At 43.3% G+C, this 72,089-nt stretch overlaps 1 protein-coding gene across 3 annotated transcripts; it reads right to left on the reverse strand.

Annotated features, from left to right (window-relative positions):
- Positions 1-271: 271 nt before the first annotated feature.
- HTR3B (5-hydroxytryptamine receptor 3B) lies at positions 272-36,863 on the reverse strand. 3 transcript variants are annotated; one of them, XM_056544190.1, is made up of 8 exons: positions 36,509-36,863; positions 30,413-30,457; positions 23,881-23,990; positions 14,898-15,067; positions 13,414-13,571; positions 5,369-5,579; positions 2,999-3,178; positions 272-532 (listed from the first exon to the last, which is right to left on the reverse strand). In XM_056544190.1, the coding sequence occupies exons 1-8, from the start codon at positions 36,551-36,553 to the stop codon at positions 285-287; spliced, it is 1,167 nt and encodes a 388-aa protein (XP_056400165.1). In that variant the 5' UTR covers positions 36,554-36,863; the 3' UTR covers positions 272-284. The 3 variants fall into 3 exon arrangements, with proteins under 3 accessions (XP_056400165.1, XP_056400164.1, XP_056400166.1); XM_056544189.1 differs by having other exon boundaries at positions 272-550; XM_056544191.1 differs by lacking the exon at positions 30,413-30,457 and having other exon boundaries at positions 272-550.
- Between the last annotated feature and the right edge of the window lie 35,226 nt (positions 36,864-72,089).

Consider the following 72,089-nt stretch of genomic DNA (forward strand, 5'->3'; position numbering starts at 1 on the left):
CTAGAGATGAGCGAACTTACAGTAAATTCGATTTGTCACGAACTTCTTGGCTCGGCAGTTGATGACTTTTCTTGCATAAATTAGTTCAGCTTTCCGATGCTCCGGTGGGCTGGAAAAGGTGGATACAGTCCTAGGAGACTCTTTCATAGGACTGTATCCACCTTTTCCAGCCCACTGGAGCACCTGAAAGCTGAACTAATTTACGCAGGAAAAGTGATCAACTGCCGAGCCGAGAAGTTTGTGACGAATCGAATTTACTGTAAGTTCGCTTATCTCTAGTTCCTTCATGTAGGTAGAGAGTATGAACTCCATGCCCACCATAAGAATGTAAGAGTAGCTGCATAGGCGGTGAACAGTACCAGATAAGCCCTGAACAGAACACTGTCTAATTGATAGCATAGATTAAGCCATTGGCTGTGCCAGGTTTCTTCTGATTCCATCTCCTGTATGTAGGAACGCATTGAGGTGACCTCCTGTAGGATCTGTTTCATCAATGGATCATCTGATATTTCTGGACTCTGGAATACTTCATCTACACCACAGAGGCTCTCTAGAATGCAAAAGAAATGACACTTAAAGGGGTACTCCAATGGGAAAAAATTTTTTAAAATCAACTGGTGCCAGAAAGTTAAACAGATTTGCAAATTACTATAATCCTTCCAGTACTTATCAGCTGCTGTATGCTCCAGGGGAAGTTGTATTTATTTCTGGAGTTCTTTTCTGTCTGACCACAGTGCTCTCTGCTGACATCTCTGTCTATGTCAGGAACTGTCCAGAGTACAAGCAAATCCCTCTAACAAACCTCTCCTGCTCTGGACAGTTCCTGACATGGACAGAGGTGTCATCGGGGAGCACTGTGATCAGACAGAAAGGAAATTCAAAAAGACCTTCCTGTGGAGCATACAGTAGCTGATAAGTACTGGAAGGATTAAGATTTTAAATAGAAGTAATTTGCAAATCTGTTTAACTTTCTGGCACCAGTTGATTAAAAAAAAAAATGTTTTCCACTGGAGTACTCCTTTAACCTCTTAAAGACCATGGACATAAATGTATGTCCTGGTTAGGCGGTACTTCGGAGCAATGAGGTCATGTGCGGCAGGTCCCAGCTGCTGATAGTAGCCAGGGACCCGCCGGTAATGGCCGACATCCACGATAGCACTGAACAGTATTAGCAATCAACTGATTGCTATAAATAGTGCCCTATGGGGACTATTAAAGTGTAAAAAAAGAAGTAAAAAAAGCTTTAAAAAAAGTTACAAAAAATTGGAAAAATCCCCTCCCCCAATAAAAATTTAAAATGTACCTTTTTCCCCACTTTACCCCCAAAAAGTGTTAAAAAAAGAATTAATAAACATATTTGGTATTGCCGTATGCATAAATGGTGAACGTAAAAAAAAACCTCCACGTTGCTTCTTTTTTGTCACATTTTATTCGAAAAAATTTATAAAAAAATTAAGAAAAGTTTTATATACACAAATGTGGTATCAATAAAAAGTACAGATCATGGTGCAAAAAATTAGCCCTCAAATCGCCACTTAATGAAAAGTTATAGATCCTCAAAATAGAGGGATTTTAAACGTACTAATTTGGTTAAAAGTTTGCAATTTTTTTAAAGCGCAACAGTAATAGAAAAGTATGTAGTCATGGGTATCATTTTAATTGTATTGACCCACAGAATAAAGAACACACGTAATTTTTACCATAAATTGTACAGAGCGAAAACCAAACCCATAAAAATTAGCAAAATTGCTGTTTTCTTATTAATTTCCCCACACAAATAGTATTTTTTTGTTGCGCCATACATTGTATGGTAAAATGAGTGATGTCATTACAAAGGACAACTGGTTGCGTATAAAACAAGCCCTCATACTGGTCTGTGGATGAAAATATAAAAGAGTTACAATTTTTAGAAGGCGAGAAGGCAAGGAGGAAAAATGCAAAATGCAAAAATAAAATTGACCTGGTGCTTAAGGTGAAAATGGGCTTGGCCCTTAAGGGGTTAAAGGAGTTGTTCTATCAGTCAATTTACAACACAATGGTTGTCATAGAGAGTGGTCTCAGTATGGAGGATTCGGTGGTATTACATGGTGGCAAGCAGCACAGAGAGGTAGCCAGCACATACGAGACTAAGCGTGAAAAGAAGCACAGGGGAACACGTGGATCTGACTCACAGGAAGCCTGCAGCGGAGATGCTCAGTCAAACAACAGAAGAACAATCCAGCGAAGCAAAGAGACAAAGACAGGCGGCACTCACCAGCCAGGTATGTTTATACAGGTCTCGTAGACAGGTACAGGTAGCAGGCGGGGGAGCTGTGGTAGAGGACGGGGCTAGCCGGAACAAGTTGTTTCGTGCGGCTCACGCACTTCCTCTAGCCTCGTCCACCACCACAGCTCCTCGCCTGCTACCTGCACCTGTCTACGAGACCTGAATAAACATACCTGGCTGGTGAGTGCCGCCTGTCTTTGTCTCTTTGCTTCACTGGATGTATTACATGGTGGTCTGTTGAGTGCTGTATAATAATAACCATTCTGGAGGGAAAAAGTGTGGCCACCTGTAATTTTCCTTTATCAGTTGAGTAGTAGGCTAGAACCAACAGGACTCGTAGTGATCCACTGGATACTAAAGAAAGCTTTTCTGTGAGGAAGGGTCATCATGGTGGACAACTCCTTCAAAACCCCTTAAAACTTTTTGATGACTGGCTAAGAGGAAGTGAATAAAAACTAGACAGATTTATAAAGAACTAAGCCAACCAATGATATAGTCCTAACACTGATTATTAGTGTACATTGATAACACTCCAAAAGACCATCTTATTGAGAAACAACTTTGGGTGGTTTTCTCTTGCAGGTTTCCCTATATTTTTTATTATTACAACTCAAAAGATTTTTAAAATTTCTTCAATCTCAAGCTCACAGAGCCACACCAACTTCATCCATGACATCAGGTATTTCTATGACATCAGAACATGAACTTTGTAGTCCTCTAAAGACAATATACCTGCTGTATCATTGGTTGATCCCATGGAGTTTTCTTCTGTGTTTTCATTGTAATGACTGTGACATTGAGATATCAGATGAGCTCCAGGAGCATCTTTGTCAGTGTGAAGAAACTTTATCACCACAATAGATTTTCCAAGGCTCAAAACCATAAGGGCCATGCATACAATAAAGAACACACCTAAAGAAAGAAAAAATAGATATTTTTTACATATATTTATAGTTATTGTCAGGGTTTTCCCGTTCCCGGGTAATGAATGATTCAGCTGCTGCATAAAGTTTTATTACTCTAAAGGATCCAATGTATCCATGTATTACACAGACAGACTATTATGTTCAATGGGAACTGTTGTGTTTTACAATTGCTCTTGTTATAATTTTCATCTGTGGAACTATCTAACAAAAAAAATGACTTTTCAATTGGCTTAAAATGTTTTTTAGAAATACTTTAAAGTGGTACTCCACCCCTAGACATCTTATCCCCTATCCAGCGTTCGTTTGGAGCAACAGGTGCAGTGCCGGAGGCTCGTAACATCACAGCCACACCCCGCTTGTGATGTCACGGCCACGCCCCCTCAATGCAAGTCTATGGAAGGGGGCATGACGGCCATCACACCCCCTCTCATAGACTTATATTAAGGGGGCGTGACCGTGACATCACGAGTGTACGTGGCCATGACATCATGAGCCTCTGCCCCGCATTGCCAGTCATCCAAAACAGAGCGAACAGATATCTGGGGTGCCGCAGCCCAGAATGGTGGGACCCCCACGATCAGACATCTTATCCCCTGCCTTTTGGATAGGGGATAAGATGTCTAGGGGCAGAGTACCCCTTTAATTCCTGATTAATTCTGGAGCATTGTTTGTCAATGTATTTATACATTTCCAGTCTGATTGGCCTAGTGTGTACACATAGAGAGATACAATTCCAAGGACAAATCATTAACTTCTTTTGTTACAAGATCATATCTCGTACCTACTGAAGGAAGCACTTTAGTAGGCAAGGACATAGGAAATACATTCTTGCTTCTAAAGACTCTGGTTCAGACTAGATAGCAGATTCATGCCTATAGAATAAGACTAGGCTGCTCCAGCTGAGATTTAGCCTGAGCTACAGAAACTAAAGTGAGATCTTTGTATTTTTGCAGCTTTCATCTAAACCTTTTGTAAGGAGGAGAAGGAAGACCATCAGGGGATGTTCAGGCAGCATGCAAAAAAAAAAAAAAAAAGAGGATCGGTGATCGTGATCCTCCTCTTATCCCTAGATGGCTTTTGATGACCCAGGGAGGGATAACTCTTTGGTTCATGTTATCTGTCTCCTATAAATAATACTGTGTACCTGCCCTCTGATATGATATACGTTAAAGGCAGACATAGATTTTTATAACTGTCAGCAGAACATGTTCAATGTAGAGGGGAGGGGTAAGCTGCAGCCAGACAACTCTGGCGCTGGCCCTCCCAAAGCGATAGTTGGCCTTCAGCTAACTTTTGTTTAAGGTGTATGTTGAACATATAAACACTCCCCTGAGCTCCTAGTGTCAAGATTAGTCAAACACTCACATTTATCATTGTGCCCATCCTGTTTATACCAAATGTTTGGCTTAAAATGTACTGCACACTTCTTATTCTCACTAGAGAAGAATGTGTAATACACTTCTGACTGATTTAAATCTGTAATGACTTTTTCACATACTGATTGTAGCCATAGATTATTGGTCAGGATCATTGGTTTAACAAATGCAGCAACGAATGTTGATATGTTTTGTGGGTATGTCATGTTTTTTTACAAAGTAGACTTTATTTTACTAAAGAAATTGGTCACTAGGTTTATTTTGCCCTATCTGAGGGCAGCATTAACTAGTGATAAAAACATGATCTACCTTGATTTTAAGTCTACCACACCGAAAGAGCCTATGTTTGGAAATGGTCTAAATATCTAAATATTTTCTGTGGCGGCAACATCTGTCACGGAAATTCGGCCATGTGCATGGTGCAGCAGAATTCCATTGAAAATAATTTGACACTTCTGCAATGGAATTTGCAACCTATTTGCAACCAAACTGCATTTTTCACATTTATAATGACTTTATTAAAATATGTGCATGTAAACTTAGGCATAAGTAGCATATACATTATGAACTCAGCCCACCTGGAACTTTTATTTTTTTGGGAGGTGTTATGCATCAAATTTGCGCTCAGTTTAGACTTTTAACTACAAACAAATTTTTTTAATGCACAATTTTTTATGCAACATTTTAATTCTCTTTGATGCAAAATTGGTGCATAAAGTGCTAAGTGGTATTTTGACAGTGTGCCCCTAAAATGCTTAATCCCTGGCAGAGTTATAGACATTGACAATGAAAGGACTCACCAATTAATGGCACACTTAAGGTGGTAGCTGGAAGGTCATCAGCCATGTTAACCCTGAAGACTGTGTACCCAACAAGAATGCTGGTTTTAAACATGATCCGAGTCCCACTGTCAGGGGGCAGGTAGAAGCTCATGAGGTCCACAATCATAAGCAGAATGCTAGGAACAAGAAGGCCTACAATATACAGCAGGGGGCGACGGCGGATAACAAGCTGTAAAACAAAATGGATGAAATGGTGATGGATAAACACAAGGTATGTACCATACAGGAAGCCAAAGCAACTGAGATGGTGCCCTTTAAAAGTGGTGCCCCAGCTCTTATAAATTCCCTCACTTAAAGGGGTACCCGCCCTAGACATCTTATCCCCTATCCTTATCCCCTCCCCTATAAGATGTCTGATCCCGGGGGTCCTGCTGCTGGAGACCCGCAATCTCTCCTGCAAGCCCCCCGAGTCATCACTGCACAGAGCTAAGTTTGCTCCGTGCATGATAACTCATGATACAGGGGCTGGGGTCTCGTGTTGTCATAGCTCTGTCCCCTCATCACGCCCCGCCCCCTCCCATAGGCTTGTATTGAGGCGGCAGGGCGGGACGTCACGAGGGGGCAGGGTGTGATGTCACAAGGGGGCAGGGCTAGACATCACGAGACTCAAGCCCCTGTATCGTGAGTCATCACGCATGGGGCAAACTTAACTGCCTGCAATGATGACTAGGGGGGCTGCAGGAGAGATTGCTGGGGTCCCCAGCAGCGGGAACCCCCACAATCAAACATTCAAACATCTTATCCCCTATCCTTTGCATAGGGGATAAGATGTCCAGGGCGGAGTACCCCTTTAAACATGTGGGCAGTGTGGGCCTGTATATGGCTCCCCCTTCAGAGTTTGCTTAATGTTATCAGGAAAAATAGGCTATACACAACTGTTATTCTTTCTCCCAAGAATAGAGGAAAAGGAATGGTCTCAGGATATATGTATTTATTTAGGTCTTGGTTCTGTGTTTTAGGGAATCAGGAGTCTGTATTCATTTTTGTGCATGATAAAGGGGGACATAAGCACTTTTCGTGATTCAAATGAAATAGCTGTTGGTTGAACGCTAGTCCTGCCGACAGCGGTCTATCCTGATCCTCCCATACACATACATGCACGACTCAGACAAGTGTGTATTTCTTTTTAATGGGGATAGAGGAGAATGCAGCCACCAGACAATAGCTTATCTTCTGGAGAAAACTTGCTGTGTGGGGAGAGTTGGGAGGTCCCCATACCTATTAGACAGTTGGCAGATCCTGCCAAAATGTCTGCTTTAGTCATGCTGCACAATCTCCTTGATTTCCCTTTTCAAAAGATGGCACGTATGATTTACATGAAGGTGTCAAAACTAAGTATATTGTATATACCACAGTATAAAGGCAACACGTAGCACACCGGAAAAAAAAAACTAATGGATTAATGCCTTTTGAAACAAAAAGGTCTTCTGTGCAAAGATAAAAATACAACTAAACTCAAAAGCAATTAATTATATTACAAGAGGAAAATTAAATGTTGGTTATTATCTGCCATTACATTGGCATCAAAATAAGAATTCCAACAGGGAACCATAAAGTTCCCTGCTGGTCCCCTTCCAAATCGGATAATTGAAAAAAAAAAAAATAGAACATTCATCTTCCATTTTCTTTTCATGACTTCTGGGGTCAGGGAGGGCTGGTCATGCATATTAATATATCCTCCCCAAAGGGAGCACAGAGAAAAAAATGTATTAAGAGTTTCTGTTCCAAAATACCCCAAAAATATGTTGACTTCCCTTATTGGTGCTGGGGGTCAAGACGCCACACTGCTGCTCAGCCAATCACTCACCACAGTGGTGTCCTGCCTCAGCCAGTGGTTGGCTTAGCTACAACATGACGTATTGACCCCCAGCACCAGAAAGTGAAGTTCACTGGAGACTTGGAGCAGTATTATAGGAGGCTATGGGGGACCAAGGGAGGTAAGTACAGTTTTTTGTTTAAGCGGGCAGTGTGGCCATGTCTTTTGCAAGACAAACCCTTTAAAGGCGTATTCCAGGAATTTTTTTTATTTGACTATGCTACATGGGCTGTAAAGTTAGTGTAGTTCATAATATAGTGTCTGTACCTGTGTGTGAAGGTTTTCTCACAATTCTTCTGTGATTTTCACCCCAATATTTATTTTTAACAGCATACAAAATGACTGTTGCCTCAGATTTTTCCCAGGCAGCAATGCGGCTGAGACCTGACTCACTAGTCAGCTGATGACAGGGAGCCTGTCTGCTTCAATGGATGGAGGGATAAATCTGCAACTAATGCAACAGCTGTGGGCACCCTGATTGAAAACCACAGGTCTTTTGAATGGATGCAGCTCATTAATGTTTCAATGGGTGGGGTGGCTGATGTGTGGGAGGGAGGAAAATGGAATTATGGGATTTGCTGTGCATGCGGTGGAATTTCCACAGCCGATCTTTCTGCCGTGGGAATACCACTTCCATTCCATGTCAATTCTTCCAGCGGAATCTGCCCGGAAGTGCATTGCTGTTTATGATGATGGCGCATTTCTGTTCGGTCCTTGCGGCATCATATTCTGCCGGCTCTGATGTTTGCGGAATGTCTCCCACTGTTTTCCAGAAAGACATTCTGCAAAATGTCTGCCGTGTGTACATAGCCTTATAGCAACACACTCACTGCCACCTCCCCCTCTTCCTAGCCCCATAACAACAGCATGGCCGACCAGTACCATTCAACAAGTTGTTAATAAAGCATTCCGGAACGCGTTTCTCTTCCATTTTCCATTCTTCCATGTAATGTGGTTGTAAACATATTGTAAATAGATGTCCACATTACCAAGTGAATAGAGAAATGTGTAAAAAAAAAAATGAATAAATCTATTTGTTTTTAATTTATCGCATTTTGTTTATTTTTTTATCCCTTTACTACTAACAATACACAGTGGAATAACTGTACCTTTAAAGGAGGGCTTGCTGTATACACTATTGTTGTGAATTCCCATTGATGATAATGAAAGGAATAAATCTAATTGGGAATTTGTACATGATGAGCCCACAGAAGATGAAATAGAGGCCCTACGGTGTTAGCCTAATTGCTCTGCCGCTCGTCTAACCTTCTGCTGGTTCATTTGATAAGGTTCTCTTTATGATGCTATGAATTTCAGAAGCGCTCATTTATTCCACACATAATTCTCCCCCCTCCTCTTTATTTCACCCTCTGCTCATTTGTGAGCCATTGTCGCAATGATAATGATTTTGCCATTAAAGCTGAAATCACTGCTGCATGAGAGAGCTATGTCCCATGCCGGCCATTCATCTCCCTGTGTTTTGTGTGGTTATCTTGTCTTGCCAGGGTCGTTGTTAGTTCTGGACATGCCAAAGCGGAGGAAAAAGGGTGTCAGCTTGGAGATCAGTTATCGTGAAGGACTGGGGCACACGGGTTAATTATAATGTAATGGAGAGAATGTATTATCCGCCGCCCAGTAATGCCCTTGGCTCTACTAAAGGGAGTCTATTGTGCAAGTTTTGGAGACAAAGTATGGCCATATTCATGGCACGATCCACTGTCCTACATGCCATTTTGTGTACTGCTCATCTATTCTATGTGTGATATAAAATGAGGTTCCAGAGAAAACACATTTGGGCTTCAATGAAAGTAACCGAGCCCATGTTTAATTCATTGTAAGTGTAGTGACCAGCTGCACTCACTCTCTGTACATATGTGTCATAGGCTGCCATGGATGATACTGGGGTGTATAAACAATGGTGGGTTCACCAGCCATATGATGTAGTAATGACTCTCATGGGATAGGTGAAGAGCAAGTTCATCAGTCAAGTGTATAAGATTTTCTGCCACTTCCATGTCAAGCAAATTAATATAGAACAGATTCCAACTTTCCTAGGCTGCTTAAAGGGGTACTCCACCTCTAACATCTTATCCCCTATCCAAAGGATTGGATCTCCGTGTTGCACCCGGTGTTCGTTTAGAGCATCAGGTTCAGCGCCAGAGGCTCGTGACATCACTGCCACGCCCCGCTCGTGACATCACGGCCATGCCCCCTCAATGCAAGTCTATGGGAGGGGGCGTGACAGCCATCACGCTCCCTCCCATAGACTTGCATTGAAGGGGCATGGCCGCAACGTCACGAGCAGGGTGTGACCGTGACGTCACGAGCCTTCGCCCCGCATCGCCAGTCATCCAGCATGGAGTGAAGTTCGCTCCATGCACCGGATGACTGGGATGCCGCAGCCGAGATCGCAGGGATCCCCAGCAGGGGGACCCCCGCGATCAGACATCTTATCCTTTAGATAGGGGATAAGATGTTTAGGGGAGGAGTACCCCTTTAAAGCGTATCATATCCCAGAAAAAAAAATGCTTTTATATGTTACTCAATAGGTCATGCAGATTATTTACATGTCTTTGTTATGTGTCTAGCTTCTGTATTTGACTCACAAATCCCTCTGTTCTGCTGCTCACTCATTCTGACATCCACTGCTCAGAAAGCAAGCACTGAGCCTGTCCTCATTCATCATGCATTCACTTCCTCTGCTGTGCTATGCTGGGTCTCTTCATCCAATCATTGCAGGCTGCCCTGTAACCTCTCCTCTCTGTTTTCATGCTGCAGTCTGATAGGACAAAGATGATGCTGCAGCCAGACAGAATTATGTTCTGGATGGTATGGAAACCCCTAGTGTGCTTTTTTTTTTTTTTTCTCTTTTCTTTTATAAAACATGATTTCTATAAAGAGATTTATTTTTTATTTTTATAAAGTATATGAGAAAGCTTACTGTTTTGCCAAGATGTACAACATATAAAAAGGTTTGATTCTGACAGCACCCATTTAAAGAGAGTCACATAGAAAATGCAGTCCAGTCTGTAGCCATCATGTTATAAAGCTGGAGGAGCTGAGCAGATTTATCAAAGCAGACATGTTTTTCCTATTCATTACAACCCATTTAAAATAATTTTCCTGTTACAGAAAATGATGGTATATCACTAGGACGTGCCATTACATTATGATCAGGGTGAACCCCACCAAGTGTAGGAATAAAAAAGGCGGCAGCCCTGGTTTAACACTAGGCAGGGAAAGGCAACATTGGGCTGAGTCCTACTTTCCAGTAGAGCCAGTGTCCTTGAGGGACATTGTGTAGGGGAAAATTGCCCATTAGCCACTTCATTCTTATTCCCAGCAGTCAGACCCCCACCCCTCAATGGTGACTCTTGTGCTCCAATATCACAGCAGATTTAGGCAGATTCGCCAAGGAAGAAACCTACTAATACATCTAGTTAAGGCTGCATTCACACCTCGTTTTCAGCTACGGTTGCCGGATCCGGCTGGGGGGGAAACCGGGCGCTCCCGTACCCCGGCCGGATCGGCACTGAAATCCATTTACTTTAATGAGCGGAGTCAAACCTAGTTCCGGTCAGGAATGTTCACACGTTGGGATTTCCTTGCCGAATTCCACATTAGGACTCCGCGCAGAAGGCATTGCCATCTATTAGACGGCACATTCCCGTGTGGTCCTGCGGTCTGCGGACATTCCAATGTGTGAACATAGCCTTACCGGCTGATCCCTATGGTCTCAGGAGGATGCTACGGCAGCTGATCACATCCCATCTGGCATATCGCATCTGCACCTAGTGCAACACATTCAGGTAGGCATAATAGCTGCCTATATATAGGGTTCCACACAACCCCTTTCTCAAAGAAGAGAAAAAATTTTTTTTTTGCGTAATGTCCGCCAGGAAATTATCCAGGCAGACATTCCGTCATGTGAACATAACCTAAAGCAGTCCAGCTCGACCAGTGTTTTCCAACCAGTGTGCTCCAGCTGTTGCAAAACTACATCTCACAGCCTGCCCGGACAGACGAAGGCTGTGAGTTATAGTTTTGCAACAGCTGGAGGCATGCTGGTTGGGAAACAATAAGGTAGGCAATCGTTAAATGATCTGACACAATAACATTCTATTTTAGGGAAACTGAGTTTAATATGGCAAATGTTCACCGTACAGTACTGTGTAGTGTTTCTGCATCCCATGCCTCCCACTCCTCCATGAATCTGTCCACAGCCATGTATTTCAAGGCAATCCCTCTACCAGGTAATGGTGTGTGGCCTAATAACTGTTTCTTGCATTACTTGATGTGCAGCTGTGTATTCCATACAAGGCATCTATCCCGTTCGGCGGTAATGAGGCTCTATGGCTCATATGCAAATTAACGAGCTGGAGAATTTCTGCTTAGAGAAAGACGACATCTATTTGTAATTCACAGCTAAGCCCCCAATTCTGGGACTACAGAAACTGCATCTTAATGGTCCACATTTATTTTCGTGGTTAATACAAGCTATACAATCTATGGATCATGAAATGCTTGGATTACTAAGACTAGGAGTTTCCCTGTCTAGTGCAAAAAAAAAAAAATAATAATTTTCTATGTTATCTAGATATTTTTTTCTAAAGCATATGTATGTCATCTATTCATACCATCAATGGGGAATAATTAAAATGCATCTGCGCGGACGCACTGTGCTAAACGTTCCGTCTATAAATACAGTCGTGTGCGGATGTATTGACTGAAATTAGTTCAGCACATAATATACAAAGGCCAGATGTAAACATGAAAACTTCATAAGGCAGACACTGATTCATTTGTTCTAAAGGGGTTGTCTCATTTAATAGTTTAAAAAAAATATATATACTTCCCAGAATGGCAACATTAAAACAATAAACCTTGACTTAACTACTGCTGCTCTCCAGGTGCCACTGGAATTGCCACCCCGTGTGTCGGCCCCAGTCTTCTTCCTGCTTTAGGGGGGTCAACAAGTCACACAGTGCTCACCTAATCTCTGACTGCAGTGATGTCCCATCTTGAATGGCGATAGGCTTAGTGGCAGTGTCATGTATTGACCCCGAAAGCTCAGGCTTCGTCAAGCCCACTACATTAAAACAATAAACCTTGACTTACCTACTGCTGCTCCCCAGGTGCCACTGGAATTGCCACCCTGTGTGCCAGCCCCGGTCTTCTTCCTGCTTTAGGGGGGTCAACACGTCACACTGTGCTCATCTAATCTCTAGCTGCAGTGATGTCCCATCTTGAATGGCGATAGGCTTAGCAGCAGTGTCATGTATATACCCTGAAAGCTCAGGCTGCTTCAAGCCCACTACATGCTCGGTGGCACCCGGCTGCACCCTGCAGCCGAGGGCTAATAGTCAGCAATGAGCAATCTCTGAAGCTGGCTATTAGCCATTTAGATGCCACTATCAAAGCTGACAGCACCATTTAAACAGCTTTCCTAAGCGTCATTGGTGGTTGGCTGGTACAGGTCGGTTTCCCATGGCATGATCCCAGGTAGCCAATCCATTGTCACTAGTTTGAACTTGCTTCACAAGATGATGGGTATTCATGGCGCTGAACAACTGGACTAAAGCTAAAAGCCAACACAGTTTTATTTTTTCCAAGATGCAACATGTTAGTGAAACGCACTGCATCTTGGGAAAAATAAACCTGTGTTGGTGTCCGGTCTGTTCAGCACCATTAATACCCACCAAAGCAAATTCCCCTAGATTCCATTTCCGTCCAGTGGAAGGACTGCAGAAAGATCACTCATTTCTCTATGCTCTGCCATTGTTGTGTATGGAGTAAACAACTATTTGGGGTAAGCAAATCCCTCACCTCGATCACACAACTTTCTTTATACTATGCTATGGGGCACGCCTTTTCTTTCTTTTCGAAATCCATTTTCACAGCAGCCGAAGGCCTATACTAGGCATCTTTGGCTGCCTGGACTCTGCTAGTAAGACAGTCTGCCTATGGCAAGCTCTACCAATAGACCACAGAGCTAATGGATCAATGCAGAACATACTGTGTGTAATGCATTGAATTGTATGAGCAATCAGATGTCTTAGGACTAAAAAAGTATTTATAAATAATAAAAAAAAAAATTTTAATTTTAAATAAATCTTTCCCATATAAGAATTAATTCAAATTACCCCTTTCCAAAATACAAAAAAAGATAAACAAAACTTTAACATACATTAAACTGGACCTGAGCGAAGCTTCCACCATGGGTGTGGAGAATCTCATAGTTGGAGGGTACAGACAGAAGTTCCCACTCTCCATCATTTAGAAATATACTCTTGTCATTGCTGATCTCCTCATAGCTTCTCCAGATGGAAAGATTAAGATCATTCACTAAACAAAAGACAGTCAATATTATTATATTGGTAACTATTCTATAGTGATTTGTACTTTTTCAGTAATATTGAGATGATATTGATCGTTACTATCATGTAATGCTTCAGGACTATGCGGTGATAAAATCTGATGACCAGGATATGGAACTGTTATGGTCTGCAGTAACTACTGAAACCAATGGGGGGCCTCAGAGGTACTCTTCCCTCCAACAGATGGTCAGTCATGACTGGGACAATAAGTAGGAAGATGAAGTCCCACCTACAATGAAATGACAACTAAAGGAGGGGGCGGCTCTTGTATTTACAGAACAACAATTTAAAGGGGTACTCCACTGCTCAGCGTTTGGAACAAACTGTTCCGAATGCTGGAGCCAGCGCCGGGAGCTTGTGATGTCATAGCCCCTCATGATGTCACGTCCTGCTCCCTCAATGCAAGTCTATGGAAGGGGGCGTGACGGCTGCCACGCCCCCTCCCATAGACTTGCATTGAGGGCACAGGGTGTGATGTCATGATGGTGGGGCTATGACGTTACGAGCTCCCAGTGCCAGCTCCAGCATTAGTAACAGTTTGTGTTCCAAATGCTGAGCAGCGGAGTACCCTTTTAAGACTTTGTTTATAGCAACATAGTTGGGACACCTTTGGTGGATCCATTTTAAAACAGATCCTAAAAAAGGTAATTGAGTTACAGTGTGAACAGCCTTCCATATACATATATCCTTTCTGCAGTCAATCCAAGGTAGCATTCACTGCCATTGATCTTTTCTGACTGAAGTGGATTACTAGATTGGGGATATGTACTCCTATTGTTCATATAAAGCACTTTAGTGATGAGGAGTGATGAGTTTGTAGATCCATTGGGCAATCCAAAGTCTTACAGTTGATCTACCCTCAAAAATGCAGAACATAAAGCTATACATATCCTCATTTGCGACTGTATACATTATTGTATACATTATCAAATTATTAGCTAATTTTAGAGCTAAAGAGACTTTGGCAGTGCTGCTACTGTACATTATCCATTTTCTTCACTAGACACTACTCCGGTTATTACCCGACCCAACTATCCACCATGTGATGTTAGTACTCTATGGGGGAGATTTATCAAAACCTGTGCAGAGGAAGAGTGGTGCAGTTGCCCATAGCAACCAATCAGATCGCTTCTTTCATTTTCCACAGGCCTCTTTAGAGGCCTGTGGAAAATGAAAGAAGCGATCTGATTGGTTGCTATGGGCAACTGCACCACTCTTCCTCTGCACAGGTTTTGATAAATCTCCCCCTATGGACCTGCACAGTAATAACATCCTGTACCAGTGCAACCATTACCTGTATGTAAACAACTGCTGAAGGTCAGGGTGCAGTTCTGTATATCAAAAGGGAAGGCATACGTCTCCAGATTGCAGGCCGATACCACCTGCATGGGCTTGTAATTTCTGATAGTTCCAGTAGAGTTCACATAAACATATGGTAAATCAGGCGACTTCCCATCTTCTACACTATAGAGAAAACATTGGTATGTCACTTTCATGTACTTTACAACAATAAAACATATAAATAAATAATGTCATTGACTGATATAGCACTTCTAGTAGGGAATGCATTTTAACCACTTTGCTGTTGAGCATGCAATTTGTAATATAGAAACGTATACAATAGAGTTACATGGTGACAGATAGTATGTATGTGTGGTCTCCCGGTACAGGACCTGTCCTGTACAATCCTTAAGTCCCCTCGGGAAGAGTCCCTTAGGTCCATTGGGCTCTCCTGCAGAGCTCCCCCCTTGTTGTCTCATGTAAATGCAATGTATATTCATTTTGTGTATCTATTGTTCATATGTATAAAGTTGTACAGTTTATATAAAATGTATAGGACCTTCCTTGGTCATGTGACCTAATTTCATGTGATATACCCAGAGTTCCATGGGCACAGGAACCCCAGGCATTAGCAACCAATGGGCTTTAGTATATAAGGGTCTGTAGTCTTTTAGTTCCTGCTCTTGTTCCTGCACTCTCTTATCTCCTGGACCTAAAGAAAGCATAAAGTCCTGTATACTGCAAATCCATCTCATCTAGGCCAAAGCCTAAAGAAACGCAGCCACTTCTAAAACGTGAGTTATAATTCTCTCTACAATCCAGTGACTACTACTCAGCTAAGTAATATATATGTAGCACAGTGGACTGCCTAAATATCTCAATAACTACAAGTTCAAGCAAGCCTGCGAGGTATCCTGTGTTGCGGTTGCCTCTGAAGGAACTGCATAAATGTAAAGTCTGTTCCCTAAACATTTCAAGTATAAGTTCCAGTTTATTCAGAGTCCTTGCAGTGGATATTCCTTTATTACAAACCATTTTTGGGTTGGTTGACGGCGGTTACCATACCGGAATAACCACATCCTGGCGTCATGAACACTAAGGGGTTAACAACATCTTGCCACCAAGGTTAATACCACCAGACCCTGCTACATACTGCAACACCCCAGTCATCACATATAAATAACCTGAGTGATGATCCTATGGGTGACAATTATTTACCAGAAATATATGGAAATCAATAGGATTATAAATAAGTCTCCAAGTCACGGTAGTTTGAAAGAGGCAAAACAGGTCAAGACCTAATGGTATCAAACATTGACTCTTAGGGCACATTCCCACAACAAAATATTGGCACCAAGGGGGAAATTCATCAAAGCTTGTGCAGAGGAAAAGTGGTGCAGTTGCCCATAGCAACCGCTCAGATGGCTTTCTTCATTTTGCCTTTTTAAAAATGAAAGAAGCAATCTGATTGGTTGCTAAGGGCAACTGCACCACTCTTCCTCTACACAGGTTTTCAGAAATCTCCCCCTAAGTCGAAAATTTACCATCTCCATAGACAACAATGCATATTATTCTTTCTGCAGAGTCTGAAACTTGAATTTCCATGGCAGAATTTCGTGACGCGGAAATTCTGCGATGTGCACAATGGGCTAAATACGCTACTGTACTAAATATGTTATGCCAGGAAATTTGCTTGGAAATTCTGTCCATATACTATATGTAATGCCAGAATTTGTATTATAAAAAAAACTGCTGAATTAATAGCAAAACATTGTTGCACAGAGAGTTAATGATGTGTCAAGGGGCATCTTATGTCAATGTATAATATTTTAGACTGTCCCCTAGTGTCTAAGTATTGTTTAACTAGTAGTGTAATAACTGTTACAGTTCAATCCCAGAGCATTGAACTAGGGGCAAAGGGAATGGCGCTGCCGAAATACAACCTGTAGAATGTACAGTATGTATGTATATATGCTGAGATACAACCTGTAGAATGTACAGTATCTATGTATGTATATATGCCGAAATACAACCTGTAGAATGTACAGTATCTATGTATGTATATATGCTGAGATACAACCTGTAGAATGTACAGTATCTATGTATATATGCCGAGATACAAACTGTAGAATGTACAGTATGTATGTATGTATGTATGCTGAGATACAACCAGTAGAATGTACAGTATGTATGTATATATGCCGAGATACAACCTGTAGAATGGACAGTATGTATGTATATATGCCGAGATACAACCTGTAGAATGTACAGTATGTATGTATATATGCCGAGATACAACCTGTACAATGTACAGTATGTATGTATATATGCCGAGATACAACCTGCAGAATGTACAGTATGTATGTATATATGCTGAGATACAACCTGTAGAATGTACAGTATGTATGTATATATGCCGAGATACAACCTGTAGAATGTACAGTATGTATGTATATATGCTGAGATACAACCAGTAGAATGTACAGTATGTATGTATATATGCCGAGATACAACCTGTAGAATGGACAGTATGTATGTATATATGCCGAGATACAACCTGTAGAATGTACAGTATGTATGTATATATGCCGAGATACAACCTGTACAATGGACAGTATGTATGTATATATGCCGAGATACAACCTGCAGAATGTACAGTATGTATGTATATATGCTGAGATACAACCTGTAGAATGTACAGTATGTATGTATATATGCCGAGATACAACCTGTAGAATGTACAGTATGTATGTATGTATATATGCCGAGATACAACCTGTAGAATGTACAGTAGGTATGTATATATGCTGAGATACAACCTGTAGAATGTACAGTATCTATGTATGTATATATGCCGAAATACAACCTGTAGAATGTACAGTATCTATGTATGTATATATGCTGAGATACAACCTGTAGAATGTACAGTATCTATGTATATATGCCGAGATACAAACTGTAGAATGTACAGTATGTATGTATGTATGTATGCTGAGATACAACCAGTAGAATGTACAGTATGTATGTATATATGCCGAGATACAACCTGTAGAATGGACAGTATGTATGTATATATGCCGAGATACAACCTGTAGAATGTACAGTATGTATGTATATATGCCGAGATACAACCTGTACAATGTACAGTATGTATGTATATATGCCGAGATACAACCTGCAGAATGTACAGTATGTATGTATATATGCTGAGATACAACCTGTAGAATGTACAGTATGTATGTATATATGCCGAGATACAACCTGTAGAATGTACAGTATGTATGTATATATGCTGAGATACAACCAGTAGAATGTACAGTATGTATGTATATATGCCGAGATACAACCTGTAGAATGGACAGTATGTATGTATATATGCCGAGATACAACCTGTAGAATGTACAGTATGTATGTATATATGCCGAGATACAACCTGTACAATGGACAGTATGTATGTATATATGCCGAGATACAACCTGCAGAATGTACAGTATGTATGTATATATGCTGAGATACAACCTGTAGAATGTACAGTATGTATGTATATATGCCGAGATACAACCTGTAGAATGTACAGTATGTATGTATGTATATATGCCGAGATACAACCTGTAGAATGTACAGTATGTATGTATATATGCCGTGATACAACCTGTAGAATGTACAGTATGTATGTATGTATATATGCCGAGATACAACCTGTAGAATGTACAGTATGTATGTATATATGCCGAGATACAACCTCTAGAATGTACAGTATGTATGTATGTATGTATGCCGAGATACAACCTCTAGAATGTACAGTATGTATGTATATATGCCGAGATACAACCTGTAGAATGTACAGTATGTATGTATATATGCCGAGATACAACCTCTAGAATGTACAGTATGTATGTATATATGCCGAGATACAACCTGTAGAATGTACAGTATGTATGTATATATGCCGTGATACAACCTCTAGAATGTACAGTATGTATGTATATATGCCGAGATACAACCTGTAGAATGTAAAGTATATATGTATATATGCCGAGATACAACCTGTAGAATGTACAGTATGTATGTATATATGCCGAGATACAACCTGTAGAATGTACAGTATGTATGTATGTATATATGCCGAGATACAACCTCTAGAATGTACAGTATGTATGTATATATGCCGAGATACTACCTGTAGAATGTACAGTATGTATATATGCCGAGATACAACCTCTAGAATGTACAGTATGTATGTATATATGCCGAGATACAACCTGTAGAATGTACAGTATGTATGTATATATGCCGAGATACAACCTGTAGAATGTACAGTATGTATGTATATATGCCGTGATACAACCTGTAGAATGTACAGTATGTATGTATGTATGCTGAGATACAACCTGTAGAATGTACAGTATCTATGTATGTATATATGCCGAGATACAACCTCTAGAATGTACAGTATGTATGTATATATGCCGAGATACAACCTGTAGAATGTACAGTATGTATGTATATATGCCGAGATACAACCTGTAGAATGTACAGTATGTATGTATATATGCCGAGATACAACCTGTAGAATGTATAGTATGTATGTATATATGCCGAGATACAACCTGTAGAATGTACAGTATGTATGTATGCCGAGATACAACCTCTAGAATGTACAGTATGTATGTATATATGCTGAGATACAACCTGTAGAATGTACAGTATGTATATATGCCGAGATACAACCTGTAGAATGTACAGTATGTATGTATGTATGCCGAGATACAACCTGTAGAATGTACAGTATGTATGTATGTATATATGCCGAGATACAACCTCTAGAATGTACAGTATGTATGTATATATGCCGAGATACAACCTGTAGAATGTACAGTATGTATGTATATATGCCGAGATACAACCTGTAGAATGTACAGTATGTATGTATATATGCCGTGATACAACCTGTAGAATGTACAGTATGTATGTATGTATGCTGAGATACAACCTGTAGAATGTACAGTATCTATGTATGTATATATGCCGAGATACAACCTCTAGAATGTACAGTATGTATGTATATATGCCGAGATACAACCTGTAGAATGTACAGTATGTATGTATATATGCCGAGATACAACCTGTAGAATGTACAGTATGTATGTATATATGCCGAGATACAACCTGTAGAATGTATAGTATGTATGTATATATGCCGAGATACAACCTGTAGAATGTACAGTATGTATGTATGCCGAGATACAACCTGTAGAATGTACCGTATCTATGTATGTATGTATGCCGAGATACAACCTCTAGAATGTACAGTATGTATGTATGTATATATGCCGAGATACAACCTGTAGAATGTACAGTATGTATGTATATATGCCGAGATACAACCTGTAGAATGTACAGTATGCATGTATATATGCTGAGATACAACCTCTAGAATGTACAGTATGTATGTATATATGCCGAGATACAACCTGTAGAATGTACAGTAGGTATGTATGTATGCCGAGATACAACCTGTAGAATGTACAGTATCTATGTATGTATATATGCCGAGATACAACCTGTAGAATGTACAGTATGTATGTATGTATATATGCCGAGATACAACCTGTAGAATGTACAGTATGTATGTATATATGCCGAGATACAACCTGTAGAATGTACAGTATCTATGTATGTATATATGCCGAGATACAACCTGTAGAATGTACAGTATGTATGTATGTATATATGCCGAGATACAACCTGTAGAATGTACAGTATGTATGTATATATGCCGAGATACAACCTGTAGAATGTACTAATGTATGTATAGGATCATGTTTTTAAAATGTATGTATGTACCTTCCTTACAGGACGCTGTTACTGAAACTTTTTAGTAACAGTAACTAAACTATATAAAATAGCTCTCCTCTAGAAGGTGGGAAACTGCCTCTCAAGTGTAACCATAGCTTCATATCTGACCCCTTAACTTTCATACATTAACAGACAGTACTGTTGCCACAGGTTTTGTTCCTTATCAGCACTGAACAGAACACTGTATTGTTAAAGGCTTCTTTAAAATCTCAGACATTATCTTATGGTATAGTCATCCATATGTGATTCCTGAGAGACAGTCATCTTTTTAAAATATATATTTTGCGTGGTTGCCTCAGGGAGAATTAACCTGATGATTACAGAAGAGTCCTGAGTACAGAGGCTGTGCTGCACAACATGGAACCTCTATGGCTACTAGAAGTACCTCTGTGGCATGATATTAAACATTGCATAATAGTTTTGTCTTATTCATTTAAAGATATATAATTTTAACTGTATGTTCACATGGACTATATATGCTGAAAACACCTACTTGGGGGGGGGACTCTAACTCTGCTGCCTACACCTACTGGGGGGTACTCTAACTGTGCTGTCTACACCTACTGGGGGGTGGGCTCTAACACTGCTGCCTAAACCTACTGGGGGGGGACTCTAACTCTGCTGTCTACACCTACTGGGGGGGACTCTAACTCTGCTGCCTACACCTACTAGGGGAGGGGGAAAATCTCTGCTTCTTACACCTACTGTGGTGGGAATCCTGGTGCCTACACCTATTGTAGGGGATCCTGCTGCCTACACCTACTGTGGGGGGACTCTGCTGCCTACACCTACTGTGGGGTGACCCTGCTGCCTATACCTACTGTCGGGGGACACTGCTGCCTATGCCTACTGTGGGAGGACCCTGCAGCCTACACCTACTGTGGGAGGACCCTGCTGCCTACACCTACTGTGGGGGGGGGACCCTGCTGCCGACAACTATTGTGGGGGGACCCTGCTGCCTACACCTACAGGGGGGACCCTGCTGCCTACACCTATTGTAGGGGGACCCTGCTGCCTACTCCTACTGTGGGGGAACTCTGCTGCCTACACCTACTGTGGGGGAATTCTGCTGCCTACACCTACTGTGGGGGGACTCTGCTGCCTACACCCACTGTGGGGGGACTCTGCTGCCTACACCTACTGTAAGGGAACTCTGCTGCCTACACCTAATGTGACGGACTATCTACTATGTTCCTGCCTAGCTCATATGGGGACAAACTACCAAACTAATAGGAGGGCTACTTACTACCTACATTTTCATAGTGCCCCTCCCGAGACTAGACTGTGGATCCGCCAAAGGGGGGTGGGGTGCTGGCTACCTACTTGACTAACTCCCTGGCTACCTAACTTTGTACCTGGATGCCTAACTGCTTACCTACATTCCTGGCTATCTAACTGCCTACCTACATATCTTGCTACCTACCTAAAAACCTGGCTACCTAACTATGTACATACCTGGCCTTCATACATGGCTGCCTAACTACCTAGGTAGCAACCTACCTACCTGGCTAGTCACCTACCTACATATCTGGCTTCATGATCTACCTACCTAGTTAACTATTTACCTGGCTACCTACCTACCTGCCCTTTTACTGTGCAAGACACCAAGGAGGGCATTATTACAGTTTGTGGGCTTATAGATGGAAAGATTGTGTAGAGGAGGGGGCGGTACTGGAAAAATGTCTAACATGTTTGTCCTGCAGATGGTAAGAGATCGACATGGCGGACTGATCCGGACACAGAAGAAAAGGAAAGAGGATGCCGCCGATCAGAAAAGACGTTATTGTGAGTCCCTTGCTGTAATTCTAATCACTTATATGGTATACTGATCCTGTGTACAGCTGATATCTACTGCCATATGGTCCTATATATAATCACTTATGTGCTATACAGATCTCTGTACAGATGGTATCTACCACCAAATGGTCCTGTATATAATCACTTATATTGCATACAGACCCTGTATAGTATACTGGTCTGTGTATAGTGGTTTTATTCAGTACAGTATGGTGGTATTATCCAGTTATTGTGTGGTGGTATATATATTTACTCCTTGTATTCTGGTATTATTGGTCATGGAAAATAATTTTACCTACCTTTAAAGTGTTTCTTATATATAAAATTTTGTTTATTTTGTGTGTAGGGCTGGTGGAGGGATTTGGGTAGAATAGGGTCGGAAGTGTGACCAGCAGCAGAGCATCGCAGGGGGCCCTGAGTGTTACTGTCATTTAAAAGAAACTTTTGACATGCCACACAGACTTGTCAAAACATTTGATCAGACGGGGTCTCAGTGATGAGACCCCCCACTGACCAGTGGATATAGAGAGGAGACTCACACGGTAGTGCACTTCAGTCCCCACTTGATACTCTCCATAGATATATAATGGAGCTTGTCTCCTGCAATGGGTCAGACCAAGTAGCAAGCCGGGGAGTGAAGCAGACATCCATATGTTTCTCCCAGCTATATCTACAGATCATAGTAAAAAAAAAGTTAGCAGATTTATTGCAGATCTTCCCCATTGATGCCAACGAAGAAGCTAAAGTCTGTAACAGACCCACAATAACATTTTCTGCAAATTACTTGCAGATCCACAGTCCACACAATGGGGTGACAATATTGCAATAGTGGCTTTACCTGCAGAAATGTTTCAAGTTTTCTACACACTAAGCTGCTGCAAAAAATTTACAGCATTTCCATCCCAAGAGAATATACCCTTAACCCCTTAATGATCGTCAATGTGCTTTTTTATGGCCCTGCTTAATAGGCTGCATCCTAGCTTCCAGTATTTTATGGCACGCTACCATAACAGCTGCAGGAGAGATTGTAGAATCATGGGTGAGCGATGGCAACCTTAGTGATATCAGACTCAGAATAACTGAAGCATAATGGAAAAAAAAAGTTTGAACATTTTAACTTTTTTTTACATTCAATAATATGTCAATATGTCAATATTGGTGAAAAAAATGACAAAACAACTATTTTAATAACCTAAAAAAATAAAAGGTTATAGCCATTAACTACCACATGCAAAAAATTGTAACTGGTCATAAAGGCTCAGAATCCTACATTCAATGGTCTAAACACAATGGGCTGATAATGTACTTTAATGCCATATGCCATATTAAATCTAACTTACAATTCATTAATTACAATGTCTGGAACCCATATAGCACTGAGCGGTAGGGAAATTTCTCCAATACCATCAAATTGACTTGAATTCCATGCCAGAAATTCATCTTTCCACATCTAAAAAAAAATGAAAAGAACATTTATTTTTATTTTATTTTTTTTATTTTATTGTATCAAAATTACAGAAAATACAAACACATAAACATTTTTCCCCAAATAGAAAAGTAAAAATTAAAAAAATATTGTTTATTATGTTTGTAGTTAAATGGTTAAAAGAAGCAATATACTTGTTGAAATATTCTTACTAAGGCTGATGTAAAAAATATATAATTATACCTACTTTGGTCCCCCCGTTGCTGGTCTCACATTCCTGCTCCTGAGATGAGACCTTGGAGCAGGACCTGCCTGCCCAGCCAATTATTTGCCAAAGTAATGATCCCTTTTGGCCAGTGATTGGCTGAGTGGGCAGGTCCTGCTTCAACCTCTTGCCTTAGAAGCAGATGTTACGCCGAGCGCTCCGGGTCCCCGCTCCTCCCCGGAGCGCTCGCTTCACTCTCCCCGCGGCAGCGCTCCGGTCACGTCCTCTGACCCGGGGCGCTGCGATTCCGCTGCCAGCCGGGATGCGATTCGCGATGCGGGTAGCGCCCGCTCGCGATGCGCACCCCGGCTCCCCTACCTGACTCGCTCTCCGTCTGTTCTGTCCCGGCGCGCGCGGCCCCGCTCCCTAGGGCGCGCGCGCGCCGGGTCTCTGCGATTTAAAGGGCCACTGCGCCGCTGATTGGCGCAGTGGTTCCAATTAGTGTGTTCACCTGTGCACTTCCCTATATCACCTCACTTCCCCTGCACTCCCTTGCCGGATCTTGTTGCCTTAGTGCCAGTGAAAGCGTTCCTTGTGTGTTCCTTGCCTGTGTTTCCAGACCTTCTGCCGTTGCCCCTGACTACGATCCTTGCTGCCTGCCCCGACCTTCTGCTACGTCCGACCTTGCTTTTGCCTACTCCCTTGTACCGCGCCTATCTTCAGCAGCCAGAGAGGTGAGCCGTTGCTAGTGGATACGACCTGGTCACTACCGCCGCAGCAAGACCATCCCGCTTTGCGGCGGGCTCTGGTGAAAACCAGTAGTGGCTTAGAACCGGTCCACTAGCACGGTCCACACCAATCCCTCTCTGGCACAGAGGATCCACTACCTGCCAGCCGGCATCGTGACAGTAGATCCGGCCATGGATCCCGCTGAAGTTCCTCTGCCAGTTGTCGCTGACCTCACCACGGTGGTCGCCCAGCAGTCACAACAGATAGCGCAACAAGGCCAACAGCTGTCTCAACTGACCGTTTTGCTACAACAGTTACTACCACAGCTTCAGCAGTCATCTCCTCCGCCAGCTCCTGCACCTCCTCCGCAGCGAGTGGCCGCTCCTGGGATACGCTTATCCTTGCCGGATAAATTTGATGGGGACTCTAAGTTTTGCCGTGGCTTTCTTTCCCAATGTTCCCTGCATCTGGAGATGATGTCGGACCTGTTTCCCACTGAAAGGTCTAAGGTGGCTTTCGTAGTCAGCCTTCTGTCCGGAAAAGCCCTGTCATGGGCCACACCGCTCTGGGACCGCAATGACCCCGTCACTGCCTCTGTACACTCCTTCTTCTCGGAAATCCGAAGTGTCTTTGAGGAACCTGCCCGAGCCTCTTCTGCTGAGACTGCCCTGTTGAACCTGGTCCAGGGTAATTCTTCCGTTGGCGAGTATGCCGTACAATTCCGTACTCTTGCTTCAGAATTGTCCTGGAATAATGAGGCCCTCTGCGCGACCTTCAAAAAAGGCCTATCCAGCAACATTAAAGATGTTCTGGCCGCACGAGAAATTCCTGCCAATCTACATGAACTTATTCACCTAGCCACTCGCATTGACATGCGTTTTTCCGAAAGGCGTCAGGAACTCCGCCAAGATATGGACTCTGTTCGCACGAGGCGTTTCTTCTCCTCGGCTCCTCTCTCCTCTGGTCCCCTGCAATCTGTTCCTGTGCCTCCCGCCGTGGAGGCTATGCAGGTCGACCGGTCTCGCCTGACACCTCAAGAGAGGACACGACGCCGTATGGAGAACCTCTGCCTGTACTGTGCTAGTACCGAACACTTCCTGAGAGATTGTCCTATCCGTCCTCCCCGCCTGGAAAGACGTACGCTGACTCCGCACAAAGGTGAGACAGTCCTTGATGTCTACTCTGCTTCTCCACGTCTTACTGTGCCTGTGCGGATGTCTGCCTCTGCCTTCTCCTTCTCTACAGTGGCCTTCTTGGACTCTGGATCTGCAGGAAATTTTATTTTGGCCTCTCTCGTCAACAGGTTCAACATCCCGGTGACCAGTCTCACCAGACCCCTCTACATCAATTGTGTAAATAATGAAAGATTGGACTGTTCCATACGTTTCCGCACGGAGCCCCTTCTTATGAGCATCGGTTCTCATCATGAGAGGATTGAACTTTTGGTCCTCCCCAATTGCACCTCGGAAATTCTCCTTGGACTTCCCTGGCTTCAACTTCATTCCCCTACCCTGGATTGGTCCACTGGGGAGATCAAGAGTTGGGGGTCCTCTTGTTCCAAGAACTGTCTAAAACCGGTTCCCAGTAACCCTTGCCGTAACTCTGTGGTTCCTCCAGTAACCGGTCTCCCTAAGGCCTATATGGACTTCGCGGATGTTTTCTGCAAAAAACAAGCTGAGACTCTACCTCCTCACAGGCCTTATGATTGCCCTATCGACCTCCTCCCGGGCACTACTCCACCCCGGGGCAGAATTTATCCTCTCTCTGCCCCAGAGACTCTTGCCATGTCCGAATACGTCCAGGAGAATCTAAAAAAGGGCTTTATCCGTAAATCCTCCTCTCCTGCCGGAGCCGGATTTTTCTTTGTATCCAAAAAAGATGGCTCCCTACGTCCTTGCATTGACTACCGCGGTCTTAATAAAATCACGGTTAAGAACCGCTACCCCTTACCCCTCATCTCTGAACTCTTTGATCGCCTCCAAGGTGCCCACATCTTCACTAAATTGGACTTAAGAGGCGCCTATAACCTCATCCGCATCAGAGAGGGGGACGAGTGGAAAACGGCATTTAACACCAGAGATGGACACTTTGAGTATCTGGTCATGCCCTTTGGACTGTGCAACGCCCCTGCCGTCTTCCAAGACTTTGTCAATGAAATTTTTCGTGATCTGTTATACTCCTGTGTTGTTGTATATCTGGACGATATCCTAATTTTTTCTGCCAATCTAGAAGAACACCGCCAGCATGTCCGTATGGTTCTTCAGAGACTTCGTGACAACCAACTCTATGCCAAAATTGAGAAATGTCTGTTTGAATGCCAATCTCTTCCTTTTCTAGGATATTTGGTCTCTGGCCAGGGACTACAGATGGATCCAGACAAACTCTCTGCCGTCTTAGATTGGCCACGCCCCTCCGGACTCCGTGCTATCCAACGCTTTTTGGGGTTCGCCAATTATTACAGGCAATTTATTCCACATTTTTCTACCATTGTGGCTCCTATCGTGGCTTTAACCAAAAAAAATGCTGATCCCAAGTCCTGGCCTCCTCAAGCAGAAGACGCCTTTAAACGACTCAAGTCTGCCTTTTCTTCGGCTCCCGTCCTCTCCAGACCTGACCCTTCCAAACCCTTCCTATTGGAGGTTGATGCCTCCTCAGTGGGAGCTGGAGCTGTTCTTCTACAAAAAAATTCTTCCGGGCATGCTGTCACTTGTGGTTTTTTCTCTAGGACCTTCTCTCCAGCGGAGAGGAACTACTCCATCGGGGATCGAGAGCTTCTAGCCATTAAATTAGCACTTGAGGAATGGAGGCATCTGCTGGAGGGATCAAGTTCTCCTGTTATTATCTACACCGACCACAAGAACCTCTCCTACCTCCAGTCTGCCCAACGGCTGAATCCTCGCCAGGCCCGGTGGTCTCTGTTCTTTGCCCGATTTAATTTTGAGATTCACTTTCGTCCTGCCGATAAGAACATTAGGGCCGATGCTCTCTCTCGTTCCTCGGATGCCTCAGAAGTTGAACTCTCTCCGCAACACATCATTCCACCTGACTGCCTGATCTCCACTTCTCCTGCCTCCATCAGGCAGACTCCTCCAGGAAAGACCTTTGTTTCTCCTCGCCAACGTCTCGGAATCCTCAAATGGGGTCACTCCTCCCATCTCGCAGGTCATGCGGGTATCAAGAAATCTGTGCAACTCATCTCCCGCTTCTATTGGTGGCCGACTCTGGAGACGGATGTTGTGGACTTTGTGCGAGCCTGCACTATCTGTGCCCGGGATAAGACTCCTCGCCAGAAGCCCGCTGGTTTTCTTCATCCTCTGCCTGTCCCCGAACAGCCTTGGTCGCTGATTGGTATGGATTTTATTACTGATTTACCCCCTTCCCGTGGCAACACTGTTATTTGGGTGGTCGTTGATCGATTCTCCAAAATGGCACATTTCATCCCTCTTCCTGGTCTTCCTTCTGCGCCTCAGTTGGCTAAACAATTTTTTGTACACATTTTTCGTCTTCACGGGTTGCCTACGCAGATTGTCTCGGATAGAGGCGTCCAATTCGTGTCTAAATTCTGGAGGGCTCTCTGTAAACAACTCAAGATTAAATTAAATTTTTCTTCTGCATATCATCCCCAGTCCAATGGACAAGTAGAAAGGATTAACCAGATCTTGGGTGATTATTTGCGACATTTTGTTTCCTCCCGCCAGGATGACTGGGCAGATCTCCTCCCATGGGCCGAATTCTCGTATAACTTCAGGGTCTCTGAGTCTTCCTCCAAATCCCCATTTTTCGTGGTGTACGGCCGTCACCCTCTTCCCCCCCTCCCTACTCCCTTGCCCTCTGGTCTGCCCGCTGTGGATGAAATTTCTCGTGACCTTTCCATCATATGGAGAGAGACCCAAAATTCTCTCTTACAGGCTTCATCACGCATGAAGAAGTTCGCGGATAAGAAAAGAAGAGCTCCCCCCGTTTTTTCCCCTGGAGACAAGGTATGGCTCTCCGCTAAATATGTCCGCTTCCGTGTCCCTAGCTACAAGTTGGGACCACGCTATCTTGGTCCTTTCAAAATTTTGTGTCAAATTAATCCTGTCTCTTATAAACTTCTTCTTCCTCCCTCTCTTCGTATCCCTAATGCCTTTCACGTCTCTCTTCTCAAACCACTCATCCTCAACCGTTTTTCTCCCAAATCTGTCCCTCCCACTCCTGTTTCCGGCTCCTCGGACATCTTCTCGGTCAAAGAAATTTTAGCTGCCAAAAAGGTCAGAGGGAAAAATTTTTTTTTAGTGGACTGGGAAGGTTGTGGTCCTGAAGAGAGATCCTGGGAACCTGAGGACAACATCCTAGACAAAAGTCTGCTCCTCAGGTTCTCAGGCTCTAAGAAGAGGGGGAGACCCAAGGGGGGGGGTACTGTTACGCCGAGCGCTCCGGGTCCCCGCTCCTCCCCGGAGCGCTCGCTTCACTCTCCCCGCGGCAGCGCTCCGGTCACGTCCTCTGACCCGGGGCGCTGCGATTCCGCTGCCAGCCGGGATGCGATTCGCGATGCGGGTAGCGCCCGCTCGCGATGCGCACCCCGGCTCCCCTACCTGACTCGCTCTCCGTCTGTTCTGTCCCGGCGCGCGCGGCCCCGCTCCCTAGGGCGCGCGCGCGCCGGGTCTCTGCGATTTAAAGGGCCACTGCGCCGCTGATTGGCGCAGTGGTTCCAATTAGTGTGTTCACCTGTGCACTTCCCTATATCACCTCACTTCCCCTGCACTCCCTTGCCGGATCTTGTTGCCTTAGTGCCAGTGAAAGCGTTCCTTGTGTGTTCCTTGCCTGTGTTTCCAGACCTTCTGCCGTTGCCCCTGACTACGATCCTTGCTGCCTGCCCCGACCTTCTGCTACGTCCGACCTTGCTTTTGCCTACTCCCTTGTACCGCGCCTATCTTCAGCAGCCAGAGAGGTGAGCCGTTGCTAGTGGATACGACCTGGTCACTACCGCCGCAGCAAGACCATCCCGCTTTGCGGCGGGCTCTGGTGAAAACCAGTAGTGGCTTAGAACCGGTCCACTAGCACGGTCCACACCAATCCCTCTCTGGCACAGAGGATCCACTACCTGCCAGCCGGCATCGTGACAGCAGAAATACGAGAGAAACAGCAGGAGACTGAAAGGAGCTGCAGTGGGACCTCTAGGGGATTGGGATAGGTAGGCATACCTAATTTTTTTCTTTACAGTCAGATATATTTTTTGGGGGGCTGGAATACCCCTTAAAGATGTTGTTTCATCAAGAAAATCCCTCTCCACATGACACTCCACTCTTTACAAGCTCGTATGGAGAGCCATTGTGTAATAGTTGCCCCAGTTCCAATAGACACAGCTCATCCATACTGTTGCCTCCAGATGAGGCTTTCCCAGCGATCACAGGGTGAAAGAAGTCAGAACCATAGGCTGATTACCAAAAAAGATCCCTGATAAAAAGTGGTTGTCTTTATGAGAAAATCTCTTTAGGCTATGTAATGTAGGGAGAATGTATTAGAAACATACCTGTCTGTACCAAATACTGGTCGTCAGCTTCTGATTCTGTCCATCCTGGAAGATAATAAATACTGCAATAATCGGAACCTCTAAGGATGATACGGTAGTAAAAACTATGAGGGAGATGTATCATAACCTGTGCAGAGGAGAAGTTAACCAGTTCCCTATGGTAACCAATTAGATTGCTTCTTTCATAAATAAAAGCAATCTGATTGATTGCTGTGGGCAACTGCTCAAATTTTTCTCTACACAGGTTTCATAAATCTGCCCTTATATACTTGAAAAGTGGAGCCCAATCATAAATTTCAGGTGTAAGAAGTGTTTAAGGGGATTTAAAATTGAGACCTTTCCTTAGAACAGGGGAAATACACTGCTACTCGCCTGAACCCTGGAGTCCACAGCTTAGCCATTCCTGTTCTCTGCCCTGTCACATGGCAAACTCCTACTCAGCCAATGACTGGCTGAAGTGGGAGGAGGGGGGGAGACACCACTGTGACCTTTTTTCCAATGGGACACAAGCAGGAAGCACTCAGCAGTAAGGAACTGCCACATTGGAACAGCACCAGTGGGGGATCGGCAGCAGGTGAGTACCATTGTTTTAGTCCCCTCCCCCCCTCCCGACCAATGAGCACTTTTAAACAGAAAAATATGTTTCAATCCCCTTTAAAGAAAATACATTCAATGATCTTTACTATAGTAATTAATTAATTTATGTTTGTAGTTAATGTGAAATACAAAATAGTAACTATGTAAAGTGAGGTCATTGTGAGGTGAGGGCCATAGAGATGCATTGTTCAGGATAGTTCAGATATCACAGCTCTCCATTGTAACAAGTCATGCACCTGTGTGATCATCACATGACCAGGACTGGTTGGTATTTAAAGCCTACATAGGGCATTGTACAACAGCCTGATGCATAACGTACCAGAAGAAAGCCAGCAGCGGCAGGAGAACAGAAGAGAAGCATTGGGTTTCTTTTTTATGCACCAGGCTAAGCACATTTTTAAAATAAAAATACTACTCGGAATATCTCTTTACATTTACTGTATATGTTGCAGTGCTGTGGATTTTATGCTGCTGTTGGATATCTTTTTAATATATGTGATAGGGGGTAGCAGAGGTGGCAGAATGGGGCCAAAGTAGCCACAGCTCAGCCTATTAGTTAGGAGTGGGGGGTCATGGGACCCACATTCTCCAAAAAGACCCCAACATATTAGGCATTTTAGTAAATATCTTTTTTGCATATGCCATAAATTTCTCTAGTTTGAATGCCCCTTAATTACTAAGACTAAGTTCACACTGCTATTGTGCTCCCACCCATTAAGTGTCTGTTAGATTGAATGGATCCTTAAAGGGTTGGAGCACAACTGACACTACCCTGTCCCAACGGATTCCATTGACTTGAACGGGGTGTGTAGGGTGTCCGGTATAGCGGAGAAAAAATATCAGACATGCAACATTTTTTCCCTTCTTTTAAGGGATTCAGCAACAGAGCTCCCGTTAGTGCAGCACAACGCCAGTGTGAATGTAGCCTTACACTGTTATTTGAATTTGGGAACCACAACAAATATAAGTAAGTCAAAATAACATATAATAATGAAGTAACAAATAAAATACAAAGACTTTCTTATGAACAAATACACACAAAGTATTGTTGATTGGCGTCAACAAAAATCACAAAACTCGGTTTATTTCCTTATTTGCAATTGATCACCTACTACTAGATGGTTCTTGTGCTGACCAGCCCAATTTATTACTTAGATTCTATGAAAGGAATATAACAACAATAATAATATTGTGCCAGAGAAATAAACCACTAACTCAATAACTTTGTCAAAAGTCTGCTTTGTGAATAATTGTGTTGTGGAATTGATTACTTGTTTGCTATGTAGTTGTTTCTGGTTTATCTTTGATTAAATAGAGCGTCACCTTCAGATGACACATTAAACAAATCACTGGCTTCTCTCTCTATTTTAATTAGTTGCAGAGTCATTAATCAGGAGGATGTTGAGGAAAACAATGTTATTCCGGGGTTCAAACCATGACTCTTCATAAGAGAATAGACTGGAGCGGGGGCTTGTGTACTACCTGTGACTACAGCCGCACCCTAGGATAGCAGTGCTGACATGTTTTTCACATGCATACGAAAGGGAAAAAAAATCATACACAAGCAGAATGTCTGGTCACTAAAAAGAAATCTTCAACAAAAGATTTCTCAAATCAGTGCAACTTCATTACAGTATTTAATGGAGGAAGAAGATAAAATTCCATGGGTTCTCGTCGCAAACCGTCTCATAAACTCACAGTTAGTGACCTGTCCATTTATTAGATTGCTAATACAAACAAACGCATTTCGAGGCCTTTGCTAGCCTCTTAATCAATGTTAAAAATGCCATAAAAATGAGGCTAGCAAAGGCCTCGAAACGCGTTTGAGTTTATGAGACGGTTTGCGCCGGGAACCCGTGGAATTTTATCTTCTACCTCCATTGATTGTCTCTACATTCCGCTGAGGACCTCTGCCGAAACCCAGGTGGCTGCACTGATGTTATAACGCTGTTATAGGTGGTTGTGTCTGGCACACAACCACAAAAGGTGAGCAAGATTGCCCCTATCCTTCATTTACATGGAAGGGCATATTTTCGCTATCTAGACTACTATGCCATGAGAAGCTCTGCTTTGTTTTTTTCAGACACATTCATTCGTTTTTTTTTTTTTTCAGACACATTCATTCATTACAGTATTTAATAAATCTGCTAAAAACATCCAAACTATCCTGAGAAGTCATTGGCATATACTGAAAATGGACCCATTCTTGAAGGACATCATTCCAGCGGTGCCTATGGTTACATTTAGAAGAGCCCCCACCCTCAAAAATTTGTTGGCACCTAGCCAGTTAAAACAACATAAGCAAAAGACCCATACTGGATCCACAAATGTGGTAAGCCCCATTGCCTTTGTTGCGAGGAAATATGTAATGGAACCACCTCTATCACTTCGCAGACTAATGGTAACAAACATCACTTAACCTGTGATACATCCAATATGATTTATCTCCTGGACTGTTGCTGTGGGAAACAGTATATAGAAAGGACTGTCCAGGCACTTAGATGCAGAATTAACAAACACTGTCAAAACATCAGAAACCACTTTCTTTTCCATGGGTTCTCGAGGCACTGTGCCACAAAACATGCCGATATCAAGAGACCATTTAAAGTTACTCCTATTGACCACATACACAGCACAGTCACCAATAGATTTGGACAATTGCAAAAGAGAGAGGTCTTCTGGATATATAAAATGGGAACACTGTCCCCGGAAGGCCTGAATGAGATCACGGAAACCATCATCCAGTAACAGAAGAATTCCACTCAGCCCTTCTCTCTGTCTACCCCGTCTAGGTTTTTTGTTTTTTTTCCCCCTCTGGTTCCACATAAATCAGAGGAAATAAAAAACAATAATAAAAATAAAAGAGAAAAACAATAATACATAATGCAAAACCAATGAATATTATAGTTCTGTACTAAACTGGCAATATACATTTCTTTGCCCCTGGGCAGCTCATACTGCAGTGGAGAAAGGTATCATTTACTTTTGGGATTACATTAATCATACCTCTGGGTGGGTAATACCCCCTGATAAGCAAATGCCTAAATATAAATATAAATCCAAGGATAGGCGGCACTACCACTGTAGCAATAAGTCCTGGGGTGCAGGCTGAAAACCACAGTCCCAATCACAGACTGTGTAGATAATCCAGAAGCGAAAAAATGCCAGCAGCACACCCATTGTTAAAGTGCAAAAGGTGGGATTTTATTGACCCATATCAAGTGGGACGTTTCGACGGCATCCCGTCATCTTTTTCAAGCATGAAAAAGATGGCGGGATGCCGTCAAAACGTCGCACTTGATATGGGTCAATAAAATCCCACCTTTTGCACTTTAAAGGAAATCTGTCATCAGAATCACCCGCACTAAACCTGTTACACAGGCTTGTAGTGCGGGTGATCCTGATTAAAACGCTTCTTACCTGGTTTAAAATGGTTCAGCAGTTCTTCAGATATCTATATTTTTAGTTTTCTGTTATTCCCTGGCTTGGGAGGTCTTATCATCTGGGACTCGGCTACACGTCATTCTAGCTGGGCAGAGCTGCCGTCCGGCTCATGAATATTCATGAACTTATCCTCCTGGTCTAATTCTTCTTTCTCGGTCTGGTGGGGAGGACCGCGCATGAGGATAAGGTCATGAATATTCATGAGCCGGGCGGCCGCTCCGCCCAGCTAGAATGACGTGTAGCCGAGTCCCAGATGATAACACCTCCCACTGAGTCCCAAGCCAGGGAATAACAGAAAACTAAAAATATAGATATCTGAAGAACCGCTCAACCATTTTTAACCAGGTAAGAAGCGTTTTAATCAGGATCACCCGCACTACAAGCCTGTGTAACAGGTTTAGTGCGGGTGATTCTGATGACAGATTTCCTTTAACAACGGGTGTGCTGCTGGCATTTTTTCGCTTCTAAATATAAATATATATATATATATATATATATATATATATATATATATATATATATATATACAATCCAAATATAAGCGGCACCTCCTGAGAAGAGTAAGGTCGGGTGCACGCCCTAGAACCTCAGTGCTCCAGTCCGCAGTAAATATAGATCAATGTAGGCAGCACACCAAAATTAGTGCAAAATTCAAGTGTTTATTCCAAGGATAGGTGACAACGTTTCGGCGATCTCACACCGCCATTTTCAAGTGGTTTACAAGTGAGTTACTACATTACGATCAAGCAGCCCAAGAAATGAACAAAGGACCTCAACATGGAGCCGCATATCCATTTTTGTGTCTAGATTTAGACATTGTTTTATTTTATTTTTTCTACCAACACAGTGACGGCGTCTCTGGGGCAACTAGGACCAATTTTAATAGAGTTACGTATACTCCTGTTTTTATACCCTGGAATGAGTGACATCTGGATGTTGGGTTGCCAATAACCCCCCTGAGCCAGAAGCGATGGTCTGGTGAAGTATCCTGAAACCTGGAAGGTGATGACACACCAAGCTGGGAAGGAGAAGCGGCCTTGAGGGTCCTTTTGGATCCTACAAGACGCACCCAGACGTTAGCTTGAAGGGTACAGGGTGAATGGTTTAAGCCCCTTGAATGTTTTCATTTGTTGTATGCAGGGTATTACTGTCAGGATGTAGTGAGAATACCTCTTTGTACAGTAGGAGGTTTATTGTCTAACATTAGAGCGATTTACCTTGCCAGTATATTACTATAGGATACACTTTGGTTACCAACTATTTTGCCCGAATCTAAAATGGCGCTGATGAGTGTGTTAATATACACTGAGCATGCGCAGAGGGCCACGGAGCTCGGCCGCGCCGCGCACGTCACCGCTGCACTGACAGTGCAGAGAGTAGCCATGACAACAGATGATGCCGTCTCTGTGATTGGTTGACGTCTGGCAATGCCGGAAGTAAGTCCCGGCATCCCATGTGGAGTACGGGCGTGCGGACAATGGCGCGATTTGCTATGAGGCCGGTGTTTGGAGGAGGCTGCTTGAATCGGTAATGTTTTTAACCCTTCACTTGTTTTCACAATGCCCACATTGTAATTATGACACTTAAGATGAGTTTATCAATCTGTCACCGGAGGAATAGGTGATCAGATCATGTATATGTATTCACTGTACAATATTGCATCTATGAGATGGTTTTATTTAATATATTTCACTGTATAGCATGAATTTTCCACTTTATTTACATTTTGTTTATGATCATGTGATATGCTAATAATCATGATGTCACTAAATGGGGAGTGTATTTAAACCCCACCTGTATCACTTGTAAACCACTTGAAAATGGCGGTGTGAGATCGCCGAAACGTTGTCACCCATCCTTGGAATAAACACTTGAATTTTGCACTAATTTTGGTGTGCTGCCTACATTGATCTATATATATATATATATATATATATATATATATATATATATATATACCACCATATCCTTTTTTAAGGTCTTGTTCGCTCTATACTTTAATTCCTACCTAGATTGATTTGCACAAAGGGTTAACCACTACCGTGAACTACTAACCTGGACCACTACTGCAGACTCCTCAAATAGGAACCATTGAACCATGGCCCGATCGGTGCAATTACATTGTCCCCTGGATACATCCTTGGGTATAATTACAGTCCGTCAGCAGCAGCTTCTCAACTTATTTATTGCAATACCTGCCGGCAAGCTGTCACGTGCAGCGAAATCATCATTGCAACATAACCTGGACACATCTGTAGCCGACCAGTTTTTTCTATATAGCAACCAGTTCATATATATAGCAACCAGTTCCCCTATTCACCGCCGGCATCACTGCCGGAGCCTGCGGCTATTCCAAATGCTAGTCCGCACTGAAAAATAAAACTAATTAGATGCGCAATCTTTGCGCAAACTTCAGGACACATCAGGGGAGATTTATCAAAACCTGTCCAGAAGAAAAGTTGCTGAGTTGCCCATAGCAACCAATCCACTCGCTTCTTTCATTTTTAACAAGGCCTCTACAAAATGAAAGAAGTAATCTGATTGGTTGCTATGGGCAACTGGGTAAATTTTCCTTTGCACAGGTTTTGATAAATCTCCCCCATCAACTTTTAATCAATGTGTGGGGAATTATGATTCCATCTCTGGCACTATCACCGAAGCCTGCTGTTATTTCAAGTACTGCCACGTGAAAAGTCTAATCATTTAGATGCGTAATCATTGCGCTAACTTCGGCCCGCTGTCTATCACGAGTACTACTGCACCAGAAAATACGGCTATAATTGAACTTTAATTCTACACAACTACAGCCCTATCACGTACCTCAGTTTGTGCATACCGATGTTACTGTATGAATACCACACAGAGATCCCGGAGCGCTGCTCCCTAATTCTTTTAATGCATTTCATGGGATCAAAACTTATACATGATTATATGCATTTAATGTTTGTTTTATACTGAATTGTTTTAGGGTTATCACTATAACCTTATTGTTTCTGCAATCTTATAACTTTTTTATTTATTTTATTATTTAATGTTATACAACACAAGAAATACCCAAAGGCAATATTGGGACTCCTTACAGTGAAGCCAGGAGCTGGGTGCACCAGTAGCTGCTGAATACTACAGAGGAAATTCTTTTCTTTTTTGAACACAGAGCTCTCTGCTGACATCATGACCACAGTGCTCTCTGCTGACATCTTTGTCCATTTTAGGAACTGTCCTCAGCAGCATATGTTTGCTATGGGGATTTTCTCCTACTCTGGACAGTTCCTAAAATGGACAGAGATGCTAGCAGAGAGCTCTGTGCTCGTGATTCATCAGAGAGCTCTGTGTTCCAAAAAAGAAAAAAAAAATCCTCTGTAGTATTCAGCAGCTAATAAGTACTGGAAGGATTAAGATTTTTTAATAGAAGTAATTTACAAATCTGTTTAACTTTCTGGCACCAGTTGACCACCAGAGTACCCCTTTAACGACGCAGGACGTATATTTACATGTTAAGCTACTGTTTTATACTGAATTGGTTTAAAGAAATGGTTATCACTATAACCTTATTAGAAATTTTTATGCAATCTTATAATGTTGTGTTTTTTATTATTTTTTTTATTTTATTTTATTTATAATGGTATAAAACACAGGAAATACCCAACCGCCATATTGGGACTCCTTACAGTGAAGCCAGGAACTGGGTGCACAAGCTTCCAGGGTAAATCCACAGCTTGTTAACTCATTTGTATGCCTATATATAGTGAGTCCATGTTATGCTAGAATATGCACATCTTGATAAAGAGCCCTGTAGAAATGCATTGAAAGTGCTACTAGCGAAGCGCCTGGATCGGAGATTTTTTATTAATTCACTACTGAACCTACTAATGTTTCTCTCATTAGTCCTGTTTGGAATGGTCTGCTTAAAGGAGTACTTAAAGGAGTAGTCCAGTGGTGACTCAGTGGTTTACAACTTATCCCCTATCTTAAGGATAGGGGATAAGTTGCAGATCGCGGGGGGTCCGACCCCTGGGGCCCCCCGCTATCTCCTGTACGGAGCCCCGACAGCCCGCGGGAAGGGGGCGTGTCGACCTCCGCACGAAGCGACGGCCGACACGCCCCCTCAATACAACTGTATGGCAGAGCCGAAGCACTGCCTTCGGCAATCTCCAGCTCTGCCATTGAGATGTATTGAGGGGGCGTGTCGGCCGCCGCCTCGTGCGGGGGTCGACACCCGCTATCTCGGCGGAGAGCCGGGGCCCCGTACAGAGAGATTGCGGGGGACCCCAGCGGTCGGACCCCCCGCGATCTCAAACTTATCCCCTATCCTTAGGATAGGGGATAAGTTTTTCACCACTGGACTACCCCTTTAATCCTTCCAGTACTTATTAGCTGCTGTATGTTCCAGAGGAAGTTATTTTCTTTTTGAATTTCCTTTCTGTCTGACCACAGTGCTCTCTACTGACACCTCTGTCCATTTTAGGAACTGCCCATAGCAAACGTCTCCTGCTCCGGACAGTTCCTGAAATGAACAGAGGTGTCAGCAGAGAGCACTGAGGTCAGACAGAAAGGAAATTCAAAAAGAAAAGAACTGTGTAGCATGTAGTAGCTGATAAATACTGGAAGAATTAAGATTTTTTTTTTAATAGAAGTAATTTACAAGTCTGTTTTACTTTCTGGCACCAGCTGATTAAAAAAATGTTTTCAAGCAGAGTACCCCTTTAATCTAAAAGTACAGTATTATTTTTATATCAGAGTATGCCAAAAATATAATGAAAAATATGTATTTACCACTGAAAGTGACAGAAATGGTCGTCATGGATCACTATATTTACGACAGGTACCCAAGGAAGCTGTCGAGCATGGACATCAGATTTCAGAAAGCACATATCCCATCCAGGAAAAGCCGGGTGAGATATGAGGAATACAAGAAATATTTAAAATTTCTGGCAATACTAGGGAATTTGGTAACTCCTGCAAATGGGTCTGGATATTTATGGGATGCAAGGCAGGTTTAGTAGTGGGGCCTTTCGTCCTTTTCTGGGGCCAGTCCAGATTTTTAGTCAGTACAGATGCTTAGGCGAATAAATACTGAGCATACAAAAGAAGTACCGTATATACTCGAGTATAGGCCGAGTTTTTCAGCACGATTTTTCGTGCTGAAAACACCCCCCTCGGCTTATACTCGAGTGAACTCCCCCACCCGCAGTGGTCTTCAACCTGCGGACCTCCAGAGGTTTCAAAACTACAACTCCCAGCAAGCCCGGGCAGCCATCGGCTGTCCGGGCTTGCTGGGAGTTGTAGTTTTGAAACCTCCGGAGGTCCGCAGGTTGAAGACCACTGCGGCCTTCAACATCATCCAGCCCCCTCTCACCCCCTTTAGTTCTGAATACTCACCTCCGCTCGGCGCTGGTCCGGTCCTGCAGGACTGTCCGGTGAGGAGGTGGTCCGGTGGGATAGTGGTTCCGGGCTGCTATCTTCACCGGGGAGGCCTCTTCTAAGCGCTTCGGGCCCGGCCTCAGAATAGTCACGTTGCCGTGACAACGACGCATAGGTGCGTTCATTGCCAACGTAATTCTGCGTCATTGTCAAGGCAACGCCTCTATTCCGGGCCGGAAGCGCGGAGAAGAGGCGCCCCCGGTGAAGATAGCAGCCCGGACCACCTCCTCACCGGACCACCTCCTCACCGGACAGCCCTGCAGGACCGGACCAGCGCCGAGCGGAGGTGAGTACTCAGAACTAAAGGGGGTGAGAGGGGGCTGGATGATGTTGAAGGCCGCAGTGGTCTTCAACCTGCGGACCTCCGGAGGTTTCAAAACTACAACTCCCAGCAAGCCCGGAAAGCCGATGGCTGCCCGGGCTTGTTGGGAGTTGTAGTTTTGAAACCTCTGGAGGTCCGCAGGTTGAAGACCACTGAGGGCGAATGATGAGAAGAGGATGATGAAGGGGGGGTGTGGGGATGATGAAGGGGGGTGGGGATGATGAAGGGGGGGGGTGTGGGATGATAAGGGGATGATGAAGGGGGGATGTGTGGGATGATGACAAGGGGATGATGAAGGGGGGATGTGTGGGATGATAAGGGGATGATGAAGGGGGGATGTGCGGGATGATAAGGGGATGATGAAGGGGGGATGTGTGGGATGATGACAAGGGGATGATGAAGGGGGGATGTGTGGGATGATAAGGGGATGATGAAGGGGGGATGTGTGGGATGATAAGAGGATGATGAAGGGGGGATGTGTGGGATGATGACAAGGGGATGATGATGAGGATGTTAATGACGGGTCTGGATGATGACAGGGGGGGATGAGGTATTTCCCACCCTAGGCTTATACTCGAGTCAATAACTTTTCCTGGGATTTTGGGTTGAAATTAGGGGTCTCGGCTTATACTCGGGTCGGCTTATACTCGAGTATATACGGTACCCAAGTCTTCATTAAAAGACTGTGAGGAACCTCTGATTAGAGTTGGAATCTTCAAGTGTACAGCCTCAAAAGGGGACATTTTCCTTGAGTGAGCAACACATTTTTGGTGTTTTTTTCTTGGGTGACTGGTAGTAAGCCACCTGTACAGAGAGGGAGGGTTTGTGTAGTTAGCACTGGACAAACCTGATCATTTTTTTATTTGTTTGTGCCCAAAGTTAAAGGCTGTATTTATATTGTTACTTAAAAATAAAAACAGGAGGGTTCACACCACGTTTTTGCAATACAGTTCCCATATACGTTTTCAGTTTGGAAACCGTATTGAAAACCATATTGAAAACCGTATGCATTGACTCTCCATTGAAAACCGTATGCCAAAAGATGCATCACGTTGTGTCCGTTTTGCATCCTGTATGGTTTTGTCAATTTTCTTCCTGTACCCAAAACCGTAGTCTACCACGGTTTTTGGTCCGGGTGAAAAACCGTATTGAAACGTATACGTTTATTTTAACATGGGAGTCAATGGGAACCATACAGAACCGTATGCGCGCACGGTTCCATCCGGTTTTCACCATACGGTTTTTGACTTTGCACAGTTTTATTCTTGAAATTTCAATCAAGCAAGTGAAACTTTATTCATAATGGAATGAAAAGTTAAAACGTGTACATTTTTTTCTTAAAAAACGGATGCAACCGGACATCATTTTTCAAATTACATTTTTACACACGTTTTGATACAGTTTAGTCAGGTTTTGTGGAATCCATTTTTTTTTTAATCAAAAACCTGATATGGGAACTGTATTGCAAAAACGTGGTGTGAACCCAGCCGAAGCCCTGTTTAAATGTTACTTCCATGTCCCTGTCTCTCAGTGCTATGTTACCGCTATTTGACTGGCATATAGAACAACAACATCTATGGAGATCTCATTGCATGTATTCAGAACATCATCTTTGAAAAGAATAATTGAACATGATAAAACAGATACTGTACATTGGCCCAGATTTCCTAAAACCGTCTAATACTTAGACAATGTAAACCTAGACTAGACAGTCTAAGAAAGCTCCAATGGCTGTTTGATAAAATTGGAAAATAGTTTTTTTTTTTACTTTGGACTAACTAGCTGCTGGCTTATTTTATACCAATGTACAACTAAAATAGAGAAACATAGCTGCACCTCCACCATTTGTAATTTGATCTACTTGCTTCTCAGCATAATTTCAAAAACTAACAGGTTGTTAGTATACATTTTGATCAAAAAGTACAAGCCCACTCGCCACGTCAAGGCCACCTAGTCAGAGTTGGTCCTTAACCTAACACTGGTGTAGCGCTGGCCGGCGACCACTGCCTCTGAGACACCAAGCCCACCGGGGGAATGACCCAGTGGCCAGGCAGCCCCACTGCTGCCCAACCAAGCCTCTGGCTCTGGGCCGCACCACCCCACAGACAAAGCGTCACAGAAACAATGCCACAAAGAACCACAATAGTGTGAAACCTACCATGTGCTCCCTACCAGAGGGCTTGGAGAATGTAATTATGCTGAGAAGCAAGTAGGTCACAATACAAATGGGGGATGTGCCGCTATGTTTCCATATTTTTGTTGAACATTTGTAGTCTCTACCTTCTTCACTCCACCCATTCAGCCAAGGCGTTTTTAATTAGCAGGAGACTGCATAAGGGCATAAGGGTTTCGGCCGAGCATTCTCCCAGTCCTCTAGCAGGGAACACATGGTAGGTTTCATACTGGTGTGGTGCTCTGTGGCGGCCATTGTTTCTGTGATGCTTTGACTGTGGGGTGGTGTGCCCCGGGGCAAGGGGCTTGGTCAGGCTGCAGTGGGGCTGCCTGGCCACTGGGTCATTCCCCGGTGGGCTTGGTGTCTCAGAGGCAGTGGTCGTCGCCCAGCGCTACGCCAGTGTCAGGTTAGGGACCCACTCTGACTAGGTGGCCTTGACGTGGCGAGTGGGCTTGTACTTTTTGATCAAAATGTATACTAACAACTTGTTAGTTTTAGAAATTATGCTGAGAAGCCAGTGGATCAAAATACAAATGGTGGATGTGCGGCTATGTTTCTCTTTTTTTGTTGTACATCTATTTTATACCATGTTTCTGCGTCAAAATGTTGGCAAAATTTTTGTCACTCTTCCAATGGCTCTTTCCCAATCTCCCTCCTGTACACATGCATGTTTAGCCTGGATGAGTGTGCATGTTTTCTGAATAGGGAGAGGGAGAAAGCTGCTGCCCGACAGCTCGGTGGCCTTTTATTTCCCAAACAACCATTAGGTTAGTCTGAACAGATAGAAGGGAGTTACAGAGCAGCCTGCAGTGATTGGTTGAAGAGACCCAGCACAGCACAACAGACTCAAGGAGGAAGTGAATGCATGGTGAGTGAGGGCGGGCTCAATCCTTGCTTAAGACACACCCCTTCCTGAGCAGTGAATATCAGAATGAGTGAGGAGCACAACGGAAGGATTTGTGAGCTAAATACAGTAGCTAAACACATAAAATAGTCATATAAAGAATCTGCATGACCTAGCGAACAGCATATAATAGTATTATTTTTTTCTGTGATATGACAGTTACACTTTAAAATGTTATTGTAACTTAATTCTAGCAATCAAAACATATAGAGATTTTGTCTTACAACATCCAACACGGCATGGACAAAGAGGTCTATGTACACGGTGGTGGATTGGTTCCAGTTCCTCACAGGTCTGACATCTTTACTGTAGTTGATCAAAAGGTTTTTTGTCAGATGAAGTAAACTGGAATTCTTTATTTGTGGAACACCAAAGGCAAACGTCTGTAGCCTGACAGCTGGAAAAACAAGAATAGTTCTTAAGACTGGATTGTCTAGAACAACGCATTGTATGGCTTGTAACTGATACATTTTTATAGCAGATGGTAGAATTTCTAGACAAGTGATCTTCCTCCCATATTATGCATACGTAGGCAAAATTCACACAGCCGAAAACATGGGCGGCAATTCTGCACTTCTGAAAAATCAGGAGGGCGCTCGGACCAATCGGAAATGCATCTCATAGACCAGCATGCATTTCTGAGCAGAATCCAGAAAGTGAATAGACATGTCCAATCTTTCTGCGAACGCCGGAATCGTAATTTTCCCGGCAGAAACATCTGCTGCAGAAATTCTGCTGTGTGCACAGTGAAGCAGAATCCCATTGAAATCAATGGGACTCTGTTGCAGCGGAATTTCCGTGCAGAGTATTCCTACGGACATACTGCTGTGTGAACCTAGCTTTATAGAGAATCAGTGATGATTATACATAGGATAATATACACCCTAGAGCAGTGTTTCCCAAACAGGTTGCCTCCAGCTGCTGCAAAACTACAATTCCCAGCATGCCCGGACATTTGTAGTTTTGCAACAGCTGAAAGCATCTTGGTAAGAAACACTGCCCTGAAATAAATGATAAGGATAAAAGCTGTTACTGAGAAGTTCTGTGTCCATATGAAAGCACAATACATTGATACAGGTCAAGCAAACTGTGGCAAATTTTAATATTCTTAATAGATTTTTGGAGCGAATACAATAATCCTGTTAATACGTACTCCTTGCTGCTCCAATTTTGCAGAAAAAAATAAAGCTTTTCGTCTACTATTTTTGATCAATATGAAACTCATACCTTTTTATAAAGAAGATCTGCAGCAGCTGGGGCACTGTGCTGTATGATATACATTGCAGCTGCTGAACAACTTCTTTTTAGGCTAGGATTCCGCTGAGGTTTTTTCCCACCAGCAAAAACGCCAGGTAAATGGCCACACCTTTTTCCTGCGTTTTGGCAGTTTTTCTGGCGTTTTTTCTGGTGTTTTCCCTGGTGTGTGGAAACAGCCAGTTTTGTCCCCTGTGGCAGTTTTCTCACTATCTTCAGGTACCACTCAGGGGGTCGGATGCTGAGCGCCCGGTCCACAGAGTGTAAGGAGGTGAGGAGAGATGTATAGCATCAATACTCACCTCCCCCGGCAGTATAGTATACAGAGGGGCATAGTGTACCCATGTGAACAGACCCTTCTGCCAGTGCCCTCCCAGACAGGGAGACTCCAGCTGTTGCTAAACTACAACTCCTAGCATGCCCAGACAGCAAATGGCTGTCTGGGCATGCTGGGAGTTGTAGTTGTTCAACAATTGGAGGCTCTCTGTTTGTGACTACACTGCAATATGGGCACTCTACCCAGCAGAGAGCACCAAAAATGTCCTAACCAATTATTTGGAGAGTGGTGGATTCAGTCCAAAAAGAAGGATTTACCAAACGGCGCTTCTCCCAGGAAAGATGCAAGGCAGCAATCCACAGTAAAATGGTGTAGTTTTACTGCAACCAATAACCAATTTTTTCGTGTTTCTTTTTTCTTCTTGTTTCAGATCCGTGTATGCAGAGGATTATGGCAGATTCAGAGGACTACTGCGGATGAACTGGATTTTTTATATATATAAAATGGCTAACATGGGCTTTGGGGGAGTGTTTTAAAATAAAATAATGTTTCCAGTGTGTCGTGTTTTTTAATAATTGACTTTTCAGGCTTAGTAGTGGAAGCCGTCTTATTGACAGAATCCATTACTAAGCCAGGGCTTAGTGTTAGCCCCCAAAACAGCTAGCGCTAACCCCCAATTATTACCCCGGTACCCACCGCCACAGGGGTGCCGGGAAGAGCCGGTACCAATAGGCCCGAAGCATCAAAAATGGCGCTCTTGGGTCTAGGCGGTAACAGGCTGGCCTTATTTAGGCTGGGGTGGGCCCATAACAATGGTCTTTGCCCACCCTTGTAACGTCAGGCTGTTGCTGTTTGGTTGGTATCTGGCTGAGAATAAAAATACGGGGAACCTTATACATTTTTTTATTTATTTATGAAAAAAATAAAAATGCATAGGGTTCCCCGTATTTTACAAAACGTACAATGTGAACAGAGCTTCACACCCTTACCAGCCTGGCTTCTGTCTGTAGCTCCTCCCCCTAATAACATCATCACTAGGGGTGTAGCTACACGGACACAGCCGGGATTGGAGGGAGGTAAGGGGACTTCTTCGTCTTCTGTATACACTATATACAGCTATCTATAGATAGCTGTATATAGTGTATACCGCCCAAAGGGTTAACCTACACTGTCCAGCAGTGTAAGTTAAGTCATTCCTTGCTGGGCTGGCGCATAGCGCACCGCTCAAGAAGTGGTTAAGTGAGCCAGCAATGTGTATATTGTAAACATATTGCAGGCTCATTTTAAGTTCTTGCTGGGCAGTAGATATACAACCTATATCTACTGCTCAGCATCAGCTGTTCTCCCGGGTTTGTAGCCGTGAGCACAGCTGAGTCCCAAAATTTACATCAGGAGGATCGCAGCAGGTGTCAGGAGGGACACCCGCTGTGATCTGTCCTTAACTGCAGGTACTACTGCTCCCAACATGGAGCACACTCTGCTCCATGCTGGGAGCTATAGTATCTGTACTAAGAGACAGATGGCCTGGGTGTCACTTCTGACACCCATTGCGATCTGTCTATTAATGCAGGTACTACAGCTCCCAGCATGGAGCAGAGTGTTCTCCATGTTGGGAGTAGTAGTACCTGCAGTAAGGGACAGATCACAGCGGGTGCCACTCCTGACACCCACTATAATCCTCTGGTCTAAGCTATAGAATCGGGCAGCCGCAGCACTTGTCTGGTCTCCTGCCCGCACTATACTCCGCTGAGATGTGAGATGTGAGATGTGACACTACCCGGCCAATCACTGCTCTCAGCGGAAAATATGAATTTGTGAAGAAAAGAGAACTTCACATCACAGTCAGTGGAGCGGAGAAGTGCGGCGAGGATCGCAGCGAGTGTAAAAAGTGTCACCCGCTATGATCTGTCCATTAGTACAGGTACTACTACTCCCATAATGGAACAGTCTGTTCCATGCTGGGAGTAGTAGTACTACCTAAAAACTTCTTTTTAAAGTAAAAAAAAGCACACATTTTAGTAAACACATAATTAAAATACATTACTAATAAAAAGTTTTACCAAATGAATTACAAAAAAAATATTATTTTTATAATTAAATGGCCCCTTTCTACATTTTTTACATTGCCAGCTAGATTTTGACTTCTCTGCCTGCCCACATAAAGTGATCCCTGTTTAAAAATGAATAAAAAATGTTGTTCTAAAAAAATATACATTTTGCTAAATACAATTTTTTCCATCACTACTGTATCTTTTTTTTTACATTTTTTTTTCTTAATGGCACCCTACGAAATTTAACAAAAAAAAGGTATATCCATCACTTTTTTTGATTGCTAAAGTCCAAAAAAAGAATGAAAGCACCTGCAAAAACGCCAAAGTTAAAACCCACATGGCATTTTTCTTGGTGTTTTTTCACTCCCGTAGACTTCTTTGTGAGGAAAACGCCAATATTTTCCTGAAAAAAAAGCCACACTCTGAATTTGCTGTGCGGCAAAATGGGCGTTTTTAACTGCGTTTTTGCATGAAAAACCTCAGTGGAATTCTAGCCTAAAAGAGAGCATACCACCACATGTCCTTACATAGTTACATAGGGGGATATTTATCATTGTAGTACAGTGACCCCACGACCTACGATGACCCCGACATACGATCATTTCAACATACGATGGCCTCTGAGAGGCCATCGCATGTTGAAGGCAGCATCAACATACGATGCTTTTGTATGTCGGGGCCATCGCATAAACGGCTATCCGGCAGCGCACACTGCTTCAGCTGCCGCTGGATAGCCGTTTAGGGTGCCCCGTGTGGTCCGCTGACGATCACTTACCTGACCTCGGGGCTCCGGCACGTCCTCTTCGGGATCCCTGTATCGTCGGCGCTCTCCATCATCGTCATTACGTCGCTGCGCACGTCGTCCCGTCATCCAATAGGAGCGGCGTGCGTAGCAACGTGATGGCGGCGACGGAGAGCGAGGATCCCGGGGAAGCAGAGGCCTTGCCAGAGCGTCGGGGACACCCTGGGGACGTGGCGACAGCGATGGAGGGCGATATCCAGGGCAGCGGTGACGAGTCCGTGACGGTCCGGAGCGGCGGGGACACGTGAGTATAACCTCCAATACCAGTGGTCTTCAACCTGCGGGCCTCCAGATGTTGCAAAACTACAACTCCCAGCATGCCCGGACAGCCGTTGGCTGTCCGGGCATGCTGGGTGTTGTAGTTTTGCAACATCTGGAGGTCCGCAGGTTGTAGACCACTGTCCTATAATTTACATTGCACGGATCCCTCAACATACGATGGTTTCAACAAACGATGGTCCATTTGGAACGGATTACCATCGTATGTTGAGGGACCACTGTATTTGGAAAGTGTGCTTTAGGGTATGGTCCCAAGTAGCACTTACGCAGAATATTTCACGTTACACAAAATCCGCTGCGCAGAGGGGAATACGCTGCATATTCTCCGATCAGGAGTCAGACATCACAACATCACGTATAGTTACATTTAGTCAGTGAATTATAAAAAAAAAGAAAGAAAGCAATGCTGGCAAAAAATGATCATATAAGACTGGTTCTACAGGAAGAAATAAGTATTGTCTATATGTCGCCAATTACCTATGTTCAATCATCAGGTTCTATCATCAGGATGTGGAGTTTATATAAATATTTCATTGGTATAGGAATTGAATATTTACATTGACCTGTATTGGATCATTACAATTAGACCTATTAATGGTAATTGTTACATGAATATATCATTTTATTTACAAAACATATGAGTAAAATAATCAACAAACATGTTTGCATTATTGTGAATAGAAGAAAGTTTGTAAAACTCAGTTATAAAATCCTTTCCGTATTGGCTAAAAAAGATTATTTATTGTATGAAAAGGAAAAATGTACAATTTTCTAATATACTTTGTGATATAGTTCCTTATAGTTTTTAGTAGTACAGTTTATATGATTAGTGTTTTGTAAATGGGAAAATTGATGTCTAAAAAAAAATACTACAATTTCTACTACCACCATTACTACTCCTATATTACTATTAAGGGTACGTTCCCACACGGCGTATTTGCTGCGTATTTGCTGCTGCGCATTTTATTTTCCCTGTTGAAGTCAATGGGTAGGAAAATACTCAGCACCAAATACGCAGCAAATACGCAGCAAAATACGCCACGTGGGAATGCACCCTTATAATGTATTCTGTCAGCAGAAAGCATCACAAGTAGTAAGATGTATGGTGGCAGCTCTGCCATGACTATTGGGTATGAGTTACATATATAGGTCATCAATCCACATAAATAATGCTAATATTTGCATTAAATGAATTACTGAACATTTCAATACTGTGTCCCCCCCCCCCCCCCAAAAAAAAAACAACTATTCTCCTTTGGATTTACTACGTAATCACACAAAGATCTGATCTATATCTCCTCTTCTATACTCAAATATTCATACGAGGAAAAATTTACACGACCCAAGGAAAAACATAAGTAATGGGATTGGTGTTCAGTAACATTCACAAACATGCAAGCTATAGCCATGTACACTAGTGAACGTCCTTACCTGATAATAAGATCATCATTATTACTGATATAGAAGCCATTGAAGTGCAGATTCTGGACCAGACTTGGATCCCTCGGAAGAAGAGGTGCAGCTTCTCGCTGAGTACTTAGGAGCCTTCACACTTAACCATATCCAAACAGTCCGCGGCCTGCACTCCTTAAAGGAATCGTCTACAGTTACCTGTAAATGGGCAAACTCTCCATCTACCCTCCTCATTTGAAGTAATCTTATTAAAAGTCTGATTCCATCTTTTCTAACACGATAGCAGATACCACAAGCTCTTGAAAAGCTCCAAATGAACAGCTAATCGGATTTACTGGAGATCTTTTACCTGTGGCTAAGGTCCAGCTGGTTTGTATGACTTTCATACCAGGCTAATAAGTACGTCCAAAATAGCACAGAAAATACAAAGACATCTAGGATCAATGTGACCTAATGGAAGCAAGGAAGGACAATGCTAAAGGGGGAAGTGAGTGTAAACCATAAAATCCATACCTTTGATTCTTAAACAGTAAGTGGAATCAGGTGTTAACCATGTCTCCTATTTAAAGTACTGTAAAACACATATGCACAGTGTGCAGACCAAGGGTCACATGTGCCCAGTGATGCCATTCTGTGTGACCTGCAGTAGTAGGAGATACAGTCCCAATGTACAATAAGGGCCCTATTAGATAGCTCGATGCTCGCTTATATACAGGGCTATGTGTCATTCTGTCAGAATATTCCACATAGACATTCCACTGTAGCAGAGTCCCATTGATATCCAGCATCCGCAGAAACAATAGACTTGTCTATTCTTTCTGCGGATTCCGCTCAGAAATGCATTGCCGTCTATGAGACGGCGCATTTCCGATAGCATCGGTTGGATTGTGCAAATGTGCTGAATGTCTGCCCATGTTTTCCGTGCGAACATTCTGCACATTTTCGACCATGTAAACCTGTCCTTACAATGCTCGAGTATCGGGCAGGGAAAGCTGCACAAACTAAGATGTAGCATCACTTGTCGGCCACGTGTCCCCTGTACGGCCAATGAGCTATGATTTTTGTCCAGTCAAAACGAACCAACCAGCCAACAAACAAGCCTGTTTTCTCATTCATGATAGGGCACTAAGTCTGCCTCATATATACCGACAATTATAACACTGAACCAACAACTCAAAGGGAAAAGGCTGTAGGGGAGATTTATTAAAACCCGTGCAGGTGAAAAGTCAACCAGTTTCCCTTAGCAACCAATCAGACTGTTTCTTTTGTTGTTTTCAGAGGGCTTTATAAAATGGAAGAAACAATATGATTGGTTGCTTTGGACAACTGCTCCACTCTTCACCTGCATAGTTATGATAAATCTCCCCTATATTCATATGGGTCGAATTTAACCTCAGTTCATATTCTATGCCAAAATCTGCATTCCTCACGGACATTCTGCTGCAGCAGAGTACCATTGATTTCAATGGGATTCTGTTGCACTGTTCAGATCCCGGTGCCTGCTGAAACAATAGACTTGTCTACTCTTTGTGCGGAGTCCAGAAGGAAACTCATTGCCGTCTAAGAGATGCCGCATTTCCGATTGGTCAAATGTCCGATTAGTCAAATGTGCAGAATGTCCACACTTGTTTTCCTTGCGGTCATTCCTCATATTTTTGACCATGTAAACATAGCCTTAAGAAGAAAATGTGTGGAATAGGGACTAGGTAAGTATACTACACAACACAGGACTGTGAATGATTGATTATTCTATTGTAATATAGTATCTCAGCTATATGTTAAAGCATAACTTCGAAGATGCTCCAGAGGCAGGATACCTGTTTAAATTTCCTGCCAACTTTGGAGCCCGAGACTTACCCAAAACTACAGCTATCAGGATACAAATTTGATGGAAGTCCCACTGACTTAAATTCTAAGCCTAGAATAAGCTGAGGATGTAATTAATACATCTGGTAATTTCTAACAATGCAGAGCTGGTTGGGAATGTAACTGTGTTTGAAAACCTTGGTAATAGTGACCACAATATACACTGTTCAAAAAAATAAAGGGAACACTTAAACAACACAATGTAACTCCAAGTCAATCACACTTCTGTGAAATCACACTGTCCACTCAGGAAGCAACACTGATTCACAATCAATTTCACATGCTGTTGTGCAAACAGACGACAGATGTTTTGGTCACTTTTGAATGCCGGCGGTGCTTTCACTTTAGTGGTAGCATGAGACGGAGTCTACAACTCACACAAGTGGCTCAGGTAGTGCAGCTCATCCAGGATGGCACATCAAATAGAGCTGTGGCAAGAAGGTTTGCTGTATCTGTCAGCGTAGTGTTCAGAGCATGTAGGCGCTTCCAGGAGACAGGCCAATACATCAGAAGACGTGGAGGAGGCCGAAGGGGGGGCAACAACCCAGCAGAAGGACCGCTACCTCCGGCTTAGTGCAAGGAGGAGCAGGAGGAGCACTGCCAGAGCCCTACAAAATGACCTCCAGCAGCCACAAATGTGCATGTGTCCACTCATACGGTCAGAAACAGTCTCCATGATTGTGGTATGAGGGCCACAGGTGGGGGTTGTGCTTACAGCCCAACACCATGCAGGACGTTTGGTATTTGCCAGAGAACACCAAGATTTGCAAATTCACCACTGGCGCCCTGTGCTCTTCGCAGATGAAAGCAGGTTCACACTGAGCACATGTGACAGACATGACAGAGACTGGAGACGTCGTGGACATGACAGAGACTGGAGAATTTTCCGCTGCCTGCAACATCCTCCAGCATGACCGGTTTGGCGGTGGGTCAGTAATGGTGTGGGGTGGCATTTCTTTGGAGGGCCTCACACCCCTCCATATGTTTGCCAGAGGTAGCCTGATGGTACATTGAGTACCGAGATGAGATCCTCAGACCCCTTGTGAGACCATATGCTGGTGGCCCTGGGTTCCTCCTAATGCAAGACAATGCTAGACCTCATGGGGCTGAAGTGTGTCAGCAGTTCCTGCAAGAGGAAGGCAATGATGCTATGGACTGGCCCACCCGTTCCCCAGACTTGAATCCGATTGAGCACATCTGGGACATCATGTCATCATGACATCTCACTCCATCCACCAACGCCATGTTGTACCACAGACTGTCCAGGAGTTGGCAGATGCTTTAGTCCAGGTCTGGGAGGACATCCCTCAGGAGACCATCCGCCACATCATTAGGAGCATGCCAAGGCATTGTAGGGAGGTCATACGGGCACGTGGAGGCCACACACACACCTCTGAGCCTCATTTTGACTTGTTTTAAGGACATTACATGAAAGTTGGATCAGCCTGTAGTGTGGTTTTCCACTTTGATTTTGAGTGTGACTCCATATCCAGACCTCCATGGGTTGATAAATTTGATTTCCATTGATAATTTTTGTGTGATTTTGTTGTCAGCACATTCAACTATGTAAAGACGAAAGTATTTCATACGATTAGTTCATTCAGATCTAGGATGTGTTATCTTAGTGTACCCTTTATTTTTTTGAGCAGTGTAGTTACTTTTGGCTTAAAGGGGTATTCCAGGAATTTTTTTTATTTGACTCTGCTACAGGGGCTGTTAAGTTAGTGTAGTTCATAATACAGTGTCTGTACCTGTTTCTGATGGCTGGTCTCGTATTCTTATGTGATCTTTGCTCTGGATGTTCATTTTTAATGTGATGTCCCACTACAGGTACATTGTCCTGTCCTACCTGTAGGCCCTGTCAGGTTGAGTGCATCAGTGACCTGGGGCTCCCCTGCAGTAACTCCCTTGTTCACCTGTTAATTTAGTAAATGTAGTGTATGTACCTTTAAGAGCATAGACAGGATCCTTATGTCTAGATAGTATACAGGACCTTTGGAGGTCTCAAGAACCTGTGAGTAATCCGGTCACATGTTATGTTCTGCTGTTATAGTATTTGTTGTAACATGTACTCCCAGAGAGCACCAGCTTTAACCTATGACCCACAGCTTGACCAATGGGCTATAGTCCAGCCCCCCACTATATAAAGGGGTGGCCATCTTTAATTAGCTCACTTAGCTTTACCACCTGCTGCTGAGAACAAGTCTTTGCTGAAGCAGCAATCATCAGAGGCCTTAGAGTCAAGTGTTCAGCATCTGGAGTACCACAAAGCTACTACTCTCAAGTAAGTCTACAAGTCTATGTCTGCTGTGACTACAACTAGTCAGGTCCTGCACATAGTCAAGTCAAGTCCTGCACATAGTATAAGTCAAGTCAAGTTAACCCTGTCCTTACTTATTGTTCAGTGAGGGCAAGGGTTTAGACTAGGTAGGGTCTTCCAAGGAGTAGGGGTTCACCTGTATCCTATACCCCGTCCCTTCCTGATCCGTGATCTGTGCACATTGTCGGATCAAGAGACATAATTCTGTATTGTCAGTGTATCCTTTTATGTCTATATGTATTTATGTTTTCAATAAAGATTTACATTTTATAACTTAGGCCTAATCAATGATTTTGAGAGTGTTGGAAGTATTGGTCCAGCAAGCTGCAAGGTCCTCTAGGTCCTGGCCACCTCTCTGGGAATTCTGGCCTTAGCTGTGAAGATAATTACACCAAGCTTCTACTCAGTAAAGGCTCAGTTTACCCCTGACTGGTTGTGGACTCTTTATTCACTACTAGCCCGTGGGATAGCGGAGAATCCGGGCGTGTGGTGTTCCGGAACCCGAAAACCACACTGGCGTCACGAACACATAAGGTTTAATACCATCTGACCCCCCCCGGGGTTAATAACATCTGATCCCACCACTCTCACTGCAACACCTGTGGTCCCGACATTCACCGCAGCGGTGCACCACATTAACAGTATACGAAATTACTCCTGTCTCGGGTATTTCCCAGGATGCAGTGCGGCCAAGACCTGACATCTATAGTCAGGTGATGACAGGGAGCCTGTCTGCTTCAATGGGTGGAACAGCTGGAGGCACCCTGATTAGAAAGCACTGACCTTTTTTATTGAATCTCGTTTGTTTGTTGTTCAATGGGTAAGGGGGTTGATGTGGGGGAGGTAGGAAAGTGGAATTCTGGGACTTTTAATAAAAAGGAAAACTCCAACAGGGAAAACTGAGGTTCCCAAAGACAAGTGCAGATCCTTCCTAAGCATGTCCATTACTGTCTGGCAGATAGGTGCTAAAATCACCTTATGGTGGATAACCCCTTTAAAGTATAGAAAACAAAAACAGGGTGGAAGGGCAAAAACATATCATTTTAAAAAGGCTAAATTCCCTGGGCTAAGAGCTGCACGTCAGGAAATAGACTGGAAGAGACTGTTGTGAAATACTAATACAGGTGATAAATGGGGTTTTTCAAATCAACATTGAATAACTATACAGCTAAATTTATTCCTATGGGGAACAAATATCAACGATTAAAACGTAATCCTAATGGTTGCCAACTGATGTTAAAAGAGAAATAAACAACAAAAAATAGCATTTAAAAATACGAATCTAAGGGGTCAGCTATAGCATTTAAACATTACAAAGAGCTTAATAAAATCTGTAAAACTGTAATAAAAACAGCTAAAATTCACAATGAAAGGCAGGTCGCCGAAGAAAGCAAAACAAATCCCAAACATTGTTTTAGATATGCAAAAAAAAAAAATTGACATAGCATGTGGGACCCCTTAATAATGATCATGGGAAAGGTGGTCACTGGCGATCAAGAGAAAGCAGAGCTACTGAATGGGTTCTTTAGTTCTGATTATATGAAGGAAGAGGGAGGAGCTGATGCCGGCCGGGCCAGTGCTAAACTGGCTTAATGTATCTGTGGTCCAAGGTAAATTAAGTAAAGTAAATGTAAGCAAATCTCCAGGACCAGATGGATTACACTGCACAGTTTGTAGAGAACTAAGTTCAGTTAATTCTGTACCCTTGTTCATGATATTTAGACATTCTCTGGTGTCTGGTATTGTGCTGAGGGACTGGCGCAAGGGGAATGTGGTGCCAATCTTTAAAAAGGGCTCTAGGTCTTCCCCAGGTAATTATAGACCTGTAAGCTTAAGGTGCATTGTGGGAAAAATGTTTGAAGGACTAATAAGGGACTACATACAGGAATACATAGGGGATAAGGAGATTTTTTTGTATTCACCATAAAATCTCTTTCTTGTAGCCTTCATTGGGGGGGAGGGGATGCACCTTACTGATGGATATATGCTCTTGCCACTAGAAGGCGCTGACACTAGGAAAAAAAGTTGGCTCCTCCTTGGCAGGATATACCCGCCCACTGGAAGTGAGTTTATCAGTTTTGTGTGAAAGCAGTAGGAGAAGCCAACCAAGAACATGTCTAAAGGACCCTAGAAGAGAATCTCGGATAAAAAAAAAAAAAAACAACCAGAAAGAATCATTCGGACGAAAAGTGAAGAAAAGGGTCGGTGCGGTGTCTCCCAATGAAGGCTTTGAGAAAGAGATTTTATGGCGAGTACAAAAAAAATCTCCTTTTCTCGGTCGCTCTTCATTGGGGGACACCTTACTGATGGGATGTACCAAAGCAGTCCCCTAGGGTGGGAAAAACAACCACCAGAGAAAAGGAATCAGTCCTGAGACCAAACTTCCGTGTCCACAAGGCCTGCGGATGAGCCCCCCAGGCCAGAGATGATCTAGGCCCAGAAATTGAGCTCCCGGAAGATCCCCCGTCCCTGGAGATGGACTAGGACACCAAAGGTCGACCAGGAAGCCAGATGGGCCAGAACCATCCCGGAAGCAGATAGGAAACCACTCCAAGGAACACAGCAGGGAGATCAGTGTACGCCTAAGCAGAAGACAAGCACAGAAGGCGGAGACCAGAAACCACAGGAAAAAAAAATAAGACTGAAATCTGTTCTATAGAGGTATGGTGCCCGAGAACAAATACCTAAACAGCTGCAGACGCAAAAATCCCTGTCCCAGGGGCCCGCCAGAGGACCTGAACACCCTCTAACTTGGGAGCACATGGACCCCGAAGGAAGAAAGGAGGGGAATGCCCTGAAAAGGTGGCAGCCAGGGTACCAGAGAGACCAGCATGGAAACTGGAGATTTCTGAGTCTCCTGGAAGACAAACCCGTAAAATCAAACGGACAATAAACAAGCGGAATACCCCGAGAAGGAGCATCCTGGAACACCGGAGCATCCGACATGGTAATTAGAGGTTCCTGAGTCACCTGGAAGATTCACACCTGAAGAGTAAGGAAAACAGATGTCTGCAAAAACTCTCCGGACGACAAACTTCCATGTCGCAACATGAAGAAGTGAAGAAGTGAAGTACAGAAAGATCACACCACCAAATGGGATAGTGGAGGAGTTGGAGCTGGATCACTACACATGCCCGAGACCTCAACCATCACCAAGGCCCAAGAACCGGAAGAGTCTCCTGAAAGGAAGGCACGCCAAAGCATCCTAGGACAGAGTCCTAATCGGTCTTGGACTCCAGTGGTCTGAGCGGACCAGAGCATTCCGAAGAAACATCCCACCAGAACGGGAACGGAGGGGGAAACAAAGGGGAATCCGGCTGGGACTCTCAGATTCTGGGCAATGGCAGGACTTGAACAACAGACGGTGGCTAGACCAGCTGTCGCCGGCCATACAAGATTACATAAACTGCTCCAACAGCGGAGAGAGCCAAGGCTGCATGAGCAGCAGTAGATAACCAAAAAACTGAAAGAGAGCCAGGTTGCAATGGTGGACAGTAAGCACACAAGCCTAGACAGTAAAAAGCTCTGTTGATTGCTCTCAGGAAAAAAACAAGGGCCCAGCCCCTTACCCCACCTATATAATGGGAACAGAGAGATGGCCCCATCTTGGCGGCAGAAAAAGATCAACAAAATAGTCCCCCTATTTTGGAGGGAGAACAAGGGGGGGGTCGAGATGAAACTCAGGTACTGGCCATGCCAAGAACCCTGATACCCGTATCCCCTGTGGGAAGGGGATTGGCAAGTGCGCCAGGCACTGTAGGAGCAGGGTAATTCTGCCCCACAGCCACAGGACAAGTACTGGGTGAATGTAGCCCCCAGGGCCCCCGCGACAACCCATTGCTGTATGGAGGAGCCACCTTGTGTCCCAAGAGGGATCGGAATCCCGCACGCTGGAGCTGGGCAAAAATACAAGACGAGTTGAGAGCCATTCCAGACGATGACTAAGGCAACAGAGTAGGTGCCTGAGCCACCCTGGCAGAAACTCCAAAAAAGTACCTGGAGGCATAGGGAGGAGCTGTGTCACCCTATCAGGCCCCATGCCAGAACAGAAGTGCTCAACCGCCGCAGAACTGCAGAAACAAAATCATAGGAAGCCCCGAGGCACACTCCACCGAACAGAAGTAAAGGTGGGCTCTACACTTACAGAGCAGCCTTAGCATATGTAGGGACACAGACATGGGTACCTCACGATAGTAGTGGGGTACTGAGACTGCAGACACAAAAGAAACCACAGACATCCAAAGGACCGGCAGGAAGGGAGGTATGCCTCTAGCTGAACAACATTGCAACCTTAGAAAGGGGAACAGAGTGATGCTGCTGTTTCTGAGAAAGTCCCTGGAACCTGCAGAAAAAACCCACACCCCAGCTCCTAATGGTGTCACACACCAAGACTGCAGGCGCAGACTCAAGAGATGAAGAAGGTATGTGGAGCAGGAAAACATGCAGACACAGTCTGACCATGTGGCATAGGGACCATGGCAACGCCGGGTTCAGCATATGGAAACACACAGTGAAGTGAGATACTAGCCTTCAGACAGCAGAGAAAGACCTGGTAAAGTAGGGAACCCTGCAAACCAGTATGTGGTGCATTGTATTAGGCCCATGGAGCAACATGGGGTGACATACTCAGAACTACACCTTGACAGTGGGTCACCGGAACTGCCGTCCTCGGTGTGGAAAGTGTATGGTAGTTGACCCAACGTAGTAGCAAGCCATGTGGAAAACCGTCTGTTCGGCTGGTATAGGATTCCTGAGCGCACAGGGTCACTCCATTAAACCTCCCACAGAAAGTGAGGTACTGGAGTGTAGCCTATCCAACAAGCGACTTGTTGGTGTAGAAGACCCAACAGATGAAGGACTGTCTGACTGGTATCAATCCCGTGTACCTGTAGGGACCCTCCTCCAGATCCCTCACCCAGCAGTGAGGTACGGGAAACCTGGCTATGTCCGCGACAGCTCTCAGATCAGAGACCGATGGCGGTGAAAACTGTGCAGACAACAGTCTTGCGAAAATAGGACAGTCAGATAGGCGATAACTGTGCCCCTTTGGCATAGGTGGGGGGGCGGGGGGGCCTAGGAGACAGGGATAGAAACCCGCCCCAAGGGAGATAGGGGGAGACTGAGGAGCCATGGAATGCATCCCCGATAGGGTCCGTAGGACACCCTGAGTCAGTTCTACGTAAACCACACAGCAGTGGGGTTCTGGAACTCCAGCCGCAGATACATCGGCCGTGTGACAGGTGGCAAAGGAAACCATGCAGACCACTGTCTGGCTTACTAATATGGGTCAACAGTAGACAACGAGTCATTTCGTCGGACACCTCGCACAGTAGTGAGGTACTGGAACTCCAGCCACAGATACATCAGCTGAATAATGAGTGACAGGCGGCAGAGGAAACCACGCAGACCACTGTCTGGCTTACCGGTATGGGTCCATAGTATACAATGGGTCATTCCTTCGGACACCTCGCACCAGCAGTGGGGTACGGGAGTGCCAGCCGCGGAAGCTGTGAAAGACAGGCGAGAATACTGTCTGGCATAATGATATCAGGTCCAATCCATGCCCACGCAGGAATATTCCCATGGAGACCTCGCGCTGGATGTGGGGATCTGGAGCACTAGCCACGGATGCGGCAGCCTGGGGAGAAGGGAATCATATAGTATGACATGCCAAGAACACCCCAGGATGGGTGGTCGGCAGACCTGACAGATGAGGAATCTCAAAAGAAACCTGAGCGTCTGCCAGGAACGCAAAAGAGCTTGCACATGGTATGGCACTCAGTGGCAGGGGAGAACAGATTGCTGGAATATATCCCCCGGTAGTTTCCAAGGGAACGTGAATCTCTGGCAACAATCCGCCACGGTGGTTTGCATATGCTCTATGACAGTGAGCAACAATGCAGAATTAGGGACACCAGAGGGACACCTTTAGTGGCTCATGTCCTTTGTGCTCATGTCCATTTGTGCACATGTCCTTTGTGCATACCTTCCAGGGTGACCGAAACAAATAAAGCAGCCCCAATACATACCGTAAGAAAGGACTCTGCAGATATTAAACTGAAGAGAACAGATATGGCCAGCCAAGGCTGCAATAGAAATTAGAGTGCCATACAAGTATTGGCCACAAGAGGGTGCCCAACCACACCAAATGGTCTGAGTGACCAAGCAATATATTTATATATATAACACACTTTTTAATTTTGTGTTAAAAGATTATACAATAATGTGGCTGGAAGGGAGCAAATGCTGCCCGCAGAACCTATGAGACAGGAGTCTGCAGAACCTATGAGACAGGAAAGCCCATGGAGCAGTGACGGATCATAGCAGCATGCTATAGCAGCACCTGCCAAGCCGCCGCACAGCTACGAGGTAGGGGACAATAGTAGGCCATGATAACGAGCTCCCGCGGGCTACTGTCTAGTGAGCAAAAAGATGCTCTTCCTAACAGAGCGCCGACAACCCCCGCAACAAGGAAGGAGGGCAGAGCTAGACGCCGCAGTGTGAGGTGCATACCTCACTGGTCACGGCCCCCAGCAGCGCACAAGCCGAAGAGGAGGGGCTGCCTGACCTCCCGGCTTGCGCTTTCAGAAGAGGGGGAAGAAGGGCGGAGCTACGTGCCGTCATGATGCTCGAACTCCCGCCAGCTGAGCACCCTGGAACGTGCAGAAAGTGAAAATTAGCACAGCTCCCTGTACCGTAGATGCTGAGGTACAGGAGATGCAGCCGAAGCTGTATTAATAAAATAGCGAGGTTAACCCCTCACTGCCCGGACCCCAAAAACAGCCCCAGAAATAGGGGCATTAATACCACTGCTCGTTCTACAAGGGGAGGGGGGTTTGTATACTCACCTCAGACGCCACATACTCACCCAAGATGTCTTCAGACAGATCTTTAGTCACCTGCATCACGTCAGTCTGAGATAGTGGGACGAGCAGAGAAGATAGGGGGACCCGGACCCTAGGAACAACCCCAGGCACTGGCCGTTGGCGGGAAGGAGTTAACGGTGCATTTTTTAATCCCCCCTAACCACATATGTGGGACCAGGTAGCGCCATGCTCTTGAACCCCCTCCTGAAAGAAAAGGAAACAAAAGGTAGTAAAGAACTTAACTAAACAGCCCTTACTAGAAAGTAATTAAAAAAAAGACAAGGTCTGGGGAGCTCCCAGACCTGTGTCTTACCTCCTACTGACACTAGCTAAAACTGATTACCTCACTTCCAGTGGGCGGGTATATCCTGTCAGGGAGGAAATTACTTTTTTTCTAGTGTCAGCGCCTCCTAGTGGCAAGAGCATATACCCATCCGTAAGGTGTCCCCCAATGAAGAGCGAAAAAATAGCATTATAAGTGACAGCCAGCATGTGTTTACTAAGGATAGAAGTTCTCAAGCCAACCTAATTTGCTTTTATAAAGATGTGAGCAAAAGCCTTGACAGAGGAATGACTGTGGATATAGTATTATTGGATTTTGCAAAAGCGTTTGACACTGCCCCTCATAGACATCTGACAGGTAAGTAAAAGTCTTTAAGTTTCGAAATTTATGTTTGGAACTGGATTGAAAGCTGGCTTAACCCCTTAAATTGGCACTGTCAGATACAAAAACTTTTGATATGTTGTAAAGCATGCAAAACCAATAGGTTTTGCAATTGCTTTCATTAGAAAAATTCAGGATTTCATACTGAAAAAGCCAGTCAAACAACTGCCCCCCCTGCCTGCTTGGACACATACTAGTCCTGCTGTGTCCATGCGTCATCACCTATGTCATGGACACACTTCCTTGATTGACAGCTGTGAGTGCAGGGCTCAGACCTGGAGGAAAAATCCTCCCACTGTCAGCTTGTGTCCCGCTACTGTCAATGAGGACAAGCTGGGAGTTGTAGTTTTGCTAATGCTAGGGGAGATGTGAGCAAACAGCATACTGAGGGAGGGGGCGGAGACCTGCACAGTGAGGCCATGCCCCCTCCCTTTGAGAGTAATTCAGAATAGTGAGCTAAATTAAAAGTGTAATAAAAAAATAAATAAAGGTGTTAGACACATAAAAATTACATGTACATGGTCAGGATTAGGTACTTAGTGATAGATTTAAAAAAAAGTTTTTTTGTTGAATCAGACGGGTACACTTTAAGGACTCAGGGTTTTTCTGTTTTGCACTTTGGTTTCCTCCTTACCATTAAAAAATTATAATTCTTAAAATTTTGCACCTAAAAATCCATATGATGGCTTCTTTTTTGCGCCACCAATTCTACTTTGTAATGACATCAGTCATTTTACCCAAAAATCTACAGCGAAACGGAAAAAAAAATCATTGTGTGACAAAATTGAAGAAAAAACGCCGGTCCCTCCCTGAACTAAAGTGCAGGGGCCTAATAAAAACACATACTAATAAATAGTCTGTCCCAAACCAGAAACATAACAGGAACATAGAACTCTATAGTATAAAGTTCCGAGGGCACAGATCAGTGAGCAGCACAGGGGACACTATATCAGCGGACATGAGCAGAGGACACTATAGATAAGCGGTCATGAACAGAACTCCAAAGATCTGAATAAAGAACTAATAAACATATAGAGTTCAAAACACCAGACAGGAAAATGGATAGGTCTGAATATACTCCAGAACAAAACAGGAATAAGCTTAATCCCCTAGAAAAACCTCTGGTAGACACAGGAATAACAATACCTTTTCTGTCCCCACGGACAGAAAAACGGGATATATCGCAATCCCACATAAAACCTCCAGTAGACACGGAGTCCCCATGGACAGGTAACGGGGTTGCCTAGATACACAGGATATATTTATAGAACACTGTTCACACTGAACACAAGACAAAAATAATTGCAATCCCTTCAGAACACCTCCAGTAGACGCAGGAATAACAATACCCTCTGAGTCCCCATGGACAGGTAACAGGGATGCCTAAATACACAGGATATAATTATAGAACACTATTCACACAGAACACAAGACAGGATAAATCACAATCCCTTCAGAACACCTCCAGTAGACACAGGAATAACAATACCCTCTGAGTCCCCATGGAGCGGTAACAGGGATCTAACATAGGACACTGTTCACACTGGACAGACAAACTGGACACTCCACTAACGAAGTAGCCATTAATAATAAATCCAAATAGACTACTGGCTAGCGGCACACTCCACAGTGTGGTCAGAAGCTGACCCAGTAGGAAAACAGAAATATATAACACAAAACTTCATATAAACGGATACAAGAGAAAACATTGTGTGAACAGACAAATAGCAGAAAAGATATACAAATCCTAAAACCTAAATGACAGACATGACAGGCTAGACCTCATGTGGCTAGAGTGTGTCAGCAGTTCCTGCAAGAGGAAGGCATTGATACTATGGACTGGCCCACCCGTTCCCCTGACCTGAATCCAATTGAGCTCATGTGGGACATCATGTCTCGCACCATAGACTGTCCAGGAGTTGGCGGATGCTTTAGTCCAGGTCTGGGAGGACATCCCTCAAGAGACCATCTGCCACCTCATCAGGAGCATGCCCAGGCATTGTAGGGAGGTCATACGGACACATGGAGGCCACACACACTACTGAGCCTCATTTTGACTTGTTTAAAGGACATTACATCAAAGTTGGATCAGCCTGTAGTATGGTTTTCCACTTTGATTTTGAGTGTGACTCCATTTCCAGACCTCCATGGGTTGATAAATTTGATTTCCATTGATCATTTTTGTGTGATTTTGTTGTCAGCATATTCAACTATGTGAAGAGGAAAGTATTTCATACTATTAGTTCATTCATTTGGATCTAGGATGTGTTATCTTAGTGTTGCCTTTATTTTTTTGAGCAGTGTATGTCTCCAATAGCAACAAGCAAAACTGCGTTTGCATCTCTGGAGCATAATAACGTCTGTAACTCTAGATAAATAAAAGATAGGTCATGTAATAAAAAAAAATTATGTAGATGGATTCTAAAAATAAAATACAAAATTGCATTCAGAAGCCCTTGTCATTCCCAATGGCTTCAAACCATTTATTAGATACTTGGAGTTCACACCTGGATTTGCTATTTAGTGGTAGATGTTATATCAGGCTGGATTTCCTCTTGGCACTTTTTGGTAAAATTACAAATTCAGTTTTTCAGCCAAACCCAGAACTGTATCCAAAAGGAATAAGAAATATAAAGGAAGGATTTATACTTATTTTTCCTCATGGATCCACTTATAACTTTGGCTCCAAAACTATAGTAGCTGTTTTCTAAAAAAAAAAAAAAAACTGCCTAGTGGAAAGTCAGCCTTGGTTGACCATTATAGGGGTGCTCCACCCCTAGACATCTTATCCCCTATATCTGATCAGTGGGGTCCGGCCACTGGGAACCCCCGCAATCTCCCTACTGCACCCGGCATTCGTTTCCAGCATCGGGTGCAGCGACGGAGGCTTGTGACATCACGGCTGTGCCACGCCCCCTCCTATAGACTTGCATTGAAGGGACATGGCCATGACATCACGAGCCTCAACCCCGCATCGCCAGTCATCCGGCACGGAGCACAGTTCACTCCATGCACCAGATGTCTGGGGTGCCGCAGCCGAGATCGCAGGGGTCCCCAGCAGCAGGACCCCATAATTAGACATCTTATCCCCAATCCTTTGGATAGGGGATAAGATGTCTAAGGGCAGAGTACCCCTTTAAGTCCCCAGGATAGTGGATATGTATTTGTGACATTGAGAAGTAGACATTCACAATAAAACATTCTCTTTTTAAGATGCACATAAACAAGTGAAAATAAATCGGTTTCTATCCAGTAATCTTAAATGGCTGATTGTTTTTTAGAAGTAATTAAACAGTAATGACCCTTCTCCTTCGGCATCTTCACTTGATTAATTACTGAAATGAAAATTAGATTTTTAATCAATTTTTAGGTGATGTTCCTTAAACCCCTGAACTGCAAGATGTAGACATAGCTTAAGTTAATACAGAGCATGCAGTAATGTTATAGGTGAGAAAACATGGAGAACTGTTGAAACGTCTGACACAATAAGTATATGGGCTATATGATTGGCACGTATGGCAGAAAAATTACTTGGCATATATGCTGAAAATTCAATGTCAATATATTCTATTGGGGGCATATGTCATGCATGCAAAAACATACTTAAGGTATAACCATATTTTACATAATTTTTTCTGTAGACAGTTTAATAGGAAAGTGCAGAAGATTACACTATCCTATATAGTTAAAATAGTCACTCAGGCTGTCAATCAAGCCAGGAGGAGAGAGTGGTGAGCAGGACTAGAAGTCTCCCCGTCCTCTTCCTCATGACTGGATACCAGTCATGACATGCAAGTTCAAAGTTCAAATTTTAACTCTCTGCTGCATCACAAAGAGATGTGGATAACAGCATTGAAAAGCATGCAGCACACTTCACTCACCTGTATGTGTGTACATAAGGAACAGCACTATTTGTGACCATTACACAACTGTTATATAACATTTTTCAGCATATTTATGCTCGACAGGCTTCATCTATAATTTTTAGTTCTCCTAGAGCTGGTAGGAGAAGCGTAATCAGACGCGTAACTTGAAGCCTCCTTGCAATCTGCCCCAGGTGCCAATTATAATACTGGTCTCTTATGGGGCAGATGTTCTTTGGGGTCCCCTTAGGCACCAGGGCCCCAGTGTGACTGCTACCTCTGCACCCTCTATAGCTACTCCCCTGAGCGTAATGTCTATGGTGTTTCCCACATACTTCACACACAAAGGAGGTTTTCCTGCACTTCGATGTTTCTATATACTGCACACACACATAGAGAAGGAGATCATGCACCTCTGTGTCTCTGCACAGCCTACACAGCAGCAGAAGCAGCATAAAGTGAGCAATCTAAACTGTGCACAAAGCCCTGTGATGAGATCTTTTGCTTACAGACCTGCCTCTCTGTGTCTCTCTGCAGCCTGTTTATGTTCACATGCACATCCCTGTCCCTTCTCCTCCTTCATAGATTTGTATTGCTTGTAATTTGATCTCTAGCTGAGCTACAAGACAAATCATGAGCAGAACAGGACAAAACAATGCTATTTTTTGAAAAGGGTGACAGTCTATCAAGAGGGATGACAAAGTTTGTAGTATTGAACTATGCAATTTTTGAAACATTTAAAATGGCAGTGCCATTTTGTTATCATATTCCTTCTTCTGCACGGTCAACAATAAAAATGTAAAAGAAACTCCAAAATTGCTGGTCCCATCATATCCCAGAAAAAAAATAGAAAAAAAAATTATCAAGAAGTCAGATATATGTAGAAGTTCTACCCCTATGCTGTTATTGGCCAGAAAAATAAGGGAAAGAAAGCTCTGTGTGTGTATTACTGGCAAACAGAACAGCTCTGGTCTGACTCCCTAAAATAGCTGTGTACCATGGAGGGGACTCTGAAGGCCTCGATAACAGCAATGAGAACACTATGATCACCTTCTCACCACTCTGTAGGGTTAATCTAACAAAACCATGTAGGTTTATAAAAATCTTTAAAAATACAGATATGCATTAAGTTGATAGAATTCTATAATAATGGGATTTTAAATTAGTCTCTAGTTTTTATGTTTTTAGTTTTATTAAGTAGGTCAGTAATATACCTAGCTCCGTAAAAGCTGGCTTCAGAGAATGGCAGACAGTCAATCAATTCAGTTTACCCAATTACTTGGAAAGATTGTAATAGTAAACAGATTATAACAAAGCTAAATGCAGCAATGTGAGAGTGCAGACACTTCTACATTGTAAGCAAGGCACACAACCTCAGCCGTAACTGGAAAAACAACATGATATCGATTGGGGAAGAAAATCATTGCACATAACATCAGAGATTTGATTTACCTCTCAGTAGATTATTACTGATAATTTAAAAACTTTAAATCAGTTTAGGGCCTCATTGCTATTTTCTTGTTTAATACAGACCACTTATTCAAGAAGATAGTCAAGTCATTCACATTAACTTATCCCGGAGACTGGTTATTACTGTGCTACCTAATATATAGTACATAACATAATTGGAGCTTGTCTGACCTGGACTATATGTTGTCACTTTGCATGGCTACAGATAGATTTGAACAATGCACGCTTTATAACTTTATCTTAAAAGGGTACTCCAGTGGAAAACAATTTTTTTTAAATCAACTGGTGCCATAAAGTTAAATAGATTTGTAAATTACTTCTATTTAAAAATGTTATTCCTTCAAGTACTTATCAGCTGCTGTTTGTTCCACAGGAGGTTGTATTATTTTCTGGAGTTCTTTTCAGTCTGACCACAGTGCTCTCTGCTGACTCCTGTGTCCCTATCAGGAACCGTCCAGAGCAGGAGAGGTTTGGTATGGGGATTTGATCCTACTCTGGACAGTTCCTGACATGGACAGAGGTGTAAGAAGAGAGCACTGTGGTCAGACAGAAAAGAATTCAAGAAAGAAATACAACTTCCTGTGGAGCATTCAGCAGCTGATAAGTACTGGAAGGATTAAGATTTTTAAATGTAAGTAATTTACATATCTGTTTAACTTTATGGCACCAGTTGATTTAAAAAAAATAAAAAATTCCCACCGGGGTACTCTTTAATAATGCATTTCAAAGTGTCAAAATCAAAAATCAAAAATGAAACACCAACATATTTTGCATAATGGATGTAAAGTCCTAAACAAATCAGAGTTTAGTTTTTTGTCACTTTATATCGGTTAGGTCATGATTAGGGATATAAGGTCCGAAACACGTCGGTTTTTCAGATTTATTTAAGTGTATTTGTAACATGAAGGCGTAAAGCTTGCATTGTTTTAAAGGGGTTATCCAGGAAATAACTTTTTTTTATATATCAACTGGCTCAAGAAAGTTAAACAGATTTGTAAATTACTTCTATTAAAAAATCCTAATCCTTTCAGTTCTTATTAGCTTCTTAAGTTAAGGTTGTTCTTTTCTGTCTAAGTCCTCTCTGATGACACCTGTCTTCGAAAACGCCCAGTTTAGAAGCAAATCCCCATAGCAAACCTCTTCTAAACGGGGTGTTTCCCGAGACAGGTGTCATCAGCTAGCACTTAGACAGAAAATAACAACCTTAACTTCAGAAGCTCATAAGTACTGAAAGGATTAAGATTTTTTAATAGAAGTCATTTACAAATCTTTTTAACTTTCTGGAGCCAGTTGATATATATAAAAAAAAGTTTTTCCCTGGATAACCCCTTTAAGCAACTAGGGAACTGGAGAAAATTCCTTTGGCATCCACATGTTGCTTAATGGGAGTTGGCCTGGAATGGTGTCATCATTGCTCCTGAACTACAATTCAGTCCTCATCTGGTTGTTTCATCAGCAGTTGGTGATAAAAAAAAAAATTTTCCCATTTTTTGCTGCTGTAAAAAAGTATTTTCTTTAGTTTTTCTCATATTCATCACACATAAAGGGGTATTCCAGCCCTAAAAAACATATCTGATGGCAACAAATATCTGATTGCAGAAGGCCTATCCTCGGGTCACCTCCGTGTTCTCTATAAAACGGCCCCAGCTCTTACCGACGAAACGTTCTCCATTCATTGTCTATTACTATCCCATAGATGGTCATTTTTTTTAAAAAAAGTATTTTTTTTATTTATTTCTTTTTTTTTATCTGGACTTGGTATACCTTTAATGGCTGTTAAAATTGCATTTATTTTATTTTATTGTATTTGTGCACTAAAGGCTGATTTCCATGGACAACAATGGAACACAATATTAAAGGGAAATCATATGGAATAAATGGTGGGTTTAATGTATTATTTTTTTATTTTCATTCCCCTGGACTAGGGTGGAGTGGGTAGGGATAAGAAATTAGTAAATAAAACAGTAAATGTATTTTACCTGGTCCTTTGTGAAATGTACTGATGTGATACATTTTGTACTGTATAATTTGTACATAAAAAAAATAAAAATAACAATTTAAAAAAGGAAAATCAGCTGTTTATTTTTTTACCTGCAGTAACTGGCCAATTTTACTGTGTGTGTGTGTGGCCTAAGTATGGAATTCTGAATTATGAATAAAGAGAATCATATATGATAGTATTTTCCAAACAGTGTGTCTCCAGCTGTTGCAAAACTACAAATCCCAGCATGCCCGGACAGCCTTTGGCTGTCCGGGCATGCTGGGAGTTGTAGTTTTGCAACTGCTGGAGACGCAGTGTTTGGGAAACATTGATCTATGATATAGTTTCTACATATATTTATAGATATGTATAATAATAGTAAGCTATATTGATAACAAATAAACAATAAAAAACGTATTAAATAATCTAAACATAGTCTAAATCCTATAAATTACAGTCTTTTAAACATAAAGGTTAATATTTAATTTACGTCATGAAAGTAGAGACCGAGACATAAAATGTAAAAGCGTCTCCATTACGATTTACCAGAAGTAAAATATCATTTTTATATCCTATATCTGGTTGCAAATAAGAGGACAGCAATTTAAAAGAGCAAATGTAATTTTAATATCCAAATGTGATTATTGGCTTGGAAAGCTCACCTAGTATCTATTAGAGATAAGCATGTAATTAACATTTGCCATTATTCATGATTACATTTTCTTTCATTTTATCGGAGACCCCCTATGGGACTAATGATTTAACTACACATAATGCAACATAAATAGGAATAAATACGAATTAACCTTGAAAAATATACTCAGCTCGGTTATAATTAAGTCAGCGTGGTAAGGTCCAATGATTAAGAAATAATGGAGACGGAGTTAAGTACATTCAATCAATGCTAACTCTGTATACGGGAAAGTATCTTACTTCTGTCTTACATGGCAAGACAACTAACCCTACAGCTAATTACTAACAACAGAATATAGTAATAAATGTATATAAAGTATGGCATCATGGCAATGACCTTGAAGGGAGTGTGCCATCTTGTAAAGTTATCCTCTGTACTAGTCTGTTGCGTTGGCACCCATACAGAATAGATGGACTCGCTGCTCCATTCTAAGAGGAAACCGGGGTCCCCATTGTCGAGATTGCGGGGGGTCCGACTGTGGATTAAGGGATAACTGTACAGGATGACACAAGGGGGTTATCCAGGAAAAAAAAAAAAAATATATATATATATATATATATATATATATATATATATATATCTCAACTGGCTCCAGAAAGTTGAACAGATTTGTAAATTACTTCTATTAAAAAATCTTAATCCTTTCAGTACTTATGAGCTACTGAATTTGAGTTGTTCTTTTCTGTCTAAGTGCTCTCTGATGACACATGTCTCGGGAACCGCCCAGAGTAGAAGCAAATCCCCATAGTAAACCTCTTCTACTCTGTGCAGTTCCTGAGACAAGCAGAGATGTCAGCAGAGAGCACTGTTGCCAGACAGAAAAGAGCAACTCAAATTCAGCAGCTGATAATTATTGGAAGGATTAAGATTTTTTAATAGAAGTGATTTACAGATCTGTTTAAGTTTCTGGATCCAGTTTATATAAAAAAATTAATTTTCCCTGTAAAAAAAATAAATACCCCTTTAACCACTTAGGCACACAGGGACGCCCCGACGCCCTGGTTCGGACCCAGGGCGTACCTGTACGCCCATGGGAATTTCGGTCCCCGACGCACGCCGGGCGGGGACCGGACCGCGATGACTGCTGATATCTATCAATTCAGACTGGCGATCTGCGGCGATTCCGGGTCATATGGGTTTCCAGTGACTCAGAAAATAAGGGGGATAGGGGTTGTCCATGACACCCCCAATCCCTCTGAAGGGATAGCAGTGAGCTGGCAGGGGTGCCACCCCTCCTATCCCTGCTATTGGTCCGTCAGAAGCGATGAACTAATAGCAGATCGGGGGTGGGGGATTAAAGTTCAGTTCCCCTGCTCTGCCCACCGACTGTTGTCCGGGCAGAACGGGGGAACTGTCCTGTGACCGGAGGCGGCGGTGGAAGTCACTTATCAGCGGCAATCGGTGGTGGCGGGCGGCGATCCTCTCCTTAGTGTGGCGATCCTCCGACTACGGAAGCCGGTGAGTTGCCTAGCAACATCTGGAGGGCTACAGTTTGGAGACCACTATATAGTGGTATCTAAACTGTAGCCCTCCAGATTTTGCAAAACTACAACTCCCTGCATACCCACACAGTAGTTTGCTGTCTGGGCATGCTGGGATTTGTAGTTTTGCAACATCTGGAGGGCCACAGTTTGGAGATTACTGCGCGGTGGTTTCTAAACTATGGCCCTCTAAATTTTGCAAACTACAACTCCGAATAATAGAAAACAGGAATTTAGGTGCGTGGTAGATGTAAACAATGACATTGGTTAACCCTCAAAACTGATGTTAAAGGGGTATTCCAGGGAAAAAAAAAATATTTTATATCAACTGGCTCCAGAAAGTTAAACAGATTTGTAAATCACTTCTATTAAAAATCATTCCAATAATTATCAGCTGCTGAAGTTGAGTTGTTCTTTTCTTTCTGGCAACAGTGCTCTCTGTTGACATCTCTGCTTGTCTTGGGAACTGCACAGAATAGAAGAGGTTTGCTATGGGGATTTGCCGACTCTGGCCAGTTCCCGAGACAGGTGTCATCAGAGAGCACTTAGGCAGAAAAGAACAACTCAACTTCAGCAGCTCATGAATACTGGAAAGGATTAAGATTTTTTAATAGAAGTAATTTACAAATCTGTTTAGCTTTCTGAAGCCAGTTGATCTATAATTTTTTTTATTTTTTCCTGGATAACCCCTTTAAAATTGGGACATTAACCAGTATATCCTTAGATGAAGGACATACCTGAGCCCGCACACCAACACCAAGGTTTCTCAAGTGGCACGGGACCTAACACTAAGTCTACCTGTGTCGTATGGTGCTCCCCCAATATATATGCACAACTGCATTAGGGGTTGAGCACCTCCTGCCATTTAAGGCCACGTCTTTGTTGTTTTTGTTGTTAAAATGTATACTACTGCGCCTGTGTCATCACTATAGGTAGCATAAATTTGCACCTGTGAGGCCGGCAACATATCAGCCAACTTGGGTGGGGCTTATAGCGATTCTCCCACCTCCCTTTGTATGTGTGCCCAGCCACACTGGAGGTAATTAGGAAGCAGTCTGTGAGTCAGACCAAATACTGCTGTAATTGCCCACTGGCCCCTGGTATTGCCCATACGGCACAGGTAGGTTTAGTGTTAGGTCCCGCGCCACTTGAGAAACCTTGGCGTTGGTGTGCAGGCTCAGGTATGTCCTTCATATAAGGATATACTGGCTAAAGTCTCAATTTTAACATTAGTGTTGAGGGTTAGCCATATGTCACTGTTTGCATCTACCACAGTAGTGCATCTAAATTCCTGTTTTGTATTATTCTAAGTGTTATATATCCACACCTTTTTATCTGGTGTAGGATGCCATTGTGGTACTTGTAGTGTGCTGCAGGAATTCTCCATTGTATGCATTTTATCCTGGGGATCGCCCCTTGCAATGGACTACAAGGGCAGGATTTGCTCCCCCAATATATATGCACAACTGCATTAGAGGTTGAGCACCTCCTGCCATTTGAGACCACGTCTTATTTGTTTTTGTTGTTAAAACTAC

The sequence above is a fragment of the Hyla sarda genome, chromosome 10, assembly GCF_029499605.1.
Source record: "Hyla sarda isolate aHylSar1 chromosome 10, aHylSar1.hap1, whole genome shotgun sequence".
NCBI lineage: Eukaryota > Metazoa > Chordata > Amphibia > Anura > Hylidae > Hyla > Hyla sarda.

Coding starts and splice junctions, on each gene's coding strand:
- HTR3B (XM_056544189.1), bottom strand. CDS start 36,553: ATGGTTCAATGGTTCCTATTTGAGGAGTCTGCAGTAGTGGTCCAG. Junction 23,991..30,412: donor CCAGTATTTGGTACAGACAG/GTATGTTTCTAA, acceptor ATTTTTTTTTAG/ATGTGGAAAGATGAATTTCT. Junction 3,179..5,368: donor CTTAAGTGTGCCATTAATTG/GTGAGTCCTTTC, acceptor TTCTTTCTTTAG/GTGTGTTCTTTATTGTATGC.